Source organism: Lactuca virosa, chromosome 5, assembly GCF_052849685.1.
Source record: "Lactuca virosa cultivar CGN04683 chromosome 5, Lactuca_virosa_CGN04683_v6, whole genome shotgun sequence".
Lineage (NCBI taxonomy): Eukaryota > Viridiplantae > Streptophyta > Magnoliopsida > Asterales > Asteraceae > Lactuca > Lactuca virosa.
Window position 1 is genome coordinate 293743214 of NC_136430.1, and position 72089 is coordinate 293815302.

Sequence of the window (72089 nt, forward strand, 5' to 3'; positions counted from 1 at the left end):
AATACCACAACCGGTATCAAGGACCCAAGAGTTAGAATAAGGTGAGTTATTAGATAATATAGAGTAAATACCTGCATGGTTGGGTTTCACTTTCTCATCCTTCAAATCTTGCTGGTACTTTGGGCAGTTCCGCTTTCAGTGTGCCTTTTCATGGCAATAGAAGCATTCAGCCTCTTTTGGGTCAGCAGAAGGAGTGACGAAACCTTTCTTGGTTCCGCTTGAAGAGGAGTCATCAAGGGTCTTACCCTTGGTACCCTTCGAAGGGTTCTTCCTCTTCTTCCCTCTACATTTCCCGATTGCCAAGACAGTTGCAGAGTTTGGAGTAGGAGTAGGAGTGGTAACAACCGACTTCCCTATAAGACCTGATTTTGTGGTCTTTAGGAGTCCTTGAAGTTTGTTGAGGGTGACTTCTTCCTTGTTCATGTGGTATGTCATGCGGAATTGATCATAACACGATGGTAAGGAGTGCAAAATGATATCTATTGCTAACTCCTCAGGGAAGTTCACATTCAGCTTCATCAAACGGTCCACATACCTCTGCATTTTCTGCATGTGGCCCGTGATGGGTTCACCATCTTTCATTCGGGTTGTTATCATGGAGGAGATGATTTCATATCGCTCTCGACGAGCACTTTGATGGTAGCGGTCCATCAAATCCTGGTGCATCTCAAAAGGATAGTAGTCTTCATAGGACTTTTGGAGCTCGGCTGACATAGTGGCCATCATGATGCATGCCACTTTGGTAGCATCTCTTTCATGTGCCTCATATTCAGCAAACTCCTCAGGAGTAGCAGTCGGATCGGGTACCTTAAGCTCCTTGTCGAGAACATATTCTTTGTTCTTGTATCGAGTGACCATCCTGATGTTTCTGATCCAATCAGTAAAGTTGGATCCATCAAAGATGACTCTCCCACAAAGGTTCATGAGAGAGAAGGAGCCAGTAGGGCTTGAGCAAGGAGCAGCATTGTTGGAAGACATCTGAAAAGAAGAAAAACAAGTTTAGTTTAGATATAAAGATTGTCCTTAATAAAACACCCAAATGTAATATTAAGGCTAGGATCCAATCACAATATATTATAACTTAGAAGAGGGATGCCGTAGTCTAAGCTAAAACATATTTGAAAGGTAGGTGAATGACGATTCACCAATTTCCAGCATGAAAAACGAAATATAAATTATTAGGTTTTATTTGGTTTTAGAAACTCCTAGATTCTTTTGAGATTCATTGAACCTTTTTCAATGGCATGTTTCAATCTCGAGTATGCACTTCATGTTTTGTGACTGGGATACCGAGGATCACAAAACAAGGTGTGAAGTAACCATGCAAATTACTTGGTACTCTTAATGTTTTTCACTTAATCGATGTGCCGGTAAACCACACGCGCTCCACCGACCTATGAAAAACGTTAAGTCACCCTTTGCCTACCTTGTTAAGTCCAAGTTAGTGTGTCGGTTAACCACACACGCTCCACTAACGACTTAATCAAAGTGCAAAGTGTAATTTCATGGGTTATCACCTTATTCACATTTTCCTAAAGTAACTAAGATTGGGAATTTATAAAACATTTAGTTACTTTATAATAATCATTATACTTTTTAATGAGAATTTTAAGTCATTGTCCTACCCGTTCGGCTAACGACTCTCCACCAGTCAAGGGAGCGGTGGGTGAGAGTGGACACCCATTAAGCTGCCATTTTATAGGCAACAACCTTATACTCCCCTTATAGACCGACTTCGTGAATGAGGCCTACTAACGGTAAAACGACTTGATCTTATACACACACACACACACACACACACACACACACATATATATATATATATATATATATATATATTATTAAACTTATAATATTATAAAGTATAAGGGTTGAATTTTAACTTTTAAAATTCTAGGGGTTGGAACTAAAGTTTATTAGATGGCTTTACATGTTCCAAAACTTGAGGGCAAGTTTTGTAACTTTACAAAACCTTTCAATTCATAACTTATGAGTTATTAAAATGAAGACTCTTCATTTTTGTAACTTATGTGTTCTTTTAATGGCTTTAATACAAAGAGGCTTTTGGTTATCCATAACTTGAGGACAAGTTATGGACTCCATTAAAACACATAAAGATCATGAATTCAACAATAATCAAGTAATTCCTATGATCTATCAAGAACTCATAAGAACATGAATAATCATATCAAAATTTCAAGAACATATGAACACATATAATCATGTAATTTTGATATTAGCCATTGTAAATGGATTAGAACAATCATTACACCATCTAAAACAAGTTTAATAACACCAAAACAGTTTAGGGTAACGTTTCTAGTCCATTTCCAGCAGCAAAAGTCGAAAAACTGCATTCTGAGGCTCCTACTCGTCGAGTGCACGAACCTACTCGACGAGTAGGATGAGTTTGGTCATGGACTCGGCGAGTCCCCCCATGGACTCGGCGAGTTCATCATGCAGACATCAAGAAAATCGACTTTTTCACTATTTTGCATCAAGTATCAAACAAACAAGCCTAGGCTCTGATACCACTGATGGGTTTTGAGCATTCTAACACTCCTAAGTGTACATGCAACCCTAGAAAACATTGGATCTATGTTTGACTAAAATACATGCAAAATATGATTTCCAAGGTTCATAATCCTATCTAGCATACATGGGGAACTTTTAACATAAAATATGGCTAGAGTTACATACCTTGTAGTTGTTATGATTCCTTGAAAACCTTGAGAGCCTAGCACCCCAAGTGTGATGCCTCAAATGTTTCACACAACACCAAATGCTTTGGAATAACTTTAGAGAATGTATAACACTTGTAAAATCGGCTTGCCCTCACTTGTTCTTTGTGTAACCGATTTTGGTGAGTATCATGTTCCTTATATAGTGTGTCACATCTAGGGTTACTCCATGTAAACCCTAATGTGACATGACTCTTCATTTCCATGACCCATGGGTTTGTAACTCCCATGGAGCCTCCATGGAGCATCCAATGGGTTTAACCCAACTTGATAATCCATGGAGCCTTTTAGCCCACTATACAAGTTATGGATGATTTACATAATCAACCCATATATTTAATTAGTCATCTTTGATCACTTAATTAATTCCAAATTAATTCTTGATCAATACTAATTAAATAATACTATTAATATATTAGAACTTATAATATATTAATAAACCACAAGTGTTATTTCTCTCATTTAGTCTATCCAAATGCATGATGCCATGCAACCCAAATGGACCATGTCGGGTCGGTTCAAGTACATACCAGAAATAGTTATGGACTTAGACACCTTATCCAACAGTGTCAACAAACCACGGCTATCATAGTCGAAGGAGGTAGCCTGACCCACAATACGCTCGCTCTTCCGATGTTCCTCCTTCATAGCCTCCTCCTGGGCCTCTCGGATCTACTCCAAAAGCGGAGTCACTACTGTCATCCATAAGCAGATATCTCTGATCGGGGCTACCTTGCGGCTAAGAGCATAGGCCACAACGTTGGCCTTCCCCAGGTGGTAGAGGATCTCACAGTCGTAATCCTTCACCACATCTAGCCACCGACGCTGCCTCATGTTCAGATTCGGCTGATCCATGAGGTACCTCAGACTCTTGTGATCCGTGTAAATGGTACAACGGACCCCATAGAGGTAATGTCACAAAATCTTGAGGGCGAAGACAACCGCCCCCAACTCCAGATCGTGTGTCGTGTAGTTCGCCTCGTGAGGCTTCAGCTGCCTCGAGGCGTAGGCGATGACGTGCCCTCTCTGCATCAATATTGCGCCCAATCCCAAAATGGACGCATTGCATTATACTACGAAATACTCCACGCCCTCGGGCAGGGCTAAGATCGGCGCCTCGCACAACCTCTGGCTCAAAGTCTCAAACGCTGCCTGCTGCTCAGGCCCCCAGTGAAATACGACGACCTTCTTCGTCAGCCGAGTCAATGGTACTGCTATCTTGGAGAAGTCCTAAATGAACCTCTGGTAATAGCCTGCTAACCCTAGGGAACTCCGAATCTCAAATGGAGACTTCGGAACCTCCCACCTCATCATGGCCTCCACTTTGGTCGGGTCGACCAAAATCCCGTTCTGGTTGACAAGGTGCCCCAGAAACTGCACCTCGCGCAACCAAAACTCGCACTTGGAGAACTTGTCGTACAAGCTCTCCTTCCTCAGGGTATCCAACACCTCCCGCAAGTGCTCCTCATGCTGCTCCTGCATCTTGGAGTATACCAAGATATCGTCAATGAAAACTATTACAGACGATCCATCATCGGTCTGCACACGTGGTTCATGAGGTCCATGAACGCGGTAGGAGCATTGGTGAGCCCGAAGGGCATCACCACGAACTCGTAATGGCCATAGTGAGTCCAAAAAGCAGTCTTCTGCACATCCTCCTCTCTGACTCGCATCTGGTGGTAGCCTGAACGCAAATCTATCTTGGAAACCCAAGATGCTCCCTATAGCTGGTCGAAGAGGTCATTAATCCTCGGGAGTGGGTAACGGTTCTTCACCGTTACCTTGTTCAACTCCTGGTAATCTATACACATCCGATGCGAGCCGTCCTTCTTCTTCACAAACAGGATCGGGGCTCCCCAAGGCGAACTGCTTGGCCTGATAAATCCCTTGTCTAGCAGCTCCTGCAGCTGTGTAGACAACTCTTGCATCTTGGGAGGAGCCAATCGATATGGTGCCTTGGCTATCGGAGCCGCATCGGGGACTAGGTCGATCTGGAACTCCACCTGCCTCTCCGGAGGTATCCCAGGTTGCTCCTCAGGAAATACGTCCGGGTACTCTCGCACCACTGGCACATCGCTCACGGTCGCCTTACCCGCTTCCCGGGTATCCATTATGTAGGCGACGTATCCTGCTCAACCCTGCTGAAGGTAGCGCCTAGCCCTCGTTGCTGAGCACAAAGCTGGTCCTCGCTGCGGCCTCTTGCCCTGAATCACCAGCTCTCCCGCACTTGGGGTCCTGATACACACCAGCTGTTGCACACAGTCGATCAATGTCCCATTAGGGCTCAACCAGTCCATGCCTATGATAACCTTGTTCCCACGTAACGAAATGGGAACTAGATCTACGAGGTAACGCTCGTCATGCAACCTCAACACGCAGTCTCTGAAAACCTCTGATGCTCGGACAGATCGGTCGTCAACAATCTCAACCTCTAAAGGATAGACTAACATGCCTAAAGACTCAGAAAACCTCTTGCTAAGCGCAAGACAGACAAACGATCGGGTAGCCGCCGAGTCGAATAACACCTGAACTGGGATGTTGTTTACATGGAACGATCCTAAATATAACACATAAACACGACATATAAATATCATAACTAACATGAAATAAGAGTTAAGGAGAAGAAAACATACCCGTCACCACATCAGGTGCGGCACGCGCCTCCTTGGCGGTCAGCTGGAAGGCTCGACTCCTCACCACCAGAGCATCTGTCTTGCCCTGTCGGCCATCCGTAATCCGCAGGGTCGCTGGAGCTGGCACCGCCACTGGCGCTGCTGCTGTTGTCAATCTCGGGCATTTGGCCTTTTTATGGCCCTTCTGATTGCAATGAAAGCAAATCAGGCCTGATTTCTGAAAGGTGGGGGTAGGGGCAGTACAATCCCTGCCAAAGTGCCCAGTCTTGCCGCACTTATAGCAGCCCGATCCCCCAGTCCGACAAACTCCCTCATGTGACCTGCTGCCTTTCCCACTGCAGCTCCGGCCCTGCTGGCCCTTCTACCTAGAGTCGAATCCCTTGGGTTTCTTCCCTGAAACCCCAGTACCATGCTCAGTCTCCGTCTTCCTCTTCCGGATGTGCTCAATATCAATCTCCCTCTCCATCGCCCTCGCCATCATGTCATCCAATGTTGGACAGGCCGAGTAGCTGACATGTTTCTGAATGTCAGCTCTCAACATGTAATGGTAGCGGGTTTTCCGCATCTCCTCATCCCCTGCATACTGAGGCACCAATAAGGCCCTCTCCCTGAACTTGGCGGTAATCTCCGCCACCGACTCAGTCGTCTGCCTCATATCCATAAATTCCCTATCCAGCTGCTGAAGCTCCACAGTCGGTGCAAAATCAGCCCTAAACCTGGTCACAAAGTCAGACCAGGTCATAGCCTCAATGGCTGGGTCTCCCAAAGAATCACTAACCGCCTCGCACCAATCTCGAGCTCGGTCTCTCAAACAACCTGCAACATACCGGACCTTCGACCCCTAAGGGTGGAAGCTCGTCAACTATGTAGACTCGATGTCTTCAATCCTCCTCCTGGCAACAGTGGGGTCCTTCACCCCGTGGAAGTATGGCGCACCACATCCCCTGAAATCCTTGAAGGAGAGTAGGTGTTTCCCTGACTGAGTGGATGCCATGTCACTCCAAAATGCCCTGAGGCGATCCTCCATCAGCTCGATAATCCATTCCTTGATCGACCCGAAAATCACTGGGGTCGACTTAAGGATGCCTCTCGTGATCTCAGAAGTAGTGAACTCACGTAGTCTCTCATCGACTGGCTCGACACCCGATCCCGAACTTGATCCTGAACCTGATCCTGACCTTGAACCTCCCCCTCTGTGCCGTGTCACCACCATTCTAAAACAAAACATATAATTGTCAGTGTCATACATAATCTCGAGAGGCCTCACACATTCTACAAGTTCCCTGGTTCTATCTCAGCCCTCCTTGACTCGAGTAAGGATCCTCTGCTTTCAGTAGTACGGGCCCATACTACCTTCCACATCTATCCGTACTTTCCTCAAGGATTGCCTTGACTTCACCAAGTCCCTTCCACTACTACTGCTCGCTGCACTAATCTCATCCTAGGCTTACCCTAGGGTAACTCTCCGACCTATTCTCCGCCATCAGTTGCATAAGGAATCCCTGCTACCTTTACCTAACTAGCTTGCGAATACCGTTACATATCACTAAGACTAGATAATACTTCGAATGAGAGATCCTACCCTACAACAGTTGGACTCAAACAAGAGCTGCGCAATAGGGCTAGACCTAACCTTCTGAAATTATTTAGTCCTTGCAATATGTAACTTAACGTATTCGTTTACTAGTTAGTTAAAGATAACTAGAACTCCTAAAAGCACAAAGCAAGCAACATTCGAGCATTGAGTAACCATACCAAGCATATCCTATTCAGACCATCATATTACTGACTAATCCGTTCTAGCATGTAACTCAGTAAGTACATATGGCATCTTCCTAGATCCTTAGCCATAATCTAGCATGTAGTTCTCATACACATACAATAGGCATATAAGGCATCATTCCTAGATCCTTAGCCCTAATATAGTATGCAGTTCTCATAATCATATCATATCATAACATAACACGTATGGGTATCTTAGGGAAAACTTACTTGAGCTCGGCCGGTTGCACGCATCACACACCTTGTTCTTTCTCAAAACCTTTTATTTTAAAAACTTAGAAAATTATTTTCTTGTAAAAATCTTTCAAACCCTCTATTTGAGTCCATACACCCCCAAAGGTGTGTCCGAATCCCTCAAAACAAGGCTCTGATACCAACTTGTAACATCCCAAAAATCATGACCAAAAATTTTCATTTTTAAATACAACAATTATAAAACCATTTGTCTGGAAACAACCATAGCATCAAATCATATCAAAACCAGAGTATCAGTGGTCAAATCGTATCATGATAAAACAATGTCAGAGTACAAATCCCAAAAATCTCATATGCGGAAAATCGTGTGAGTGATACGCTGCTACCGTGCCAGCTCCTTTCCCTTCGAAGAGGAAGTACCTGAAACCAAAACTAAAAACCGTAAGCACAAAGCTTAGTGAGTTCCCCCATAATACCACATACCATAAACACATAATGGCTATCCCTCGGTATCTTTCAACCAGTATCTGACTAGCATAACTAGGAGTTGGGCTTCCCTTCGGTATCTTTCAACCGGTAATCGGGAACTGACCTCACGTTCGGTATCTTTCAACCGATAATCGGAATCTGACCTCCCCTTCGGTATCTTTCAACCGGTAACAGGGGACTGTTTCACCCCTACCACTACCACATAATAACATAACATGAACATACTGCTAGGCATGCATGGGTACTGTCTACCCCTTCGGTATCTTTCAACCGGTATTCAGCGACTATTTCACCCCTACTACTACTAACACATATACCATAGCATCCTAGCACATAAAGCATACCAAATAGTGGCATACCAGACGATTATCACAAAGACAATCATCTAACAACCAACTCTTACTAGTGGGTTGGCATTGTGGCCTTAGACCCACTTCTACTGGAAGGTAACTCACCTCAATGTCGTGCAGCAAATAAACTGTCTTCGGTGTTGGTATCAACTGTCACACCCCGCTAAAGCGGAAACACGAGGCGTGGCAGTATAAAGGGTTTCATAGCAAAAGTTAAAAGACAACACCAACCATAGTATTAAAAATCATTACAATTTTACAATGGGTTTGAACAACTTTTAAAAGAAATTACAATGTAAATTGAAATACAACACATGCGAATGCTCCTAAAAGTGAAGTGTCCCTAAGTGCCACTTACTCGATGATTCCTGAAAAAGCATGTAAAACGAGCGTCAACTATAAAAATAGTTGGTGAGTACTCACAAGTTTAAAAATAATATTGGTCTCATGAATCGAAATCAAAGTTTTGATAAAAGTTTCCAATAATAAAAGTATATTGTTAAAAAGGAGTAAATAAGTTTGTAAAAACAAAGTTCTTTGTCATCATGAGAGATAAAGTATGTTGCCCGAATAAGATGCAACATTCATATTCTCATGGAAGATAAAGTTCGTTACTCAAACGAGTAAACAAGTTTCATTGCTATAATAAGTAACGAGTTTGTATGTGTATGAGCAAACAATGAGTCTCAACCAAACCTATGACTGAAGCCCTATCAAGATCTATGCTTATCGTTCCATAGATGAATATGGTATCATGCACTCCAGCAATAGGGCGAGTGAGGAGTTGTCAATTCCTAATAGCGCTATCCATAATGACCATTGGCTCAAAGAGTTAATGGTTAGAGATAAGGGAAGGGCCTTAATACGATAAGTTCTCATGTTTCGTGTTGCATAGACATACATAGAGAGACATAGCAATAAAATAGCAATCATGTTTGATACAAATCAATTTAAATACAACATTCAAATAATAGTTTTTCGGGACTTGCTTTTCCACCCCAAAACATAAAAACTGAAAATAGGGGAGTGCGTGAATACTCACAATGCATTGAGATGATGCAAATGATGCCTTGATCTACGCTCCACTCGTACCACTATCGTTTTCCTACAACGATGTTACACACTAATGAGTCTCTAATTGAAATCTAATACTAGTATACTTACTACTACAATAGAATTATGCCAATAATGTGTCAAAATTTAATATTGATAAGTTACAAACATTTTTCTGTGGAAATTAAGTTTCAAAGAATCAATTGTTATATAACAATTTAAGTGGAAAATTTCCATTATTGAAATGTTAATATTTAACATTTTAGAGGTGTTCCAATGATTAAATATTCAAAACGAAATCAATTTAGTTCTAAACTTTCCCAAACTTTGTATTTCATTTTTAATTGAAGTCAAACACCTTAAGATAAATTTTCTTGAATTTTTGATTTGTCTAACTATTTTTCACCATTTAATTCCATGAATAATCATAAAATCATGGAAAAATAGTAAATTATCATGAAAAATTCTTGTAGTTTTTGTGTAACTATTTTACAGTGTACATAATCTAGGAAAAATATTAATATGTGTTTTCAAAAAGTTTAACACAATTTTTCTGATTTTTGTACATTTAAGTGTATTAAATCTTGGGAAAATAGAAGAAAAATAGCATACAGAAGATAAAAATCATCAAAATTTTTATGTATCATCCTAATATATTATAAGAGTTTCTGGTAAATTTTCATGAATTTTGGATGAGTAAAACTATTTTTCCTGTTTTTAGTCCATTATAAACACAAAAATTCAAGAAAAATAGATATACATTTTCAAAAATTCCCAAAATATTTTTCGGAGTCTTAAATATAAGGTACAAGCTGAGAAAAATAAGAAATAATATTTTCACATTCCCTAAAGTGGTTTTATGATTTATTAGAGCTAAATAAAAAGAAAATTAAAAAACCATATTAAACAGTAACAAAAATCGATGAAACTTCATGAGAGATGTTTATTAACTTAAAGGGTCATCCACAAATATTTCCAGAATTTATTTACAAGTTTAAGTATTTTATATGCTTTAACACTCTATTTTATTATTATTTTCATGTAAAAATAAAGAAAATATATATTGAGCTGAAAATTTCCAGAATGCAACTTCAAACAATTTAATAACAATGAAAAATTGTTTTCTTATTTTTGATGTCGAAAAACATGCCTAAAGGCTCAAACAATTATAGAGAAAACTTGATTCTTGTGATTTTGGTAAAAATTATTGATGTTACTTTGAAAATTTTTGTAACATGTTCCAAAGGCTTTTGAATCAAGATATTTTTATACCTCTTAATACATGATGTTAAGTGCTCAAGTTAATTTTTCCTTGATTTTTAGTGATGAATAAGATCTTTGAACATGCAATACAAAACTAGTATTCACAAAAAGGTGCTGATTGAGAAACAGTTTTGTAAAAATTGCTAAAAATCGAAATATTTGAATTTTCCAGTGAGGTCAGATGGGTTTGAAAGATAACTCAAAATATTATATTTCAGAAAAAGAATCCCGAATTTTGGTTAAGAAATGAGTGAGATATGACAGTTTAAAGTCAGGTAAAGAAATCTGGCAGATTGCATGCATGGTGATTGGTTAGAAAAATGAGTTTTCATCATTTCTTTGAGTAAATCTTTTGAAATATTTTAAAAGATATCATGATAAACTTATATTCTAGTCATGTTTCCAGAGATCAAAAGATTAAAACTTATCAAAATGTATACATTCATTTATGAACAAAATTTTGTTTCTCAAAAACTCTTAACTTGAGTTTGATGTTTTAATCCTTAAAATCGATTTTTGCACTAAGATCATGAACATGCAACCTTGTTTATCATACATGCATGGTGTTAAAACACATCCATGATGTTCTAAAAACCATTTTAACAAAAAGAAAACAAGTTTGAAGAAGATGAAGAAGTAGAAGTCGGTTTTTGAAGTAAAATGCACATGCATGGCTTAAATCATTGTTGTGGATCTTCAAGAGATGTATGTTCTTTACCTTAAATTTATTTGTGGCTTGAAAAACCCTTATGAATCTCCATAATTTCGTGGTTAAGAGGCTGTGGTGTTTGGAGAAAAAAAATTAGAGAGAAGGTAGAGAGAGTTTTCTAGAGAGAGAAAGAAGAGAGATGTGTGTGTGTTGGAGAATGAGAGTGTGAGAGAGAGATATGGGAAGAGAGGGGTCCGAAAATTTGAGTATAATAACCCTTTCACATTCATTTTGTTTTATAAAATTTAAGTTATTTTATAAAATATCTAAATTTTATATAAATGTGCACTAAAATCAAGTTTTTATTCATGAAACCTTGATTTTTGACTTATAAATTAAGGATGAATGTTAATGACTTAAATTTTTATTTTCCTTGATTATATTTCCCTGAATTTAATTGTTTTAAGATAATATTATAAGTTTCATAACTATTTTTATAGAATTCATGATGTTAAACTTTATAAAATTTAAGTTTTAGGGTTTTTAGGGTTTTTGAGAGTTTGTAAAAATTTGGATATCAAAATAAATAGAATATTTGAGACTTTAAATTATCTTATGGTATTATAACTCTTTTATAGTTATAAATAATGTTTGTAATTTATTTTTTATCGGTTTATTGGCATTCTATGTAGTGATTCCGAGATTCAAGCGAAAGTGAGGAATCAAGTATACTAGTCCTAGTCTTCAACTTTGACTTAAGTTTCTATGAGACTTTGACCTAATTTCTACTTCTAGGTCAAGTGCATGATGTGTGTATATGATTCATGAAAAGGTGTTCGAGTCAAAGAGTGTCCCGAATATGGATAGCCTCTACAGTTAAGTAGTTGTAGAATTCACATATCAATGTGAAATCTAAGTACATTATCCATTGTTTCTAGTTGCTTCCAAGTTTCTAGTAGGTTATAACTGAGCTTCTAGTCACTAAGTCCAGTATGTGTCGTGCGTATATGTGCAACTAAGTTTATTCAAATCTAGAACCGACTCGAATTTTGACGGTTGTCACATCAACCCTCCTCAAACTCCTACACATAACAGTCTCCCTCAGTTACTCTTTCATATTCATAACCCCTTTAAGGGTCAATCTTGGATAATGGCCAAGTCAAAGTCAAAGTCAATGCTCTGGTCAAAGTCAACATCCTGGGTGACTCAACTCGTCGAGTTGGTCCATCAACTCGTCGAGTTCCATAATTCAGAGAATATCGAGTTCACGATCTGACTCGTCGAGTTACCCTCTAACTCGCCGAGTTTCTCCTTATGACAGAATCGGGACTTTCCATTTGAACTCATCGAGTCCCTCCTTGGACTCGTCGACTTCTCCTTCATACAGATCGGGACATTTGCTCATTGACTCGCCGAGTTCATCCTTGGACTCGTCGAGTTCTTGACCTTAAGTCCAAAACACGTCTAACTGGCTGAGTCATCTTCTAGACTCAACAAGTTTGCTAAGTAACAGAGAAGGTTGGGGGAACCACGAACCGACTCGCCGAGTCCTAAGAACAACTCGTCGAGTCCCCCATGACCCAAATTTATACATTCGATTTCAGTCAGGCTTAATGCATCCAAAACATAGATCTGACCTCCTAGGGTCAATATAACACGTAAAGTTACAAACTTTACGTTCATGCATGGGCTATTTAGCTCAAAAAGCCCTAAAAAGTGGTTCATAGGATGCATGGGACTCCCATGCCCATAAAGTTGGCAGCTTTATGCCATGGAGTCCCTCAAGGACCCTGAATCTGAGATCAAAACCCCAAAACATGCTTGCATCCATGAATGGTTCCAAAAATGGCTCCTTAAAGCCCTAAACTACCCCAAAAAGAAATCTAATAGATGAATGGTCAAGGTATAAACTTTATACCTCAAATGAGCTAGAAATGGAACACAACCTCTGGATCTACTTGCTCCCTCTTGAACTCCCAAGCTTCTTTTTCCTTCTCAAGCTTCAAAACCACCAAAAACACACAAAAATGGCTCAAGAACAATCAAAATGGGCTAGGGTTTTGAATTAGGGTTTTCTGGACTAAGGGAGGCGATGAGGGAGGCCACAATGGGGGTGTGAATGTGTTTAAATAGGGTGCAAACCCTGAAAATCAGGGTTTCACTCTAGCAGGCCTACTCGTCGAGTCGAGGCTCCTCGACTCGTTGAGTAGATTTCAAGTCCCGCGTCCAACATATCCAATTCCTACTCGACGAGTTTGGGGCCTCCAACTCGTCGAGTCCCTTAGCAAATGTGAATAATTTCTTATTTAAATACGTACCAGGAAGCGGGCGTTACATCTGTAAACTCGACCTCTTACATGTGCTCGCTCAAATGTAAATCAGTTATGGTTTTCTAAATATGTAAAAGTTTAAGAAATTGATTCAAAAAAGATGGGAAATCGATTTTGTTTGCAGGTGAATGTATGATAGGAATCAATTTTGTTCTTCGGTATCAGAGGAAAGAAGGAGAGGTTACTTGAAGATGGAGGCAAGTGGCAAATGCTTGATGACGGAGACAAGTTGTGGTATAAAACATTGATTTTGTGTGAAACAAAACATCAAAAACCACAATGTTTCACCTTTTATATCCAAGTGAGAGAGACGATAGGGATGATGGGCAAGTAGTGGTCGGATTGACAGGGTCGTCGTTGTGACTTGTGAGTCACTGTCGTGATATTTAGGGAACAAAGGTGCAAGGGGTTAGGGTTCCATCACTTATGAAGCAGGTGTGCAGTGGAGATGGAGAATAAGAGATGCAGATCTATGGTGAAAACGGAAAAGGGAGGAGGGAAGCAATCAATAGTAAAATAGAAACCATATTCGTATGAGAGAGATAGAGAAGTAAGGGAGTTGGGTTTGGGGGTGGTAGGGGTGAGCAAAACCGACAAAATCGAAACCGAAGCATAAACCGACGATTTGGATTTAGATTTTTCAAAACCAAAAATTTCAGGTTGGGTTTGGTAACATCGAGAGAAACCGAACCGAACCGAATATTAAGAAATATATGTATTCTTTGAATTATCTATGTATATATACGATTTGCATGAGTTAAAAACACAAATAGAAGTTTAGTCTGATGGTTAAGACGCCATGTTATGATACTAGAGGTCTTTAGTTTGATTCTTATTTGCTACTTTTCATGACTTCTTTAATTTTCCAGCTATACTTCTGTATATTCTTTCTGTGATTTAGAAAAATGTACAAATCATTTATTCAGTGGTTAAGTGTTTGGACATATAAGCGTATATTCTACAACAAGTCTCTAGTTCGAATCCCATCCACTCTTCTTGTCTTTTATGTTGATTTTTATTCTAAATGTTAGTTCGCATCCCACATCGCCCAAATACATAAACATATAAACATTTCTTCTCTTATACTATAAGAAATGCCACTGACTCTCTATCAACATGTAAGGTTATAGTTGGGTTTAGGTTTAAACCAAAAACCGACCCATTGAAAACCGAAAAACCAAACCCATTGGTTTGGGTTTAAATGATTGAAAACCGAAATTAACAGGTTGGGTTCGGTTTTAGCCCAAAACCGACCCAACTCGGCCCATGCACACCCATAGGGGGTGGGACCTGATTGATTTTTTTGATTAAATTAGATTTAAATAATAAATAAATCTGAAAATAAAATTATAAGGGTAAAATTATATTTTTAATTTAGTAGGGACCACATGCACAACAAAATTACATTTTAGGGACCGTCCGAGTTAAGAAAAAGAATTAGGGACCAAACGTGTAGATTACTCCAAACCACAGGGACCATTCATGTAATTTACTCTAAGTTTTATGTTTTCATCATGTTCAATTCTTTAATATTAGTTTTATAAAAAAAATTAAGTAATTTATTTATAAAAATAAAGTTTCTTGAAATATCCAAATATTATTAAAAAACCACATAAAAAATTATACAAACTAATTTATAAAAAGAATTGCAATATGATGACTATTTGTTTTATTTATTGTCCCATCTATATCTAAAATATATACTTTTAAGTAAAAATCAAATGGAAATAAAGTGTTTTCGATTTTGATCTCAATTTACCCGTATATACTAATTGAAAACCCTACATTTTTCTTTTGTTTCCCATCCCATTTCCCCGGATTCAGATTTCAATGATGATTCGTTGATGAAGATGTTATTTTTATTTTTCTTGAAACATCAAGAGCTCTTTTAGATGAATTATAGTTTCTCATTTCAACATATATTCCATTGATGATTGCACGCCAACTGATTTCCAAATGCATCCACGCTAAAAGTGTGTTAAACTTCCATTCGTTTCAAGATGGGCACCAACTATTCGTTCAAATTCCGCAACCAAACCTCGACTATCTCCACCACTCCATGCTTGATCTTTTGCACCAAAACCGCGCATTTCAAGCTCTTGAAATCTTCAAGAAACAGATTCGGGAAATGGGTGTTTTGCACCTCATCCCACTCCCCATTCTCTGCAACACCGGAATCCCAATTCCATTCCCAACCCTGCTCGGAATCCGCCGCATCAACCCCTCGTCCGCCTCCAACCGCCCTGTGAATGCTTGTTCTCCGTAGCTTCCTTCTTGGCTATAACCTGAAAGCATGGCGTTCCATGAGACTAAATCTTTCATTGGCATTTCATCGAACACCTTTTCTGCGTTTGCGATGAAACCTTCACTTTGCATTCCGGTTTTCAGAACAAGAGAGTGTAACTGAATTCCGAAGAGAAATTCTTCACAATCTGCACAATGTGTCAGTGCAGAAGTGTAAGTTACTGCATCGAACGTAACCCCTATATGATTCATTCGACAAGCAAAACTCAGAGCATCGTTACTGTTGTTAATCCCTGAGAGTAAGGTGTTCCATGAAACGATGTCTGGGTTGATCAATTTCTCGAAAATAACGATAGCACGATCGATTTGTCCGGCTTTGGAGTACATGTGCATCAAAGAATTGGAGACGGAAAGAAATGAATTTGTATGCGGAGAATGGGGAGTGGGATGAGGTGGCAAGGATTAGGAAATCAATGAAAGAGAGGAATGTGAAGAAAGTTGTTGGGTTGAGTTGGGTAGATGTGTGTGATGTGGGTGGATATGCATCGACTCATGTGTTTTCATCCAATGATATGTCGCATCCACGAATGGTGGAGATTTATTGGATGGTGGGGGTTTTAGGGGTGGAAATTAGATTTTTAAAGGGATGATGTTATGGAGAAAGTTGAGTTTTTATATATAGGTTTTTTGGTTTTTAAAAAATGATTGAATTGAAAGTTTTATGTTATTGTAGAGGGAATTTGGTGTTTTTTTAGTTTGAGGAAGATTTATTAGGTATGAAATTGTTTAAAGATTTGAGATAGTTTAATAAGAGCATCTCCGAGCATTAATCTTTTCTATAACATTTTAGTTTTGCGACCACTTAGTTACACTAACATTATCAAACAAAAAGTTATTAGTTTAAATCATCTCTAATCATTGACCATTAAAAAGCTTTTTATGAAATTAAGGGTTCGTTTGTTTCACCTCTTAACAATTCAATTAAGAAGTAGCTTTCGAACCATTAAACATTCATGGCGTTTGGCTAGTTAAAATAACACATCTTGATCGATAATAGGCTCAAAATTATATCTAAATCGATAAGAGGTGTGACAATTGGTGAAATTAGAATATCTTAGATAGTGTTTTAGTTTCATTTCTTTTTCTCAACTATAGCATTCAACTTTCAGTGTGATGTCGATTTTGCACTTTTCTTTCATTCCGTCAATTATTGCATCCAACATTCATGTTAATGTTGATTATAACATTTTATTTTTATTTATCAGTCATATTTTTCAACTTTCATGTTATTATAGATTATAGCATTTTACTTTCATTTTTCTTATTATAGCATTTAGCTTTCATCTTAATGTTAACTATAACAATTTACTTTCATTTTTTCCAATTATAGCATTAACTTTCAATTTCATGTCGATTATAGCATTCTACTTTTGTTTTTTTTAATTATAGCATTCAAATTTCAGTTTCATGTCGATTATAGCATTTTACTTTCATTTGTTCAATTATAGCATTTTACTTTCATTTTAAAGTCAATTACAACATTTTACTTTCATTTTTTTGAATTATAGCATTCAACTTCCATATTATGTCGATTATAATAGTTTACTTTTGATTTTTTTTCAATTATAGCGTTCAACTTTCATTTTAATGTTGATTATTGCGGTTTATTTTCATTGTTTTTTTTCTTTTCTATCATAACATTTAACTTTCATGTTAATGTCGATTATAACATTTTAGTTTCATTTTTTCAGTTATAGAGTTTAGACAAAACTGTAAAAATGGTCCCTATGGTTTCTTATTTTATGTGGTTATGGTCCAAACGTTTGAAAAGTTGCAGATTTGGTCCTTTTCAACAAATTTTATTGTGGTTTTGGTCCATCATCCGTTAAGTTTAACTCGTTGTCTGTTAACTTTTTTAAATTGACAATTTTACCCCCAAGGACCATTTTCGCAGTTTTGTCTTTTACCATACTATAAGGACCATTTTTGCATACATTCTTTTTTATTTTATTAAAGTATTATATATTAATAAGTATTATTTTTAATATATAATATTATATATTAATAAATATTGTTTTATTGGATTATTAATTTATTTTAGTTGATTTATTATATATCAATACATATAATTTTTAATATATAATATTTATATCATAATAGATATTATATTATTGGTTTATTATTTTTTTTAGTTAATATTTTTAATTCTTTTTTTTTAAATTATTTTTTATTGGGATATTACTTTTAATTTATTATTTTCTTTATATACTAAATATTTTTTATTGGATTATTAATTTATTTTAGTTAATTCTTTTTAAAAAAAAACTTTGTCGAATTAATTCTTTTTTATTGAATTATTATATATCAATACATATAGTTTTTGATATATAGTATTTATATCATAATAAATATTATATTATTGGATTATTATTTTCTTTTAGTTAATTTTTGTAATTTCTTATTTTTAAACTATTTTTTATTGGATTATTACTTTTAATTTATTATTTTCTTCATATACTAAATATTTTTTTTTTTGGATTATTAATTTATAATAATAGTTCTTGTTAATTTTATTGGTTCCACCACAAAGTAGTGAGATACGTAAAATCGTCGTCTCTCATCATCGAAATCGTTAGGATCACTGCCAAACACTTATATTTCATGTAGCTTATAATGAGAAACCATAGGGAAAATACTGCCACCATCACTCGGTCACCACCACCAATTATAATTGTTATAGGGTTTTGTTGCGCATTATGCGGGATATTTTGAGAACAAAGATACGATGCGCAGGGACAAGGTTCGAAAACTCAAACCTTGAGTTAATGCGTAAGATCAATGTCTGCTTCTGATTAAGTGTTCCAGTCAAGTCTGGCAAGAATAATTAATGCACAGACGGATACACTATCTCGGAACATCTCTTCATCTCCGTAGCACGAAACCCACTCCGGACTTCAACTACCATTTTGTACCCTAACCATTTCGGACATAAGTCTGACTTCGGAACAACAGAAGTTAGAGATTGCTAGAGGTTCACTTTCAGGTTCCAACAGATATGAAGGATTCCAGTGGATTATGAAGAGGTTGTCGCAGGTAGCTACCAACAACGCTGGATGGAACAGGGTAGGGTATCTATTGAACCTCCGAAGAAGAGTTTTGGAGGTGATCCTGCCAAATTTTGACGATGATAAGCGACACTTTTACGTATTTCAGCGACTTTGTGGTGAAACTAATAAAATTAAAAAGAATTAATAGTATACATTAAAAATAAAATAATAATCCAATAAGATAATATTTGTTATATTAAAAAAATAATAAATTAAAAGTAATAATTCAAAAAATTAATATTTCAAAAAAACAAAAAAGAAATTACAAAAATTAATAATCCAATAATGTATTATTTATTATGATATAAATATTATATATTAAAAATAATATTTATTGGTATATAATAATCTAATAAAAAAGAATTGCTCCAACAAAAAAGAAATTATAAAAAGCATCAACTAAAAGAAATTTATAATCCAATAAAATAATGTTTTGTAATATATAATAATCCCATAATATAATATTTATTATGATATAACTATTATATATTAGAAACTATATGTACCAATATATAATATTTTAATAAAAAAAATTACTTCGACAAAAAAAATTAAAAAAATAGAATTAATTAAATAAATTAATAATTCAATAAAACAATATTTAGTATATGAAGAAAATAATAAATTAAAAGTAATAATCCAATAAAAAAATAATTAAAAAAAGGAATTACAAAAATTAACTAAAAAAATTAATAATTCAATTATATAATATTTATTATGATATAAATAGTATATATTAAAACCTATATGTATTGATATATAATAATTCAATAAAAAAGAATTGCTCCAATAAAAAAAATTAAAAATCAACTAAAATAAATTAATAATCCAATAAAACATTATTTATTAATATATAATATTATATATTAAAAATAATATCTATTAATATATAATACTTCAATAAGTAAAAAAGAATGTATGCAAAAATGGTCCTTATAGTATGGTAAAAGACAAAACTGCGAAAATGGTCCCTGGGGGTAAAATTGTCATTTTAAAGAAGTTAACAGCCAACCAGTTAAACTTAACGGATGATGGACCAAAACCACAACAAAACTTGTTGAAAAGGACCAAATCTGCAACTTTTCAAACGTTTGGACCGTAACCACATAAAATGAGAAACCACATGCACCATTTTTACAGTTTTGTCTAGAGTTTAGCTTTCATTTTCATGACGATTATAACATTTTAATGTCAACTATAGCATTTTCTTATTTTAATGTGAATTATATCATTATAATTTTATTTTATTATCGTTCACGTCATTTAACTTTCATTTTAACGTGAATTATAATATTTTACTTTAATTTTTTTACCCTACAGATCATTAGGCACATGAACTTTTAATTATGTATTATATTATTGGTTATTTCTGATTTGGTATTTTAATATTTTGGTAGTTCTGCTGGATTTAGAAATGGTCGATATTTTAGTTTTTTAAAGTTGTATATTTTATGGAAATTCATGTTTAAGTATTTAATATTCCAAGTGGTTTCTTTTTATTTATCTATAGATATTTGTATAATAATGAATTTCTCTCACCATCAAAGATCAAGTATTCATTTTTATAGATTTTTAAATTTGTATATTTTATGGAAATTCATGTTTAATTGTTTAATATTCCAAGTGTTTTTTCAATTATCTATAAATATTTGTACAACTAAGAATTTCTCTAACCATCAAAGATCAAGTATTCCTTTTTATAGATTTTTAAAGTTGTATATTTTATGGAAATTCATGTTTAAGTATTTAATGTAATACATGTCTTTCATGACCAGGTATCATTTCGGAATATATAAAATGATATGAGGCGAGTAGGTGAAATACAGCTTGGAGTCACTTTAAATTGGATATTTGTATTTAGCAAAATGGAGTTGAGAAAGTGATAGATCTTTAAAAGATGAACGCGTAGATATAAAGATCATCGAAAACGGAGTTCGTATGAGAATTTTATGGTCATTTGAAGTTTAGATCGAAGTACGTTGCTATTTTGAGAAAGTCAACGAAGTCAAAGTCAACGGTCAACTTTTGACCATCACGATGTGAAGGTAAGTTGCTCACGACGTGAGAATGAGTAAGTCATGATTACACGTGTCAACCAGAGACTGACACGTGGCGAGACGAAATCCATTCAGTCATCACGACGTGACAATAAATGTGTCACGACGTGAAATGAGGCAAGTCACAAGGACACTTGGCGGGAGAGTGTAACACGTGGTGAAACATGAGTTCTTTTGATTGTCACGACTTGACACATAGATGGTCACGACGTGACCATACCCAATATAAATATATGAGTCTCGAGTCATTTGAGGGAGTTTTGACACGCGAGACCGGAGATGTTGCTTGGGAGTCGTTTGCGGGAGATTACTACGGCGAAAATATATTGTTGTAAGGATGACACGGGATACAGTGAGGTGCTACCATATGGTGAGTTGATAGACAACAAATGATTGAAACCGAAACTGGAATTAGTCTGATAATTAACGAGGTAAGTAACACTACTCTAACATTCATTGATGTGTTATCTGTGATATACATTACATGATTTAAATGATTAAATATTAATGAGTAATTGATTGATATTAAAAAGATTGATTAGTCCGAGAGATTGATATCTGATTAAAAGATTGATCTTGATTGAGAGAAGAAATGACTCGATGGTACGAAGCTCAGCTTAGACTCTTAGTCACACCCTAAACTGCAGACAATGTCATGGCTAAGGTGGCAAACCATAGCCCAAGCCGCACCCACTCCCACCCTCTTCCCACATGCCTAAATAGCAGCACACTATAAAATTCATTAGGGTATAGATCGGAGTAATTTTAGTAGGATACTACTGTAGTAATTGAAAACCCTACATTTTTATATTTCAATTTTCAACAGCCAGTCCCGAAATTGATTGGACCATTGCGACCATCCGACCCTCAACGATCGTACCAAATTTAGTTGCTTCTTTTGCTTCCCATCTCATCAAGTCTAGTAAGCGGATGATGATTGGATATTAAAAGTTCTTTCTTGAAACATCAAGGAGGTCTTTTAGATGAGTTATATGTTTCTCATTTCAACAAATATTCCATTGTTATTTGATTGAACTACTTTGATGATTGCACGCCAACTGATTTCCAAATGCATCCCCGCTAAAAGTGTAGTAAACTTCCGTTCTTTTCAAGATGGGCACCAACTGTTCGTTCAAATTCCTCAACCAAACCTCGAATATCTCCACCACTCCATGCTTGATCTTTTGCACCAAAACCGCTCTTTTCAAGCTCTTGAAATCTTCAAGAAACAGATTCGGGAAGTGGGTGTTACTCATGTCGATGAAGTTTCCACTGCTCTTGCTACCAAGGCATGTCGTGGAGACCCAAAACTTGGGTGTCAAATCCATGGATTTGCATTCACGTCTGGGCTTGATTCGTTTTTATCCGTCTCCAATTCTTTGATGAACATGTACTCCAAAGCCGGACAAATCGACCATGCTATGACTATTTTCGAGAAATTGACCAACCCAGACATCGTTTCATGGAACACCTTACTCTCAGGGTTTAAGAACAATAACGAAGCACTGAGTTTTGCTTGTCGAATGAATCATATAGGGGTTACATTCGATGCAGTGACGTTCACTTCTGCATTAGCACACTGCGCAGATTGTGAAGAATTTCTCTTCGGAATTCAGTTACACTCTCTTGTTCTAAAAACCGGAATGCAAAGTGAAGGTTTCATCGCAAATGCACTTATAACCCTCTACTCAAAATGGGAACGAATAGTGGACGCAGAGAAGGTGTTCGATGAAATGCCAATGAAAGATTTAGTCTCATGGAACGCCATGCTTTCAGGTTATAGCCAAGAAGGAAGCTACGGAGAACAAGCAATCACGGTTTTCATCCACATGATCAGATCAATGATGAATCTTGATCATGTTTCATTCACAAGTGCAGTTTCAGCTTCCGGACATGCAAGAAACTTAAATCTTGGAAAACAAATACATTCTTTAACCATCAAAACCGGATACGAAACTCACGAATCAGTCTCCAATGTTCTGATCTCCACATACTCAAAATGCAACCAAATCCAAGATGCAAAATTAGTATTCGAAAGCATGAAAATTCGCAACGTTGTTTCTTGGACAACAATAATCTCCATAAGTGAAGAAAAAGCTCTATCTTTATTCAACAACATGAGAATGGATAACGTGTATCCAAACGAGGTCACATTCGTTAGCTTAATACACGCCATATGTTCATCCACCATGGTCAAACAAGGTCAAACCATCCACGCGTTATCCATAAAATCAAGCTTCATCTCCGAAACAATCATAGCCAATAGTTTCATCACAATGTACGCGACTTTCAACTCCATACAATCCTCCATCAACATCTTCAAAGAAATCAAACACAAAGTCACCATTTCATGGAACGCATTAATCTCCGGTTTCACTTTCAACAAGTTATTCCAACAAGCATTAACCACATTCCACTCAATGGATTCAAACCCTAATGAATACACATTCGGTAGTGTCTTAAGTGCAATCGCGTCTTCAGAGTCAATCCCATTGAAATCCGGTCAATGCTCCCATTGTCACTTAACAAAACTCGGATACAACAAAAACTCAATCGTATTAGGAGCTCTTTTAGACATGTATGCAAAACGCGGAAGCATACACGAATCTTGTAAAGTCTTTCGTGAAATCACCAACAAGAATCAAGTGGCATGGACCGCGATCATTTCCGCTCATTCCCGACACGGGAATTACGATTCCGTGATGGAATTGTATCAAGAGATGTTAAACCAATCGTTCGATCCCGATTCCATTACTTTTTTATCGGTGTTAACCTCGTGTGGGCGGAATGGAATGGTGGAGAAGGGAAACGAGGTTTTTAAGTCGATGGTTGAAGTGTATGGAATTGAGCCGAGCACGGAGCATTATTCGTGTATGGTGGATATGTATGGGCGGGCGGGGCGGTTGGAGGCGGCGGAGGAGTTGATGGGGCGGATTCCGGGGGGAATTGGGATTCCGGTGTTGCAGAGTTTGTTGGGGAGTTGTAAAGTGTATGGGGATATGGAGAGGGGGAAGAGGGTGGGGGAGGATTTGTTGAGGATGGAGCCTAAGGAAAGTGGTTCGTATGTTTTGATGTCGAATTTGTATGCGGAGAAAGGGGAGTGGGGTGAGGTGGCAAGGATTAGGAAAGGGATGAGAGATTTGAATGTGAAGAAACTTGTGGGGTTGAGTTGGGCTGATGTGGGGGAGCTCGGGTCGGATCATATGTTTTCATCGGATGATATGTCACATCCACAAACGGTTGAGATTTATTGGATGGCTGGGGTTTTGGGGGTGGGGATTAAATCTTTAAAGGTGAATGATGATGTTATTGAGGAAGTGAAGTTTTTATAGAGATATTGTTTTTTCTTTGTTTTGATATTGGAAGATGATTAAATTAAAATTCTTAGAGTACGTTTGGAATTTCAAGGCATTTGATTGCATTGATTTGATTGAAAGAAAATCGAACGGAACTAATTTATATATAGCAAGCGTAATTTTAATCTTTTAATAAAAAAAATGAAAATAAAATGTAATTTCAAGAAACCTAACAAGATTGGAATTTCATATTATTTTGTCGCATGAATCTTAGATATGAAAATCAAGACTGTGGATTTGAGATAGTTTTAAAACAAAAAATAAATAAATAAAAAGAAAATATAATGGAATTTATATATAGGAAGGGTAATTTTGGTCTTTTAATAAAAAATAAATAAATCAAGACTGCAATAAAGTCCCTACATATTAGAAACAATCATTTGAGAAAAAAAGTTGTAAAAAAAACTAAAATTAGGATGAATTCATAATAAAATTCTAAGATTTGGGCAAAAAGATAAAGTTTGGACCAAATTTATAACAAAATTTAAAATCTGGGTCAAAAGTGTAAATTTTGGACCAAATTTGTAATAAATTTTGAAATATGGGCCAAAAATGTAATTTTTAAAAGTTGGATAACCTGCTGACCGGGTCAAAGAATTAAATTGAATACGATTACCGGAATTTGGGACTTAATTGAATAAAAAAATAATATAGAGACTAAATCGATTATGAGGCCAATATGCAGGGACTTTATTGCAGTTTTCTCATTAAGAAACCTAACAAGATTATAATTTGATATTATTTTGTCGCATGAATCTTAGATATTAAAATACTAGTATTATTAATTAAGACTACGGACGGATTTGACTTTTGAGATGGTTTTAAAAAACCAAATTATCGTGGACGGCAGGATTAGAACCTGCGCGGGCAAAGCCCACATGATTTCTAGTCATGCCAGATAACCACTCCGGAACGTCCACACCATCTATTTAATATCTTACTGGATAATATAAAACCAAGCTTCGAAAGCTAGATAACTAACAAAACCTTGTTTTCTCTCTTCATATTCCCCAAGTGAATCGCATAAAATCTCTGTCCTTAAACCATACTACTTAATGGAAAATGTAACTCCCTTCTATCCATATTAATTCATACAAAATAAGATTTATTTTTATGAAGTTCCAATTATTGAAATTTTGAAATCTCCTATGTTTTCCAATGTTATAAAATGAATGCTGGAATTTTAGGATTTAAACTGAAAGTAAAATGCCATAAAATGAAAGTAATTTACAGAAGTAACTACTGTAAAATGAAAGTAAAATATATTTTGACAGCTTTTTGTAGTCTTTCGACCCATTTGTAATCTTTGATCCAACTATCTATGTGGAAGCCAAATTGTTGTAAAGGCTAAACATGGAAATGAAAGTAGAATGTTATGATAAAAACGACTAAGGGTATTTTTTTCACTTTAAAGTAGAATGTTATTGTTATAACTTGTGTAATACAACAGTATAAATATGAATATATATTACAAAATTCAAATGGAAACACTATCAATAAACATAAACAGTAAACTTACAGATGAAAATTACAGATTGAAAACAGGATAGAGGCTTGCAAAGCAATGTCCTAAAACAGAAATTCGTCCCAATTAGTGCAATAGTATCTAGACGTCTAAATAGAGGATACAACTATCTTCAATCAAGTTCTTGCACTAGAACTTGATTTCTGGCGAATCTATAGTATGCGTTCATGGAATTATTTTAGAGAGGAAAACATATGTATATTTTCAAGAGGCCCGACAAATCAGATTTAACTTGTTTAAATAGGATCGACATGAAACTGTCAAAATTCAATTTTGATAACTTCCCAATGCCATTTTTTGACCATTTAATATATAATTAAATTACTAGTAGTCCACTAGTAATTCAAAGCCCACAACTCCACACTAGCTCACCATAAGCTCTTAATCAATTGTAGTAGAACTAAGAGAGCAAGCCTTTAAAACATTCCAAAGTTTGAGGTTCCTTTTTATGTGGGATAAGAAACTTTGACAAAATTATATAACACTAACAGTTATTAACCTGTTTATAACATCATACATGTTCATTCTGATAAAATGATTACCCATAAATTTTTCCTTTGAAGCCTAGATGCTCAAAGGACAGAAGTTACATGTATTTTGCATTTAGACTAAAAGTAGAATACGAAAAATATAACGATATAAACAGTAACAAACTATGACCAAATATTACGTTATAATTACATCAATTCAGTTTCCTCCAAACATCTACAAAATATGGCCAATATTACATTAATATTACATATAACACTCATCAAAAGATGGTCAAAATTACTTTAAACCGGTAGTTACAAATAACTCACTAAAACCACAATTTGACCACTGTTGCCATCACAATGATTACAATAAGTATATTATTCACTAAGACTATGTTTGGTGTACCTTACTAACTGATAAACTAGCTTATTTTTCGAATTTTTTAAATGTCTTTTTATGACATTTTATATCTTCCAGTAGTTTCTCAACTAACTTCACCAACTGTATTGTTTATTAATTAGTGTATCAACTACTTTTACCAAACATTATTTTTTTATCAACAAGCTTATAAGTTAGCAGCTGAAGCAGATCATGAGTGTATTCCGCCTACATTTGTTAGGTTCTTTGATTCTGGCGCACCTTCACCTTTAATTAAGTGAGTGGAGACATCTCATTAGAAAGGTATTGAATTCTCATTAGAAAAAGGGCTTCAGTTAACACATAATTCACCTAACATAGCCTAAGCTCAAATTCCATAGAAAATGCCATGTCCTTTTCCATATCTTTAATCTATGCATCCCTCTTTGATGATAGCTTGTTATATTCTCTTTTGGTTGAATTGAACAAAATGACGTTGCAATTTGTTCCATATCACCTGCCTAGGTGGAGTCAAGGTATTGTAAGAAACGGGATATTTCAAGTAAAAAAACGAACTCATTGGTCTCAAAAAGGTCGTTTGTAGCCATGTTGGGAACAATTAGAAATATAATTTACTGACTAAAAAGAACAAAATAAAAATGTTAATCGGTAGTAAAATATTTTACTGACAATTTTTATAATAGAAATATAATAAAATAGCAAAATATCATCAACTAGTCTAAGGGCCATTATAAAACTACAAAAGCAATAACAAATATTGTTAGTAATACTTGCATTTGAACATCATATAGACCTTTTCAAATCCATTAATATCATCAATTAGTCTAAGGACAAAGAAAAGTTGCATATAAAACTTCACTGTTACACAAAACTAGAAATCATAGTGTTCATGGTTGCAAAAATGCATCAAGATTGAAAACAAAAAACAAAAAATTCAGTACATTAATTGATAAAATTTATAGGAAAAAGAAAGATCAAAGCCTCTAACAATGGAGTCAAAACTCAAATCCACAAAGGCCCATCACACCGAATTTCCATATTTCCTGTTTAAATCAAAAGCTTCTCAATCGCATCCTGCAAAATCAAAAGTCAAAACAAAAACCATTTTAGAACCCTAAAGTGTCGCTTATCTAATATTAAGTAATACGTGTCTTGCAAAAAGACGTTTCTAACCTTGAGTTGTTGTATTTGAGATCTCAATTGGCTGCCTTCATTACTTGTCACTGAACATGCAATCACAGCCCTTGTAACTCCACATGCTCGACCTAAGGCTTCCTTTGAATGAACAAAAACATATGGAACATTCTGCAAATTGCCAAATATGTTTATAAAATTAAGAAATTTTCATTGAAAAAAATATCAAAATCTTAATGAATAATTTGTAGATTTATAATTGTGCTAATTGTTGAATACCTTGTCTTCAGCAAGAAGGGGAAGATGGAGAATAATTTCAAGAGGCTCGGCATCTGCTGCCATCACTACAAACTCAGATATACCCCTGTTGAGGGTCTTTGTAGCTGTGAATCAAGGGATAAAAACGTAAATTAGCACACAACCAACATCCAAAAATACCCATTTGGAATATTAAGAAAATCAAGTCGTGTTTTGAGTGTTTAACCATTTGCAAAGAGCTTTTTTGAAGAAAACAAAAGATACAGGTGCTCTTAGGACTTGTAAATTTGGGATAATTTACAAATCCAAAATCACAATACTAAGTAATTCTCCTAAAGCTCAAAGAAAAACATTCAAACGATTGGATTATATCGCTATAATCACCAAACAATACCCAATCCTTCATATAATGATCGAAAGAACTAAGATTTACAAGGGTTAAAGAGTATACCTTCATTGGCACCCTTTTTAAGCTGCTTATAATTAGCGGCTTGTTGAACAAGATCCAATATCGTAATTGTAAGCTGACTGTCAGCTAGTGGGTATGCTTTTGGATTCACAGCTTCTCCGGTCTGCAAAAAGAAATCAAAATATTTCAAGAACCAGATACGAACTTCGATCATTTGATATATAGAAGACTGCTACAAAAACATAAAATTCAAAAGGGAAAAGGGATTCAAGCAAAAGAATACCATTTTTTCGGCGGATTGAAAGCCTGTTTCTTTGAGAGGGAGGAAGCAGGGAGGCTAGGGTTTTACCGATATGAAAGAGAACGATGGGAAGGGTTTAAAGAGGAAGCCACTAGGCCCTCGCCTGCAAAGGGCTTTCTAGTCTTTCTATACCAAGTTGTAGATTGCGTTCTAACGACGTCGTTTCTAGGGTAAATTAGACCATTAGTCTCTCGTGCATGTGCCCTAAAGCACGTTTGGTCCCTATTTTCAAAAATTAACTCGGACCGTCTTTCGTTTGGTTAAAAGTTGCACACTTCATCCCTTGTTAGTTTAAATTTGCACGCTTCATCCCTTACGAGACATAAAATGACTATTATGCCCTTTTATTTTCATTTTCCATTTAATTTAATGTTATAATTATTATTCTTAATTCAAAAATAAAAGGAAAAATAGGGCAACCGCTATCAAATCGAGCACACCACCTGCATCTCTCAAACACCATTATTCCATCGCCACCTTCCTAGTTCCACCCTTATTCCACCTTTCTTCCTCAATCAAACACCTTAAACCATCTTAAAACCCACCACCAACTTCCTACCTCCTCCTTTGTCGACATACACCACAATCGGAACACTCTTGCCGCGCCTTTGTTCACCGTCGTAAACCACAACCAACACCCATTTTAAAACTTACCGGAACCACCACCCAGAAACCAAATATGGATCTTCCTTCAACAATTCTCTTTTGATGCAAAATCATACACTAAAAAGCATCCACCTCTAAACACTTCACCGACACAACCGATCTATCTCTCAAAACCCCTTTGTAAACTGAAGAAAATTTCTCCTCCCCAACAAATTCACATCTCGCATCGGAAATGTATCGGGTGACATACTCGATTTCCTCTAACTTGAAACTTTGTAATGAGTTTGATTTGGCACAAAACCCTCTAGTACCACCGAATCTAGGGTTTCAAACTAAAATAGAGGTGCAACTAGGGTTTCGAACGGAGGTGGAGGCGGAAAATAGCAGATTCGTTCTTCTTTTTCTGTTCGATGAGGATGATGACGCAGATGAAGGGTGTTGGCAGGAGTGCAATTGAAGGGTGGTGTACAGACAATGAGCGATGGTTGCTCTGATGATTGCCTTGCTCCTATGGTGGCTGAGATAGAGTTCGTGAGATGCACAGAAAGAAATGGAAGATAAGTGTGGTCGTCGGTTGGGTTGCAGAAGTGTCAGAACTAGCAAATTAGGGATAGATCTTAATCCGTGTACAAGATGATTCCTTCATGTAAACTTACAAAAATCTCATCTAGCGAAATGCGAAACTCCAATGCCATTTTAGTTCATACTTTCACATATTGTGATTCAAACCCAAAACTCGATCCAATAAGCCAAACCCAATCATTTTTGGGCCTTAATCCATAAATTCTCAAGCTAAAACCCTTATTGGGCCATAAACAACCTTCTTGAACCTTATTGGGCCGAAAACCCCTCTTGGGCTCTAATGGGCCGAAAATTTATATTTTTGTTGCCTTTGAACCTAAAAACCAATTATTAAACCTTAATGGGTCAAGAACCCTTATTAGGCCACCTCTTGGGCCAAGGACCCCTATTGGGTCGGTTAGCCCACCTATATATAATAATAATAAAAAAAGAGAAAGAAAATAGTGTTTTATGCATGTGACACCTCACCATTACACTTCATGCATCTAAGCTTATTGCCCAACAAATAAACATGGCATTCACATCACCTTTTAGAAGTCAACTCCTACACTCTCCCCTCTCTTTCTCCTATCTCTCGGCCTATACATACACACACACACTTCACAAATCTCACTTTCCTCACTAAACTCTCAAGAAACATCCTCCTTATCCTCTCAGGCATTTTCCTCTTTATCCTCTCAAGCAACTTCGAATTCTTCATCATCAAAGGTTGATTTTTAAGCTTCTTGGTAAGTCCATATTCATCCCTAGATGTTCTATTTCAAGTCTATGCAAAGAACTTTCTTCTTACAACTCCATTTTCGTGAATATGGAGCTTAGATCCACCACCATTTCAAGATCTCTCAAAGAACTCAAGCTAGGATTCAAAACTACTTCATCTTCTTCATCTACATCTAGAAAACCCCAAGGTGAGCTTCATACCCCCTTGTTTTCGGTTTTATAATGTTTTTAGGGGAGGATACAATTGCTTTTGTGTTAGATCTATGTATATGTGCATGTTTATGTGTTTAACTTTTAGATCTTTACTTGAAAATGAAGTTTATCACTTGGATCTTCATAAAAACCTTTAGAAAAGTATGTTTTATCACATATAAAACATGTAAACTTGTAGATCTGGGATTTATCCACTTAAAATAACAAAAACAAGTGTTGTGAACAAACTTAGATAACTTAAACTCAAAAATCTGCCCTTGACAGAAAAGTTTTAGTCCAATCTCGAACTGTTTTGACCTCCTTAATGGTAATATTTTTCAAAACTGTTTTACATGCAAAATGTTCAGGTTTATACCTTTAAAATGACTACTCTCACGTTTTCATACAATTTTTCTACAATTTTTGACGAATTTTACAAAACTGCCTATCATATTTGAAATAATTTCGGACCAGTCTATGAAGGTGAGCAATTTCACACTTGTTAGAGACCATTAAAAATTATGAGAAACATTATGAACAAATAAGACAAAATTTCCAAACTTCCAGAGTTTACGGATCCAAATTTCGACTTACGATGATTTTTCTACAAATTTTTCAACAACTAGGTCAGAAAAGCCAAAAACCAGAAAAATGTGTATTTCACAAAAATAAGCCAAAAATGATATTTTTGACCAAAATGGGTTTAAAATGTTATTTTTACCACAACCTAGTCATAAACACAAGTTTTGAACAAAATGGGGACTAAAGTGTTATTTTTACTATAATTGGGCCTTAATTGAAAATTTGTGGCTTATTGGGCCAAGAACGTCATTTTTACAAAAAGTGGGCTTTTTATATCAATTTTGTAAATAATCGAGTTAAAATAAACAAAACAATAACGAACGGGTTAAAAACGATATTCAAATCCTTATTGGCCTGGAAATAATATACATGTTTAGTAGACCTTAGTTGTCCTTTTACATGTATATTGGGCCCGGGATATACCTTCATATCCTTATTGGGTTTGGAAATAATATACAAGTTTAGTGGGCCTTAGTTGTCCTTTTACTTGTATATTGGACCCGGGATATACATTCATATTCCTTTTGTGCCTGGAAATAATATACATGTTGAGTAGGCCTTAGCTGTCCACTTACATGTTTATTGGGCCTGGAATATACCTTATATGCTCTTCTTTCTTTTTCCGTGTAAATTTCGATTAAGGATCTAGTGAGACCTGTCGGTTGACACCATTGAGTGTATGGTCGTAGCCTGTAGTTATAGCCAGAGTCTCCTGGAGAGAGAGCAAGAGTTTGTGTATAGATCTATACGGGGGTGACACCCCACACCTGAGCTGTTCGCTACAGTTAGACTAGGCCAGTCTAGGGTGACAAACCGTACCTTGTTCCGTCGGCGTCCCAAAGATGTCAAGACAGGCGAAATTGTCATTATTTAGTATGGTTATAACGGCTCACTTAGAGGAATTAACGTTATAAGATTTACGGGAAACCCTTCTATTTTCTTTTTTGGATAAAACGGGAAACCATTCTATTTTCTTTTTGGATAAAACGGGAAACCTTCTTCTTGATAAAACGGTAATCTATACGCACTGGTACTCAACCACGGGGGTTGAGACTCCAGCATCATCTATCGCAGACAACATCGGGTTGTCTGGAAGTCATTCGCTTTCTATTTTTGTAGCCATTAACACACATGCATTAATATAAGATCGGACACAAATATTTCAAACCATCTGTTTAGAAAATATCGGATTTTTTTGAAAGCACTTTGGAAACAATTCTAAAATAGTACAAAAACCATTTTTATTCAAAACTGCTTATGAACTCACCAACTTTTTAGTTGATGCTTTTCAAAACGACTTGTATTCTCAGGGATCCAGTAACAGATAGTAATTTCGACTAGGAGATCAAGTGGTGCAACTTCAAGAAATTTTACTTTCTTACTTTTGTGTAACTGATGAACAAGTTTAATATGTAAACTATGTAAGTGTGTATTTCTAATGTATGATGTTTGGTTGTTATGCTTCATTTATATTCAATTGTTATGATACTGTACACGAAGTCATCCGCCCCCGGACGTTTCCGCTGTCCAGGTTCGGGGGTGTGACAAGAAGAGAGAATACGGTGGATGAGTAGATTTCGTCAGTGGCTGCTTCATGGTTGTCGGCGGCTTGATGGTTGCAGTCCGTCGATAGTTAGAGAGGAAAAGGGGGAAACGAGTACGGGGGAAAGAAAAGGGGGGGTGTGAAGATACGTTTTTTTTTCTTTTGTTCTTTTTACTGTAAAAATAATAAAGGAATAAAAGAAAATTAAAAAAGAAATTGTTAAGGGTAAAATAGTCTTTTTATGTCTGGAGGGACTAAGCGTGTAAGAAAAAATAAATCTAGGGACGGTCCGAGTTAATTTTTGAAAATAGGGACCAAACGTGCTTTTGGGCACATGCACGAGGGACTAATGGTGTAATTTACCCTTGTTTCTATACAAAAATTACATAAATGGCCATTGTAATTCACAAAAAATATAAGGGAAATCTCCAGAAAAGTCCTAAAATTTTACCATAATTTACGAAAAAGTCCCAAACTAAATTTTGTTTATGAAAATGCATGAATTACCGGTAAAAATGGCGATTTGACCACTTTTTTCCGGTTTACCGGTTTTATTACTTACCTGTTTCACTAAAGTCCAATTATTTTACCCTAATTTGCGAACAAGTCCCAAAATAAAATTTACTGATAATTTTGCCCTTTTCTCTATGTAACATACATTTTACAGGTTTCATTGTTGACCCGGACGCCTAGTCATTAAATGAGATGATGAGATAGATATGTTGAGTTATATAATGTTATGTGTAGCATAAAACTTGATATCCTGATGTATTGTGTATTTTTTTGGAACATAAAATACATCCAATACATCAATGAAACCGATAAAATATATGTTACATGAAGAAAAGGGCCAAATCATCATTAAATTTTATTTTGTGACTTATTTGCAAATTAGGGTAAAATAACGGGACTTTAGTGAAACAAGTAAGTAATAAAACCGGTAAACCGGAAAAAATGGGTCAAATCGTGATTTTTACCGGTAATTCATGCTTTTTCGTAAACAAAATTTAGTTTGGGACTTTTTCGTAAATTAAGGTAAAATTTTAGGACTTTTCTGGAGATTTCCCAAAATATAATGAATAATTTTTTTTGACATTTTATAATTCTTGTGGTTTTGAAAAATTATATTTGATGAGTTACCGTTAGAAAACAAAAGTTAAGTATTTATAAATAAATAATATATCGTTTCTGTTTTTCTAATTATTTATAAGGGATAATGACTTAAAAGGGTAATATATTTTTCGATTTATACATAATTGTTCACTGAGTTTTTTTTCGTCCATATTTACCCCTTTAACTTTTTTAACTATATACATTTAGTCCTTATGAACGACTATACCAGATAAGCCGGAAAAAATGAATTAAAAGGGTGATATATTTCTCATTTTGTACACATTTAGTCTTTAATATTTTTTTTTTGCACATTTAGTCGTTAATATTTTTTTTGTTGTAAAATAAGTCTTTGTTGTTTTTATACACATTCAGTACTTATGATCGGGTTTTTAGGTAATTAAGACTTTACTGTCAAAAAAATAATGTTTAGAACTTTCTTGTCAAATCGTGAATTAGGACTTTACTGTAAAAAATAATAAAGTTTAGGACTTTCTTGTCAAATCGTTGAAAATATTGAGACTTTAGTGTATTTTCGTAGCCCAAGAACTTTTAATTGTGATTTTCGTCGCAACATCATTGTTTTTCTTATCATAATCATCATTTTTACCTTGATACAATTGCGATTAGGGGAAACAGATGCAAAAGACAGAGCGGGAAAGGATGAGAAGACTTGTAAAGATTTCTTCTTGGTTCGCCGCTAAATCTTGAATTGAAGAGAAGGGACAGATTATATAAACACAAACAGCACACGCCTAGTCAAAAAGGCTGAGAAGAGGTAAGAAGGGCAGTTTTGTTTTTTCAGTTTTCTTAGTTCTCCATTATTATGACTGCAAAAAGGCAACACAACCCTGCTTCTTTGTTTTTTTCTTGATTATCACCATTATTTTCAATGTCGGTTTGTTGAGATTAAAAAATCTATTTAACAATAAATAAACGTTAAAGATTTCAATAGGATCTAGCTGACCAGAGCAGGTTTCAATAACTCTTATGCTTAAAGACTATCATACCATTAAATTTCTAACAAAAAAAGAGAGAGATATACCCTAAAGTCCTAATATTTTCAACGATTTGACAAGAAAATCCTCAACTTTATTTTTTGACAGTAAAATCCTAATTCACAATTTGATAAAGAAGTCTTAAACTTTATTTTTTTGACAATAAAGTCCTAATTACCGGTTAACCGGAAAAAAAAGGGTAAACATGTCAAAACCGCTGGTAGTTAGGACTTTACTGTTAAAAAAATAAAGTTTATGACTTTCTTGTCAAATTGATGAAAATATTGGGACTTTAGTGTATATATATCCGACAGTCGTATTTACATTTATAAAGAACACATGGATATAAAGATCCTAAGTAAAAATATATTACTTTTTAACGAGAGTAATCTAAACGAAATATATAGTAGACTCAAATACGAACGCATAGATATAAAGATCGTTAAAATATGTGATCGTTTGAAGAAGTTACAACGTTTATAACACAAGACTTAAGTCAAACCACAAGAACTAAGCAACCAATCAGCCGAGGCCGTGATGGCCATAACCATGAACAACAATCGAACACCTTATTAATGACTGTGTTGCGTAGGATGACGTGAGAAACCCTAAAAAAAACCGATCATAAGTATTGAATGTGTACAAAAACAACAAAGACTTATTTTGCAACAAAAAATATTAAGGACTAAATGTACAAAAAAAATATTAAGGACTAAATGTGTACAAAGTGAGAAATATATTACTCTTTTATGTAATTTTTTCAGATTACTTGGAGTAGCCGGTAATAAAGACTAAATGTGTACAGTTAAACAAGTTGAACGGGTAATGTGGACAAAAAAAAAACTCAGGGACCAAATGTGTACAAATTGAAAAATATATTACCCTTTTAAGTCATTATCTTTATTTATAATCATAAAAGGAAGATAAAAATTATTCCACTCTTCTCTCTAACATCTTAAGTTGGTGACGTCTTATTCATTTGTGCTTGTTCATAACACTTTACATATGTTGTACCCATTTATTTATTTTCTTAAACCAACTTGAACGTCTGACCTAACAACACACTCGTCAGAAAAATGTATAGGAAGTAAAAACTATTAATGATGGTTGTTTTATACACTTTTTGATTTTGTAGCACCCATCATCTAGGGTGAATTTTAAATTCATTTAATTTAACAAATAAAATAATTAAATATTATCATTAATAATAATATAGTAGTTATGATAAAGGTAAAATTATTGAATATGATGAATTAGATGTTTATTTAAATTCAAATGTTAGAAAACTTGTAGATTTAGGTCCTGTTTGATAGTTGTTGTCCGGGAAAATGTTGTATGAGAAAGTTTTTCGAGTAGGAAAGAAACCAAGTTGTTTGATTGTACATCTGACTTACTGTGCTGAATGATGAAATTGATTATATTACTCAGCTGTTCTATACTATGATAGATGAAGTTGCTGAATAATTATAAAAACATATAAATTGTAAGGTCACACCTTATTATCCGATGAGTCAAAACACATAACATGTTGATCCATCAGCGTCAGCGTCAATGAGTCGACAGCGTCAGCGCCAACTTAACAAGTTCAACAACATCAACTTACAGTTGTTCTGTTGTAATCTTTTGTATATTAGGCAGTTAATCTTTTGTATATTAGGCAGTTATATATATATATATATATATATATATATATATATATATATATATAATAGATCAGATCCCGTATCTTTATGATAAGATTAGTTCTTAGTATAGATTAGATACAATCCTGTTAATCAAGGGATATACATGTATAGATTAGTATATATATTTACTACATTAGGGCAAACCCTAATGTAGGGAGGTCGTATTTGAGTTTGTGGCTTTGTGTCAATTGTCTTTGTGGCAAACCTCGTCTTCTTGGTGAAGACAAAACTTATTTTCTTGGTGAAATGAACATTTGAAGAACTTCTGTGTTATTTCCTTTGTGTTAATTATTTTGTTTAGATTAGTTTTACCTTTCTTGTTCGTACTTAAAGTATATATCCGATCATAATACAAACATTCAATTGGTATCAGAGCAGGTTTGTGATATACTCAAGTTATCATGTCGAATTCAAGCAACTCCAAATCCTTCGGCCTCAACAAAATACCTCCCTTTGATGAACACAACTTCGTCATGTGGGAAACCAAGGCCATGGTGGTTATTGAAACCATTGACTATGAGATGAAAAATATCGTTGAAAAAGGTCCCTATGTTCCTATGTACCAACCCATGGCAAACAACGCTCCCGTTGGCCCTCTGAAGCAAAAGTCAGCAGCAAGTTATGATGACAATGACAAAAGACTGCTCAGTCTTGATGTAAAATCCAGGGCCGTTATTGGAAATTCTCTTCCATACCATGTGTATCATCTCGTGCAGAATTGGGAATCAGCCCAAGAGATGATAGACACTCTGACGGTGGCTTATGAAGGCACTGTGGAAGTCCAGGATACGACCATCAACAAACTTAATCGAAGATACGGGCACTTCTTTGCTCAACAAGGTGAGTCTCTTACTCAAACCTTCAATAGGTTTAATATTTTGGTTAATGATATGCACAGGCTAGGAATCGTTAAGCACTCATCACAGTTGGTTCTAAAGTTTCTCGATTCTCTTAGGAAGAGTTGGTAACATCACGTTGAGGTTCTTAAGAACGGTGAGAAGATCAATTCCATGGATCTGAATTCGTTGTTTGGTAATCTGTGAAATTTTGAAGAGACCAAAGCTCTTCGTAAGGAAATCATGAAGGACTCGAACAAGGAAAAGTTTGTTGCCCTGATGTCTCGAAAGGAAACAATAAAGTACATCAACGAATCAGAAAATTCAAACAAAGTGATGAAGATCTCACTGATGAGCTTGTTTCCAGCGCTGCACTTATTGTCAAGGGTTACGAAGAAAGCAGAGCGAATGGGGTGAGAAGAGCTCGATTCAAGGGAAGCAGCTCAGGGAAAAGACCTAATTCAGAGAAGAAAGGCTCAAGTAACTGCTTTAATTGAGGGAGTCCTGACCGTTTTTTCAGGGATTGCAAGGAGAAGAAAGAAACCTAGAGTCCTGAGAACTATGAAGTCATGTACAAGAAGCTGGTGGCTCATATGAAGAAAGAAAACATATCTTTGCCAAAGGCTTTCATTGCAAAATAGGAGGATCACAAAGAATGGGTGGATGAAGAAGAGACATCTGAAGATGAAGCGTTGAATGTTAAGGGTCTCATGGCACGTGTAGATGATTCATCTGATGGCATATGTGACGCTGATAGTTCTCACGCTGACGATGAATCAAGTCTAAATCTAGGTTAAACTTGGTACCTAGACAGTGGAAGCTCTAGACACCTAACCGGTTACAAGTCTCTCCTAACAAAATTTGTGAAGAAAGACGGTCCAATGGTGACGTTTGGTGACAATAGTGGAAGAGTTGTTTCAGGTGTTGGAACTTTTGAGTGCAGGACGTTTAAGTTGAAGGATGTAATCTATGTAGAAGGACTGAAAGACAACTTCATCTAAATTAGTCAACTTTGTGATGCTGATTACAAAGTTATCTTCAACCATCATGAAGGAAAAGTGTTTGATGCTGACAACAAAATCGCGTTTTCTGCTCTCAGAGAGAACGATATTTATATGGTTTGATTTGTTGAGTTTGATGCTGATACTTTAATTTTGTTTTATGCTTTGCTATTTTTAAAACTTTGAACATAAGTTGCTATGCTTTTAATTTATATTTTGGTTTGCCTGCATTAAAAAAAATTATTCCTTACCAAAGAAGTATACATTGTGAATACACTTTCCTTTTCTACTAACATTTCCTACATGATATTCTCTATCAATAGTGACCTTCTCTGACGGATCTACTTTGAAGGACTCAACGTGTCATTCCTTGCATGCATCACTCCCCTTGTGAAAGCCCGTTGACGCTGACTCTGCATCTTTTCTTCAGCATCAACAACTCTCACACCGTCACTGATGCTCACGCTGATAAGAATAGATGGGGGATGATTGTGCCACCAAGTGGTCTTCTTATCACATATTTCTTCTGTCTTGAACAACCTAATTCTGTTTCAATGAGATGAGATGAAGTTAGGTGTCATGGCTCGACTAATTTTCAGAGAAGCTGACACTATAGCTTCATCCCCTCAAAGATCCAAAGACACCTTCAAGGAGACAACCATCCCACCTTCTCTTCCTTCAGGGATCTCAATGAATGGAACCTTCGAGTGTTGTCTTGGTGACTCTTATAACTCAAAGGTTACAAAGATTAAATCCCCTTAACTCTTTGGTTACAAAGACTGATTAATGTTCTTCGTTTGTTCTTGGTGACATGAAGCTTGGAATCGATCTGCAGAACCTCAACGACTAAAGGCATTCTCTCTCTCTCTCTCTCTCTCTCTCTCTCTCTCTCTCTTGTTTTCTATGATTTGTGTTATTTGTATGTGATATGCTTAATCTTGTTTGTTCCTTTTTATAACTGAAAATTCAAGCGGTAGATATCTCGGAAAATGAAAGGGCATTAATGACCATTCAATTCCAAAGATTTGATGGATCAAGTCTTTATCACTTTTCTGAAAAAGCTGCACATTTTTTTGTTTAAACGATTTATTGTTTGACTAATTCTTTTGTTTGTATTCTTATATTATTCTCTTGTATCATTCTATATAAAAGGAATCTGACGGTGGCAATTTGAGCCTAGTATGCAACTTTTGACATATCATCGTCCCTAGAAGCATGTTGTTGTATGTGACTGAATCTCTCTAAGTCTCTCATCAGCGAGACCATCTGCTGAGAACATTGAATTACCCTCTTACACTGATTGTCTAGCATTGTCTAAAGTCTCAAAAGTGAGATAGTTTGGTCCAAATGAAAAAAATACTGATAAAAAGGCTAGGGTGTTTATTATTTTTAAGTTAATTATCTTTACCTGACCCTGTCCCTGGAAGCATGCTTGTCGTATGCATAAAGTCTCATGTTCTGCTGAAACATTGAGCATAACCCAATGGCTTACCCTGATTGCATAGTCATCAGCGTAAGAGAAACTTATCAGGTCCTCAAATGAGAAAGAATTTTTCATGTCCTTGACCTCCTAGTTTGAGGTAGACATGGTACCATTATGAATTAATGGTGAATCTTTTATTCAAGATTGCAACTTACTCTACGATACGGAAGTTTAAACCACTCCTTCTTGATAAGCTAAACGGTTAATGATTCACGCTGATTTCACCTCAGCGTGACTGAAACAATCCATTCTTGTCCTTTTTCTTTAAAGTTTTATGATTCAATGTAATGTACCATACGCTGATGAGAACTTGACAAATCTGTGCCGATGGGTATATCATTGTCTGTGATATATTTCACACACCTATCCAATCTTGCCATTTTTCTTCTAATAAAAGAGATTTATGATTCGGCGTATGAAACCACACGCTGATGAGATCTCGAAATACTATGTCAATGAATGGTAGTTTAAGCCCACGCTATCAGGAGACATCTCAAACCAACTAGATAATCATCAATCTTCTCACTGATTGATTACGTTGATGCTGATGACATGTCTAAAGTATCTATCTTATCCAAACAGTAACTTTTTAAATAACGTAAAAAAGTTCATCATTATCTTGGGATACGAGATTTTATGGCACATATCTCTTCTCTCATGATTACGTTAGAAAGAAGATAATGTTTGGGTATAAATTGGGAATTCACCGCCCTAGGTCAATTTCATAAGCGATTCAAAAGTAATTGGCATTCTCTCAAAAAGCTCTCAATTGTCATCTTCCTCACAAATTTCACCATGTCAAAGCCCTTATACGAGTTTGCTCCCAACGCTAACGTCATCAAAGGTCCTCATGCTTCTGATGCCACCATCATCATTCAATAAAAAAATGTGGCATTCTTAGATGAAATCTCAAAACAGTTCGTGAATTCTAGAATCGAAGATTTTGTCGAGTTTGTCAAAAGTGGTCCACTTCGGTATGCATTCTGCGACTTTCCGAAACCTTTCTACCCTAAACAAGTATGTGAGTTATACTACACATGCTCTGTTGATACCATTGCTCCAACCATCTCTGGAACCATTGGAGATGCTCAATATAAGGTTAGTACTGATGTGGAAACCATTCGAACTGCTCTTCGCCTTCCCTATATGATAGATACTCTAAAACTCCTTCTAAAGACAGATGCAAGACTGTTCGTGAAAAACTAGGGTATAACTTCAAACTCAAGGGCCTTACTCTTGATCCCTACAGGAACACTCTTCGTCAATGTTTCAATGCAGGATGGAAATATTTAACAGGAGTGACTGGAAAGTGTCTTGGTCACAAGACTTGAAGTTTGGATCGGCTAAATCTCTTTGAGCAAATAATCTTATATGCCATTGTTTACAACAAGAAATTGAATTTTGCTCAAATCTTTATTGATCAGCTGATTGATTGTTGTTCTGGAAACAAGAGACCAGTGCATGTTCCTTACCCACGTTGGCTTGGATTGATCTTGTCTCGTGAAGAAGACTATGTTGAAAGCCATGGGATCATCATTCCCATTCCCGCTCTTTCCTCGAAAATCATCAATGTTGCCCCATATATTGATGATCTGTCTATTACTATAAGAATGAGAAAGTGGATTGAAAATCCATATTTGGTTGAATCATCAGACTCCGAAGAGGATGATGACAATGATGATGTTGGTGATGAAGAAGGAAATGATAATGAGAATTCAGAAGCTGGTCATCAAAAAGGAGCTGAAAAGGGAGAAGACTGATAAAAGATGAAAATAATTTAGCTAGCTGACATGGGAGAAGACTTCACTCAGAATATGAGTTCTCCTCCAAGGAAAAACAAGCACATACGTTTTTCATATTTTTCCCCTGATGATGACACTGAAAATTGTGGATCAACCCCTCTCATTGGAGATACTACTGAGCCAATGGTCCAGGATGAACCTTCTCCAACGCCATCTCCTTTTCCTCAAGCCGATACAATCCATCAAGCTGAAACGGTTCCTCCTACATCATCACCCATTAATGTTGTTGTTCCTCGTCAGGGTGACCAAGGAGAAGCCAGCTCCAACTTTGAAGCTGTTGTGTTTTCCTAACCCTCCTTACTTGTGCAGTTGAATCAGTCAATGGATAAAAAGATTGAATAAAGTTGAAAGGAATGTGGCCACAATGAAGAGAATTATGGCCTTGGATGGTGAAGATGATGATATGGTTGTTGATGACACTCCACTAAACTCTCCAGGTGATAACCCTCCTCCACCTCCTCCTCCATCACATCCTCCTCCAAAACTCCTTCTCCTACTCCTAAATCTCCTCCCCAATCTGATGTTGCCAAAAGGGGGAGAATTATCAAGAAGGTCCTCAGCCAATGCAAATGGTTATTACATTTCAACCTGAGATGACTGAAAGGAGTAAAGTTGAAGTTGATCCTCTAAAGCCGATTGATGTTGCTGATACTCATGATGCTGATGTTGCTTCTGATCAACCTATTCCAGATGATGTTCCAGACGCTGGTGACCAATTAGAAACTGATGACTATGAAAGGTTACTGGATCTTGGTTTCATGCAACAAGCTGTTGTTTTTGTTGTTCCATTAAACGTTATCTATCCTAGTTCTTGTTTTGAGGGGGAGTTTGCTCAAGAGGTTCCTCAAGGAACAAATAGTGACATTGATTTTGATGATGGTGCCCAGCTTAATCCAAGAAAAAGAAAGGCTTCCTTTTCAGGGGGAACTGTTAACTCTGAAGCTGGAAGTTCCTCTGTAATTGGTGATACTTCAAGCCCTCCTAAAAAGAAAAGCAAACTCACTTTTGATTTGAGTAAGTTAGAAGAAACATGGAGCTTACCTATCGATAAATTAAACATATAATGGAGGAATACAATTCTGCTATTCAACAGAAGAAGGTAGTCAGAAAACAAGAATGCTTTTCTGCCAAACTTGTTCAAGAACTTATTTCTGCTGACAAAAATGTTGAAGTTCAAAGAACTGATGATCAGGTTAAGAAGAAGTTCAACAACACTGTAGAAAGACAACACATTGTTTCAAATCTTTATGAGCAGATTGATAAAAAGAAGTTTGGAGACGTTCTGACTCGAAGAACCAAGCCTGATCCCATTATCAAAGTAAGATGCACCAAGCCAAGGACCGAGTCACTAAAACTTCACCTGGTAAGAAAGAAAACCGAGTATGAATACACTGAAGTTGTGTTTTCTCGTGAGTTAGTCAAATTCAGCTACTACGAGTGGATGTAGATTCTTGAAATCATCAACAAGCATAAAAGTGTTCATGCCCAAATAGTGAAGTTGGCAATTCAGCAACTTCTCAATAAAGTGAAGAAACTAAACCTGGTACCATCTGTCGGTCCATCAACGAGTTCATCTAGATCAGCCTCATCAGGAAGAACATGCACTCACCGACAGTCCAAGAATACTAAGTTCCTTCTTCCTTATGGTACCAGATACATCAATAATGCATTACCAGTTGGTGTTGAACTTGTTCAGTACATATTCATTCCAGAGCCAGAGCACGGGATCTTCTATCTCGACAGTCAAAATCAGATGTGCTTTCAACGCACTGATGACCTTCCTTCTGTTCCCACTAAGCACTTGTTTTATCTTCGCTTGGAAGGGCTAGGTCACTATGAGCTGGAAAGAGGATATCGCGTGCTGATATCACTGGAGCTGAATAGAAGACTGGATGAGTTGAAACTTGATCAATTCAGATGGGTAAAGCCTGGAATTTTGAAAGAAGTTGACAAGTTCTACAATGGCTCTTCTTATGACTCTGAAGAAGAAGATTAGTTTTGACATCATCAGATAGGAGAGATTGTAAGGTCACACCTTATGATCTCATGAGTCAAACACACAATATGTTGATCCATCAGCGTCATCGTCTACGAGTCGACAGCACCAGCGTCAGCTTAACAAGTTCAACAGCATCATCTTACAGTTGTTCTATTGCAATCTTTTGTATATTAGGCAGTTATTATATATATATATATATATATATATATATATATATATATATATATATATATATATATATTAGATCCCGTATCTTTATGATAAGATCGGTTCTTAGTATAGATTAGATACAATCCCATCAGTCAAGGGATATACATGTATAGATTAGTATATATACTACATTATGGCAAACCCTAATGTAGGGAGGTCGTGTTCGAGTTCATGGCTTTGTGTCAAACCTCGTCTTCTTGGTGAAAATAAAACATATTTTCTTGGTGAAAGGAACATTTGGAGAACTTCTGTGTTATTTACTTTCTGTTAATTATTTTGTTTAGATTAGTTTTACATTTCTTGTTCATACTTGAAGTATGTCCGATCATAATACAAACCTTCAACATTACGAAAGAAAGAATAACACAAACAAGAGAAAGGAAAATAAGGAAGGAAAATAATGTTGCTTAGTGTTTCTCTCTATGCATCAACTTGGGGTGCTAGGATATCATGCAATGTCATTATATGAGACTAGATTATCATGGTTACTAGATGATAACCTTCAAACCGGGAGACCAAACAAAATAACAAAAAATAAAGATAAAAATGGTTATAATGGGTATAATAACAAGTTTATGTTTAAACACAAAAAAATATGAAAGTTAGTCTTTTTTGAAATTAATCCTTGGAATTAATAATAACACATTTTTGTATCGATTTGATGGAATTGTTGAATGATATCAATCTATCATGCAACATGCATGAGGTATAAACTTTCTGAATGATAAAGAAACATCTTTGGGATAATAATGGCTTATGTTAAAACATTTTTTTAGCATGGTACTATAATATGTTACACAAAAGATTCATGACAATTGTTATTGCTTAACACGTTTTCAACCTAACATTGCATATTCACAAGAAAATGCATACTTGGCGAAAATTACAAAGTTTTTATACAAATCATTCGGATTAGTGAGTTCCAAAACTCACAATTCATAGAGATTATTATATTGTCAAATTACATACAAACTCAAAGTATCCTAATACCCCATAATAAAAAAATAATAAAAACGAAAATCTCTCCTATAAAAACTTTAAAGACCCACAAACATTCCTACAAAATCTTAGCTCCATAATCAAATTGTCATCAAAACAACTCAACAACCTGCAAGAACAAACAAGATCTAAACTTTTTGCTTTTTCCAGGACTATTCTTTCTATAATGACAATAATAAGGGTATTTTCGTCTTTTTGGGTAAGAAAAGAGAGCAAATAGCCAAATAGCAAAATCTTGAATTGGATAAAAATAAAAGGAAGTAAACCAAACCTTGAATCAATGTATCAAAGGAGCATGAAACTGCTTCAAAGCGTCACAATTTGGTGTTCCCTGTTTATTCCCCCAATGAATCCGTCGTTTTTCAATCTGACAATTATGAGAAAGAACTGAAATATACTCATCCTCGATTCTTTCTTCAATTTCAATTCTTTCAGGACTTTCTATCGGATAATCCCTTTCAAAACTACTCGATTTCACAAAAAAATTAACACCTTTTTGCGTAGTCAAACGATAATCATAACCATATTGCCTAGCAAGAGAATAAACCGGCTCATTAGATGGCAAAAAGTTCAACAAAAGAAGCAAAACCACCGGCAACAACTGAATCAAAGTCCGAATCCCCCCTGAACCGTTTCCCGCCGGCATCCCTGCACCTACGCCGGGACCGAAAGTAAATCCGGTGAACTGGGTGGTGGCACCGTGGTTCATACCTCCAAAAAAGTTCCTAAAGATTTCGTCGGCGTCCACCTCGCCGTCGTAATAGAACCCGTTGGTGAACCCATGACGGTGGCCACCGGCCGTTGGGGTGCGCCTCTCGTAAATGGGCTCATCTGACCCGAGAATATCGTACTGTTTACGATTCTCGTCGACGCTCAAACACTGGAAAGCTTTCGATACTTTTTTGAATGCTTCTTCGGATCCCGGAGCTTTGTTCTTGTCAGGGTGGACCTTCAAAGATAATTTTCTGTACGCTTTTCGGATATCGTCAACGCTACACGATTTTTCCAATCCTAATATCTCGTAATAATCCTTTTTCGTTTTGATTTCGCTCACGATCGTGATTTGTTCATCTGTGTATGATCCCGGTGATGAAGATCCGGTTGCCGGAGCCCTACGCCGTACACCAGAACTATCACCCGTGCTATTCTCCGACGGTTTCGATGGAGGTGAACCAGAAGGCGATTCATCGGCCGGGTTGTCGGGTTCTAGATTCGATAATAGATCGTCAACGGGAAGCGAAGGATCTAATCTTCGAGCTTTTGAGATGAATTTTAGGGCACGAGCTCGATCACCCAACCCTAACGCATCTTTTCCGATTTTTAAACATCTCAAAGCATCGTCTTTATTTCCATCCATCTCAAGGGGTTCAAAACTTTCCCTAGAAACAGAGTATATAACCGAATTGAACAATAAATATGTGATTATCGGAATTTTACCAGGAATCGATAAGGAAACCCCAAATTTTAATAAATAACAGCAATCGGGAACCCTGTGAGATGAGATTATGCTTGATGTATGACAAATTGAATGGGGTTTTTAGCAATTAACTGATCGTGTAGAAGATTTGTGAGAGAAAGGAGAAGAGCTATACAAAGATGGAACAGAAATGGAGAGAAATTTTCATCATCCTGGGAACCCCTGTAGGAGAAAGGGGAGGTGAATATGGCCGATTCGTTGAATATAAGCATGAGGCTTTGCAAAATCTATTTACCAGGGAGATATAGTGGTAGTTAAGAAATATTATAGAATCGTGATTTTATTTTAGGCAAATTCTACAAAAGTAATTAAAGTTTTTTTTTTTTTTAAATTCGTTTTGACATTGGTTAGTTTTTCCTTTTTAATTTGGGAAAATGACATAAAAGCCCTTAAGTTTTCACAAAAATATCGGTTTTACCCTTGGACGTGTTTTATGTCCGGTAAAGCCCGAAGTTTTGTTTAATTTGTTTATTTTTACCCTTGTAGCCGGTTTCCAGGTAACCTACCGGTTACCTAATGTCATTAAAGCCCTTGAATTTTCAAAAATGTTTGGATTTACCCTTAAATTTTTCAAAAATGTTCAGATTTACCCTTAAGTTTTCCATTTACGAGTCTTGTTTGTTGATCATTTATTGTTATCTACTAACTATTAACCTAATATAGTTGAATAATAGAGGTTTTTTCAAATTTTATACTAAATCTTATCTGTAATCGAGTGTTTTTATTGAGGTTTTCTAATTACGAGGGTTTTATAATTGTTACGTTATGTTTTTAATTAATGAATATTTATTTTGCTTATCTATTTAGTATGATGTTTGATAATAAATACATATTTATACTTGGTAATATGTACAAATACATATAATTATATCTTTTATATAATATAAACCATATAAATACATATTTTTATATTTATATGTATATAATATATTTTTATATGAAATAAATATATATTTATACTTATACCTACTAAATACAAATAAATACATTTTTAATATATAAATACATTTCTATAGGAATACATGGGCTTTCAAATGTATATATAAATATTAAATACAAGTATATATATTTTTAAAAATATATTTATATTAGTAAAAATATTTTTATACATTTAAAAATGTGTGTATAAAATATTTTTATACATTTAAAAATGTATTAATAATAATAATAATAATAATAATAATAATAATAATAAAATAATAATAATAATATGTATAAAAATGTATTAAAAACGTATGAAATATTTTTATACATTTAAAAATGTATGTATAAAATATTTTTATACAATTAAAAATGTAATAATAATAATAATAATAATAATAATAATAATAATAATAACAATCAAGGTAAGGGTAAATTCGAACATTTTTGAAAAACTTAAGGGTAAATCCGAACATTTTTGAAAATTCAAGGGCTTTACTGGCATTAGGTAACCTAGGTAACCGGTAGGTTACCTGGAAACCGGCTACAAGGGTAAAAATGAACAAATTAAACAAAACTTCGGGCTTTACTGGACATAAAACACGTCCAAGGGTAAAACCGACATTTTTGTGAAAACTTAAGGGCTTTTATGTCATTTTCCCTTTTAATTTGAACACTATATTTGATATTTGGATTCAATTTGGACCGTTTAATCGAGTAGCGGTTAACTACAAGTAATCACCAACCTAACTTCGTCCACATTTATTTATCAAATGACTTCTAGTCCAACAGTATTCGGTGTTGTCATTCCTCCTTGAGGTTGAGGGTTCACGTCTTGCCGTGACCATAGGTGAATTTAAGGAGTGTAGTTTAGAATTTGGCTATATTTGTCGTTTCAAAAAAAAATCACCCTTGCCATGTCATCACCCTCATTTAACCCTTTTTCTAATTTAACCAAACGCATACCAATCAAATCTTTTTATTTCTCTATTGATTAACTAGGATTTTTTACAACTTTATAAAATCTACCTAGTTTCTAAAGGCAAACACACGTGGATTGAAGTAAGAATCTTGAAATCGTCGTATGCAAGTGTTGGGTTTTGAGCATTCTAACACTCCTATGGTGTACATGCAACCCTATAAACCTTGGATCTATGTTTTCTCTATTATACATGCAAATATTAACTATTCCAAGGTTTCATCCTAACTAGCATATTATGAAGCACCTATACTACAAAGTTCTAGTTAGATGACATACCTTTTGATGTAGCTTGATGTCTTCAAGCTTTAAGAGCTTAGCCCCAATAGTGTGGAAGCCTCAAATGGAATCACAAATCACCAAAACACCTTGGAAGAACTTGAGAGAATATGTATGCACACTAAAATCGGCCCACTCTTATTTTCACACACTTGTTCCAATTTTGTGAGCCAAGGACCCCTTTATATATATTATGGAGGATTAGGGTTACATCCATGTAAACCCTAATACCCATGACCTTTCATTTACATAAGATCCATGGGTTAAAAGCTCCATGGACCATCCATGAAAGCTTAGCCCAACCTAAATGAACTTGGCCCATTCCATATATATAAGAGTCCATATTTAATTAGTTATTTTTGATCACTTAATTAATTCTAAATTAATTCTTGATCAATACTAATTAAATAATATGATTCCATATTAATATATTAGAACTTATAATATATTAATATAAATCATAAATATACTATTCTCAAAAGACTATCCATATAAATTATGCCGGTGAAGTGCAACCCAAATGGACCATGCCGGGTCGGGTCAAGTACATACCAAATATAGTTATGGACTTAGACATTAATCCAACAGTCTCCCACTTGGATAAGTCTAAAACTATTATTGAGTATGACTTCAAAACCTAACTGGCAATCGTAGCTCTTAAAGTCACTGTCGAACTCTGACCTTGTCAATGACTTGTCCATTAGATAAGGGATCATATATTCCTCCATTCTAGATATCATATGGACCGAGACATGGATTATAATCATTCTCTATGTCCATTTGTTGTTTCCCGATTTTCGATTTATGATGACTGACTGATTGAACAGATCAAATCAGTCCTGGCTTGGCCAAGCACTCACATGTGTCATCGCTAAATCATCGAGGGGCCCACAGATATCGCTTTTATCCCGAAGGTAAAAGGAATGGATAAACTTCGACTCATATGGCTTGTTCTACTACTTGTTGAATTATACACAAAGGCATGTTTTATAACGTCGAGTTACCAATGCGTTTTCGTGCAATCAATGTATAACCAACTCATAGTAACAACTCATATCTCTAGGTTTTAAGAATATAAGATATTATCGTCTCATGATCACTCGTGATAAAATCCATGAAGTGATTCAAATGAGCGTGGGTTGAATCCAATACTCAGAACTTATGAGCACTCATGAGTGTTGTAGCACCACTTTGCCCACCAACTTGGACCTCTACAAACCAACCCATGACAGTCTTGATTCATATCTACTTCCAACATATGACCGACTGTGGATGGTTTGAATAACTTAATCATTCAGGAAGAGCGACTTACTTATTCTGGAAGTCAAAACATGCAAAGTGAAACACAAGAATAAATGAATCAAATATGGTATCAAACCCTATGAATATAAATAAACACTTTTATTTATCACCATACTGATTACTCATTATTCATTGTTTCGGTTTTATCAACTTTATACTTGAATTAAAAACACTAGTTGTCCCATGCTCCAAGCATGTACACTATGTTTTTCTTAAACAATAGCTTTGCCATACACCAAGTATGCACTCTATGTTTGTCTATGATCCTTACTTTGTGAAATAAACCAATTGAACATAATTTCAATGATTCTAATTTCACACTCCCAAATCCTTATCGAAAAATGTGAGAATTTCAAATTCCTATCATTTATCGAAATCTGTTTAGATTTTAAACTTATATGCACTGACCCTCCTGTAATGAATATGTACAAAGTCACAAAGACTTGTCAACAGTCATTATAAGGTATTCCAATGGAGATCAACTCCATGGAAACTAAGTCTCATATTCAAAGTACATTGCTTTGGACATGCTTCTTGCATTAAGTTTTCTAATCGTACACAGATAACTTCCACCTATGGAGACAACTCCATATTCTCATTTTAACTATCACTTCTGAATAAGAGATGCCTCTTTTCAGAATATGTCAATATGGTCCTTCCAAAATTAGCACTATACTTCCAACTGTCCCTGAGCAACCAATCTTTGGTAAACCTCAGATTGTCCTCGACAATTGCTTAATCATTTTAGTCATATCCAATTCTAGACCTTTTCCCTTCTTAATGCCTCTGGGCATTTGGAAAAATTTAGAAATGACAAATATTATAGCACATGCAATCGATCCTGTACCCAAAGCAAATGGTACACGATTCATGATGTCTCACATAAAGACATGATTCTAGACCAGTCTTTTGCTACAATATTTTTTATTTGCCATGTTTTCAAAATTTGACTATGAAGAGGGATGCCGTAATCATAATCGAATTTTGAGAACGCAATATATAGAATTTCCTTAAGTTGAACCGATCCAACATGAAATTCATATATATATTCTTGACTAAGGATGATTAAGGTCTCAATCTAAGCCTTTAGAACTGAAATGAAGTATATCCTCTCCCTTAATTATAACAAAACAACTTTTTCAATCCCTGCAACCTCACGAATTGAAACTTTTGTTTTCTATAATTAACATTGCTAACTTGCAGCACTAACAATAATTATCATGCTCCCACTAACATGATGATTATAAGCATAACACTTATGCTCTCACTAGCTTTGACATGTACTCAGAAATCAGCTGGACTTCTAGAAATCAATACTTTATTGACTTTCTTACCAAAGTTCAGATTTCTGATACGAGATGCTTTGATAAAACTTTATCAAAATCATACACCTTTCCTTAGATAGCAAGCATGTGTGTCTAAACAATTTCAGAACTATGAAAAGGGATGTCGTAATCATAGTCTCAATTGTTTAGACCTTTTGCCATCTGCTTCAAATCTACTTGGTGGAAGTGTTTCCTCACCATCATTTTCATGAATCGGAGAGAACCCTTATGACCCTTAGATTTTATGGTGTATGTGTTCTTATCCATGTGAATCGTCAAAACCATAGTCACAAGACAAGGATAATGACAAATCCAAACTCATATGGACTGAACTTATGCAATCTTAACTTCTTGCCACCTGGCAGTACAGGGCCTTCCATTGCTTCCAAGTTGTTATGCAACCAATTGAGAACTTACAGAACTCCTATGCAAAGCCAACTTTAACTGGAATGGGCACAGAATATGTCAACACGATAGGTTATAAACCTCGAGTCGTGTGCTAGTGAAGAACCTCAGGTTTTATTCTTGATTAGTTCTTGAAATTCTTTTTAGGATCTTTAAGACTCCCACTATCCTCTTGACATATAAGACTATCTTGCCAAATATTCAAGAGATAGTGCGGATTCTTTATCAAGACAAACACTTCACACAATTGGCCTTAGTTGGTCTTTGTTTTATCCAAAACATCACAACTTACCAATTTCAAATGTACAAGAGTAGGACACTTTTACTCTTACATTTGACAAGTGTTTTAAACCTTTCTTTAAGATATGTCACTCAAGTTACAATCTTGGAGTATGACTCTAAGAATTGTTTTGGAACGAAGTATGACTCATCTTCCTGATCTAACCATTTCAACAATTCATGACTCCTCTTCTTAGTCATAATAATGCACTAAGATGACCTTTAGAGGACTAATTGTGATATGATTTCTAAATCATTAAGATGGTCACAAACATGATACTAAAGTACTCTCCCATCTTTTTTAGATTTGAGAAACTTTTATCTTTCTGCCTAATTTGATTCTTCCCATTCGTTCTGCCATACATTGAGACTTTTTCCAATGTTTCAGAATTATACTTAAACTTGTAAGTATAACCATATTTACTAAACTTTAGTAAATCAAATAGTCTTAACGAGCTTTGTGGTGGACATGACCAGTGCACAAGAATGTGTACTCGATCCCTTTAGTCCTTCACTTGACTCACACATCCATGTGAACAAGTAATTAGTCTTGATTTTCCAATGCTTGAAAGTTCTCATTCATCATACTATTCAACTTGCATGATTCCAAGTTTCGGTCCAATTGAAACTTGGGTGATTAGGAACTTTCCTGATTTGGTAAATTTAGACACTACCACAAATGAAAGAATCAAATCCATTTTCCAATATTGCTGTCAGTGGAACAATTTTCCACAAATGCCATTGTAAGGATACTTCAAATAAAAATAAACAATTTTCTTTTATTTTAAAACTTTGCGGAAAAACGTATCCTTACAATCCACATGGAAAATTGTTGTTATCTATTCCTTAGCAATATATCATAACTTCTTAAGCAACTGCTCAAAATTCTGATGCGATCGAAATCCACCTTCGCGATCAGAATCAACATATACTTCCTTTAAGCTTTCTCTCTATTCTTTGATTCTTAAAACATCAACATGTGACCCAGTCACATCATGTAATGAGGATCTCAGAATAGAACTTAACAGAGTTAGATAATGGGCTCTACCTGATGTAGAGTCAAACTTATTGACTTTACCATCCTTAGGTAAATTTGGCAGCTTTGCAATCAACGCCCCTTCCTTTGGCAAAATAAACATATGGACCCTTTGGTAATGGGACTATCTTAGACTTAGCCTTTCTCTTTACCATTTGGTCAACCGGGTTGACTATGGTCAATCCCTTTCCATTGGGAAGAGAATGCTTTTTCTGGATTTCCAGTGTCACCATTGTCACTGTCCATAAAGTTTTTTGGGAAGTTGATCTTCTAATCAAATTTGCTTTACTATCGTTCCAAATCATTGTTGATTCAGCAGCACCAAGCAAATAGATATGATCATTAAGGTTCATGTCATAGTCTGTTTCATAGTAGTCCCAAAGGAACTCACTATGTGACTTAGAAAGTGATTGAACATCCAACTTTCTCAAGACTTTGACACCCAACTCTCCCGGCTTGTCAATATGTGACTTCATCTCTAAGATGTGATCACACATAGACCTTGCTTGCCATTAGGGCTTGAGTGACCTTGAACTTGTGGGTTAGGGAGAGTAATTGGAGGAGGTGGAGGAAGAGAAGTATGACTTCCATGAGCCAAACTCGGGAAGTCATATTCATTATGAAAGCTTGGTTTGGGAAGATCATTGTTGTCTAAACCAGACATCAACAATGGGAGAAATTCACGTAAAGTTGATTTAAGTCCTTAATATAACACCCAATATGATATATTAAGGATAGGACCCAACAAACTATTTTATAACTTGGAAGAGGGATGCCGTAATCCAAGCTATAAAATATTTGAAGGTAGGTGAATGACGATTCACCAATTTCCACCAAGATAAACGAAATGTATTATTAGGTTTTAATTGGTTTTGAAACTCCTAGATTATTTTGAGATTCATTGAACTTTTCAATGGCATGTTTCAATCTCGAGTGTGCCCTTTAGGTTTTGTGACTGGGATGCAGAGGATCACAAAACAAGGTGTGAAGTAACCATGCAAATATACTTGGTACCCTTAATATTTACCCCTCAATCGATGTGTCGGTTAACCACACACGCTCCAACGATACTATGATAAACATTAAGTTACCATTTAATGCCTACCTTGTTAAGTCCAGTTTAGTGTGCCGGTTAACCACACACGCTCCACTAACAGCTTAAACAAAGTGCAAAGTGTAATTTCATGGATTAGCACCTTATTCACATTTTCCTAAGTAACTAAGATTGGGAATTTATAAAAAGTTTAGTTACTTAGTATTTATCATTAATACTTTTAATGAAAGGAGAATTATAGTCTTTGTCCTACCTGTTCGGCTAACGACCCTCCACCAGTCAAGGAAGCGGTGGGTGAGAGTGGACACCCATTAAACTGTCATTTTATAGGCAGTAACCTTATACCCCCCTTATAGACCGGCTTCGTGAATGAGGTCTACTAATGGTAAGACGACTTGCTCTTATACATATAATATATTAAACTTTTAATATTATAATAGTATAAGGGTGTATTTTAGACATTTAAAATACTTGGTGGTTTAATCTATTAATTAAACTATACTCTTAATTTAATTAAATTTAAACCATGTCATTATGGAATTATTAATTCTCTTTTAATTAAACACTTTAATTATCTATTAATAAAGTCCATAAGAGTTAATTGAATTATTCAATAAAACATCATAATTCCAATTATTAAATTCAAAATTAAAACCATTTAATTAATTGTTTAAGTTATGAACCCAAAAGTTTTAGAATTCAATTCTTTTTTTTATCATAAAAAAAACTTTTTCCAAATTCCAAAACTTGAGGGCAAGTTTTGTAACTCTTGAAAACTTTTGGATTCCATAACTTATGGAGTTAAATACTTGTTTTATGATGAAACTTTTCATGTTCCATAACTTAAGAACAAGTTATGGAATTCTTTAAAACATTAAGACAAGTTTTGTAACTCCATAAAAAACTTTGAATCAATTTTTTTAAAAACCTTTTCATATCCATAACTTATGGAGGTTTCAAAAAACTATTTAGATCAAACTTTTAAAACTAATAAAATAATCATATCATTTTATCTTTTACTAAATTTGACCTAATTCAACTCATATAACAAATGATTCAAATTTTACAAATAATTCGTTTTTCACAAAACAAGTAATTATCTTAAAATTTGACAAACGTCATGTTTTTTTTCCTTTTTTTTTCAACTTGAAAATAAAACATTTGCATCAATATAACAGAAAACAACTCATGGCTCTGATACCACTGTTGGGTTTTGAGCATTCTAACACTCCTATGGTGTACATGCAACCCTATAAACCTTGGATCTATGTTTTCTCTATTATACATGCAAATATTAACTATTCCAAGGTTTCATCCTAACTAGCATATTATGAAGCACCTATACTACAAAGTTCTAGTTAGATGACATACCTTTTGATGTAGCTTGATGTCTTCGAGCTTTAAGAGCTTAGCCCCAATAGTGTGGAAGCCTCAAATGGAATCACAAATCACCAAAACACCTTGGAAGAACTTGAGAGAATATGTATGCACACTAAAATCGGCCCACTCTTATTTTCACACACTTGTTCCAATTTTGTGAGCCAAGGACCCCTTTATATATTATGGAGGATTAGGGTTACATCCATGTAAACCCTAATACCCATGACCTTTCATTTACATAAGATCCATGGGTTAAAAGCTCCATGGACCATCCATGAAAGCTTAGCCCAACCTAAATGAACTTGGCTCATTCCATATATATAAGAGTCCATATTTAATTAGTACTTTTTGATCACTTAATTAATTCTAAATTAATTCTTGATCAATACTAATTAAATAATATGATTCCATATTAATATATTAGAACTTATAATATATTAATATAAATCATAAATATACTATTCTCAAAAGACTATCCATATAAATTGTGCCGGTGAAGTGCAACCCAAATGGACCATGCCGGGTCGGGTCAAGTACATACCAAATATAGTTATGGACTTAGACATTAATCCAACAGGAAGAACCAACATCGTCTGATGATATACACATGAAACAAAGGTACTCATTTCAAGAGTATGTTTTTTTTGGAAAGGGAACTTCCCTAACGAGGGTTTTCGGGCTAGCTTTTGCGCACTGACTAATCCCCCGATGCAAACATGAGGCTTCGCCTCATGTCCTGAAGTCACTGCAAACGAACCTCCATGACCACAAGGGCTGAGTGGTGCCAGGATTTGAACATGAGTCAATAGGTTATCCACCATATCTTCCACATGTCATACCAAGTCACCACAACCCAAGTGGTTAAGAGTTTGGTTTTTACAATGTCTTTATTATTGAAACAAGAATCTTTTTTCCTTACTTTCGTTATTTTTTAATTCATTACAATGGCAGGCGTAAGTATTATGATTCAAATTATGTAGAGGGTAAGTGGGAGTTAGGAACATCCAGTAACTCAAAAGGCATTTGTTGTTGATGATGAATTAGATGACTGTGATATTGATAAACAAACAAGTTCTAAGCATTTAAAGGTTCCTTTTGATGCATTCCTCTTTGATTTCCATCATGTCTCTATTTACAAAGAAAGACAAAATGTTAATGAGGAAGCCATTAGAGAAGAAGGTGTGTCTAATAATGAAAGGGAAATGGAGTATGATGTTGATGAACCTATTACCCAATATGACATTCATAACTCATTTGTTCATTGGAAGACAATGAAACCATATCTTAGGTAAATATTTGCTAATCTGGAGGAATTAAGGCTTTGCCTCACGAACTATGCTATTGGAAATAAATATCCAATTAAGATGACCAAATCCTCTACTGAAAGGCTTCAAGCCAAATGTGGTTTTGACAAAAAAAAAAGGGTAAAAGGTGTACCTTTAAGTTAAAGGCTTCATGAATGAACAATGAACACTCATTTCAGGTTAAGGGCTTGACTGAAACTCATACTTGCATTAAGGATTACATACATGTTACATTGATTAATCCAAATTGAATTGTTAGAAAATATTTGAAACAATTGTATGCTAGAGCAAAACATTAAAACAAGATAGATGAAAGAACATGTGAAGAAGAAGTTTCAATGTGTAGTTTCTTAAGGACAATGTTATAGGCTAATAAGAACGCACTTGAAATGTCAAATGACAAATTGCCTGAACATTATGTTCGTTGTATGGGATTATACAGAATAAATCATTATATCAAACCCTGGTAGTGTTGGAAATGGTGTCAAAGGTCATTAACTGTTTTGGTAATATTTGATATAATAATAGGGTCATTTTGGGTTGGTCTCATGACCCAAATGGAATAAGGAAATGGATATTAATAATGTGTTAATTTATTAAGGAATTAATAAATTAATTAGAAATTATTTTAGCAAAATAATTAAAATGATTTAATTAATTAAAGTGATTAAATATTAATTAATCATAGGGATTAATTGGAATATTACAGAACCTCCAGGAGAGAAGGTAGGGATGATTTCTAGATCCCTTGGACAGGTATATAGCAGGTTTATTTCAGATAATGATAAAACCTAAAGCTTGTATTCTTCTAATACTCATTGCTCAACTATAAATAGACTGGTAGAGTAAACACTATAACTATTTATTCCTATTGTCGAAATCTTCGAACCCCTGTCTCTCTTACTCTCTAAATCTGAAAATTACAACCACTCTCCTGGGGTTTGTGATTTTCAAACAAACCCAAAATCGTGGGTTCTTCTTTTTGCTATTTGGTGTGTGGGTTGGATTCTAATGCAGGGGTTTATCGTTTGGATCCTTCATCTTGCAACTAAGTAATGGGTTTCTAGGTTACAAAACAATTAATTTGCACCGCGAAAGCATCATAAAATCTAATTATGGGCAAATGTAATCTAGAGATCTATGTCTTTTCTCATAATAGTAACATACTTTTGAGACAGTCATAAAAACTAGGTATAATCGAAATCAATGGATTGGAATACATACATTTGTGTTATAATCGTATACAACACTCTTGAATCCTCATATATGCTTTAGAAATCTAGCACCAAAAGTATGGTTGCTCTAATGGCTCACGCCCAAAACCCTAGAACCCTAGAAATCAAGAGGAGAGGGGAGGGAAGAAGAGAAATTCAAATTTCTCCTTATTGGAATGTTTAACCATAAAATTGGAGGCTAAGAGGCTTTATTTATAGCTAGGGGTCTCCAAGAAAAACCTTGATTTGAATAATAAAATATTCATATTTTATTTATTCAAGGTAGTTATCCTTATTAGCTATAAGAGGCTTCTAGAAACCCTAGAATCCACCCTAAAACCGTCCATACCATGAATGGTTCTAGAATTGCATTTCCTAGCTCAATTATGAACAATTACATTTCATCTTTTGAATCTTTAATTAATTCCAATTAATCCTAAATCAATTCCAAATTATTTCTGATTAATAATTAATTAATTCAAACTATTTCTAATTAATTTATTAACCGTATAATATATTAACAAATCATTTTATTCCTATCCTAAAGTCATTTCTAGTTATTGGGGGCAGCCCAAAAAGGACTTTGCTTTTATTCATAAGATTATACCAATTTAAATAAGACCTTAGACACATTAATCCAACACTAAATTGGCACATACGAGATCACAAGGAAGTCAACCAGAGGTTAGTAATTTCTTTCTATATTGTTTTTCAAATTAGGATGTCATAATAGTAAAACATAGATCTTAGGTTGCATGTACACTTAGGTATATCAAGTTTTGATTTTTCCGTTACCTATGTGTTGTGTACTTGATGCTAATAATCCCCAATATGTTGTACATCCAAATTAGGGGTTAATGTCAATCTAGATGGTTGTATCTTTGTTCATAGGTTTTATGTGTGTTTCAAAGCAATCAAGGATGGGTGGAGTATGGGATGCAAAAGAGTAACTCACCTATACGGTTGTTTTCTGAAAGGCCAATGCAAAGGTGAGTTACTTACTACAATATGAAGGGATGATAACAATCAAGTCTAACCAATTGCATGGGTCGTGGTTGATTTTGAAAACATATCAAATTAGCAATGGTTTTTAGAGTTGCTTGTGGATAACCTTGATTTACAAGTTAACGGTGGAGTGACCATAATATACAATCAACATAAGGTAATTTTTTGAATTAACTATGTTTACTTTATACATAATTTACCATATAATAACTTGTTTAATTTTGTAGGTTTTAGTAGAGGTTGTTAATGACGTGTTGCTAGCAGCGGAACACATGTAATGTACAAGGAATGTGTATGCCAATTTCAAAAAGTCCTACAGTGGTGTTGACTATAAGAGACTATTTTGGGGAGCATCAATGTCAACCACATAGTCATCCTTTGTTACGGCAATAGATAAACTCACAGCATTGAATAAACATGCCTATTAACACCTTTTGCAAAGGAACCCAAAACCTTGGTGTAGGGCATTTTTTCCTGATAAAAGAGTGAAGCTGTAGAAAATGGGATCTCAAAACGCTTCATTCAATCATCTTGAAAAAAATGACTAAACCACTTTTACTATGTTGGGGGATATATGAATGTATGTTATGGAGAGGTTTTTCGGGATGGCTAACAAGCATTGTAACGACCCAGACTTTCTATCATATAATATAATGGGATTATCAGAGTTATTACTAAAAATTTGCAGAATTCTATTACCTCATAAAAATAAAAACATTTTATATCCTAAAAATAGTCACGACTTTACAATAAAAATCTTTATACAAATTAGAACAACAAGGAAATAAACCTATTCTAGGTCTTTGTTCTCCTGTCTTCACTTTAGGTACCACAGTTGATGCTATATGAACCTGCAAAACATAAACATATTTGCAGTATCAGACACAATATGTCTGGTGAGTTATATTCTTATATGTCTTCACATTTATTGTCACACCCCCGGACCAGAACGGCGGAAACGCCCGGAGGCGGGTGACGTCATTGTGCAGTATCATAACAATTGAATATAAAGGAAACATAGCAAATCCAAACATCATACATTGAGATAACAAACTTACATCGTTTTAAATCGTTTGTGTTCTTGAATTACACAAAAGAGACAACATTGAGTACATTTCAAATTACATCAAAATAAACTTGAATCCGCATCCCACTACCTGCTTACTGATTTCCTAAGAATACAAGTCGTTTGAAAAGCGTCAACATAAAAATATGTTGGTGAATTCATAAGCATTTAGTATAAAAATTCGTGATGGTTAGAAAACCAGAAAATCCCATATTTTCTTATCAAATGGTTGTAAGTCTTGTTTCCAGTCGAGTATAGTTGCATATGTGTTCTAGTTTATCGTTTTTCGTATATGAAATCGTTTTCCCCAGAAAATCCTATATTTTCTGATATAAATAAATGGTAGTACTAAAACCCTAGGACTTGTGTTGTAAAGCTTCGTTTGATGTATCCAGACAATAGTTGTTTATAATCGGAAGGTGTAACTTGTGTAAAGTACTAAATATTAACTGTTATATTCTAAGTGAGTCGTTATAACTATACTAATATGACGGAGTGCCTGTTCTGACGTTCTTCAGGCGTCAGTTTCGTTTAAGACATTTGTCACCCTAGACTGGCCGATCTAGCTGTAGCGAACAACGAATGTGCGGGGTGTCAATCCCGTATAGATCTATACACAAATTTCCGCTCCCCCTCCAGGAGACTCTGGTTATAACTCTTACAGGACTTAAAGGTACAGTATTATATATATATATATATATATATATATATATATATATATATATATATATATATATATATATACGGTGAAGATGCGTCTGACTAGAATACTAACAGGTGTTTGTATCAAAAATCGTTGTAATCTGTTATTTATTACATAAATAACAACGGTGTACTTGTTGACTAAATATTTCATTTTCGTTTTCGTTTGTAGAAAATATTCCTTTTTTGTCAGGTTTGTCAAAATGACTCAATATTCTTGATGTTGGTAAAATGGTCCTTCATTTTATAATTTGTCAAATAAGACTCATAGTTGTCAAAAGGTGGCTCAAAGCTATGTGAATTATTAAAAGTGGTCCATTTCCTCCAAAATACTTGTTTAAGCAATTTATGACGTAAATACTTATGGTTTTTGTCATAAAAACTTGTAACTTATATTCTGTAACATACTAGTTCTTGCTTCTTTGTATAATTTGTGAAATATCATTCAAACACTTGAGACTTGCCCAAGGTTTCGAGTTCTTGGAGCCTTCATAACGTTAACACATATAATTTAGCATACAAGCAAATAAATCAAGGTTTAAAACAAGGTTTTGACTTGTATTCTCCCCCAAAAACAATGAAAACTCGAAAAAAGTAGGGGTATGAAGCTCACCTTGGTTTAGCTTGTTGGATGATTTGAAGAGGTGCTAAGGAGTTTCCAAGTTCTAACACTTGAAGGGTTTGATAACTCTTTGAACTTTAGAATTTCCTAAGAATATGTATCCATAATTTTTATGTGTAAATATAATGAAATCTACAGAATAATGTGGAGAATCACAAATCAAGAAAATAAGATACTTACAAGAATCTAGGAATTGCTTTGAAGGAATGAGACTTGAAGCTTGAAGGAGTTTGAGAGCACACTTAGGAGTTCACAAAATATGGATATGAGAAGTGGAATATGGGAAAGGTGGTTCACGTTTCTAAATAGAGAGGATAAGGAGTGACTTGACACTTGCTTAGAGTACTGGTGGGCAAAGTCTTGTTTCCTATGGTTATTTTGTGTTTTACTGGGATTTGCATGGGAAATGGGGGTTCACATCAAATCATAAAGTCAAACCCCTTATCACTTTATGATATAATATATTACTTTTATAAATATTAAATATTAGTTTGTATAAATATGTTTTAAATACTCAAGTTTGGCCCAAAATAAAGGTTTAAAGGGTCTAAGTTATGAAAAATACGAGTTTGGTGGGATTCCCGTCGTCAAAATACCTTAAAATAAAGAAAAAGTCTGAAATGGTCTAAAATCCGGAGTGTAGTCCGGAATCTGCGAGGGTTCGAAGTGCTTAGGGAGTTCTGGAGTCGTTTGGAAATACATGGAGTCGATGGAGTGAATTCCGAAGTCATTTACTCAATTCTGGAATGGGTCAGCAACTTCTGGAGCGTACCAGAGGATTCCGAAGTGTGAGGTTGTCCGGGGCGGAGTCTTCTGAGGCGTGAGAGAATGATTCCGCAGCGAAACTTTCTGGAGTGAAGGTGTTCCGAAGTGAGTAAGGTCCAGAGTATGCGAAATCTTCCGGTTCAACTTAGGAGGTCCGAAATCAACATGTTCCGGACTCAGAAGGCTCCGGACCAAGAGGGTCCTTTTGGGTTTTCTCCTTCAGTTTTGAGCTGTTTTCAACAAAGGAAAGGATTGGGATGGTACGGATGTTTATAAAAAGTTGAGAGAGACATGAGAGAGATTTGGGAGAGATTGAGAGACATATATGCTTTGCATTATAACAATACACGGTTCATTAGGAATCATAATGTAACCTTTAACGCGTTATTACAAACCTTACAATGGTTGATGCTTTCATGAGAACAGAATTTCCTAGCTAAAAATGCTAGTTGTGACATCATCCCCCCGTTAGAGGGAATTTCGTCCTGAAATTCTTCTGAAAGGTAGGATCATGTACGCGAGAATAGGTGAGGGTACTTCTACTTCATTTGGTCTTCGCGGTCCCAAATGAATTCCGGTCCACGCTTAGCGTTCCATCGAACCTTCACAATCGGAATGCAACTCTGTTTCGTGCGCTTCACTACCCTATCCATTATCTCAACTGGTTCTTCGACGAACATGAGATTCTCGTTTATCTCAATCTCTTCTAGAGAAATAGCAAGGGTTTCATCCGATAAGCACTTCTTCAAGTTTGATACGTGGAACACGGGGTGTACGTTACTGAGCTCCAAAGGTAGCTGCAGCTTATAGGCCACTGGACCAATTTGGGCAAGAATCTCAAATGATCCAATGTATCGCGGGTTTAAATTTCCTCGTTTACCAAAACGGATAATCCCTTTCCAGGGAGAGACCTTTAATAACACTCGATCTCCGACTTGGAACTCCAAAGGTTTTCGTCGTTTGTCGGCGTAACTCTTTTGTCGGTCACGCGATGCTTGGAGTCGGGATTTGATTTGGATTATCTTCTCTGTAGTTTCTCGAATGATTTACGGTCCCATAAGTGTGATGTTCGGTGATTGCCCTTTGACCAGCTGTGTGTCACCCACTTCGGCCCAACAGAGGGGCGATCTGCACTTCCGGCCATACATGGCCTCGAAGGGAGCGACTCATATGCTCGTGTGGTAGCTGTTGTTATATGAATATTCAACTAGGGGCAGGTGGGTATCCCAGGCTTTGCCAAAATCTATTACACATGCTCGGATCATGTCTTCTAAAGTCTAAATGGTTCGTTCGCTTTGGCCATCGGTCTGAGGGTGGTAAGCAGTGCTCATATCCAGTTGGGTTCCTAATGCTTTCCGGAGCGACTGCCAAAAACGAGAGGTGAATCTAATATATCAATCTGAGATAATAGATATGGGGACTCCATGAAGTCTCACCACCTCTTTCAGGTATATTCGCGTTAGTTTTTTCCATTTTGTACGTCTCCTTTATTGGCAGGAAATGGGCGGATTTTGTTAATCGATCAACGATCACCCAGATAGCATCCAAACCGTCTGCCGTCTTGGGTAATTTGGTTATAAAATCCATTATGATCCTTTCCCATTTCCACTCGGGTATTTCGGGTTGTTGAAGTAGACCCGAGGGCTTCTGATATTCCACTTTAACTTTAGCACAAGTGAGACACTTACCTACATAAGTGGCAATCTTCGCTTTCATATTTGGCCACCAATAGTGTTGTTTGATATCCAGGTACATCTTATCGGAACCCGGATGGACAGAGTACCTTGTTTTGTGAGCCTCATGCATTATCACGTCCCGAAATCCACCAAACCTCGGTGTCCAGATTCGGTCCATAAGATAATAGGCTCCGTCTTCTTTGACTGTCAGATTCTTTTCCATTCCGCGCAATGCCTCATTGGCGATGTTTTCTAGCTTTAAGGCTTCCCGCTGAGCCTCCTTGATTTGTGAGGATAGATGGGAATGGACGGTCATTGTTAACGTCTTTACTCGGCGACCCGAGTATTCCTTTCGACTTAAGGCATTGGCTACCACATTCGCTTTGCCTGGATGGTACTTGATTTTGCACTCGTAATCATTTAGCAGTTCGATCCATCTTCGTTGTATAATGTTCAATTCCTTTTGATTCAGAATGTGCTGGAGGCTCTTATGGCCTGTGAAAATGGTGCACCTTGTACCATATAGGTAGTGCCTCCAAATCTTTAAGGCGAAGACCACAGCTCCCAGATCGAGATCGTGGGTGGTGTAGTTTACTTCATGGGTCTTTAGTTGCCTAGATGTGTAAGCTATCACCTTTCCGCGCTGCATAAGCACACAACCTAACCCTTGATTAGAAGCATCGTAGTACACTATGAAGTCCTCCGTTCCCTCTGGTAAGGACAGCACTGGAGCACTACAGAGGGCTTGTTTCAGGGTTTGGAAGGCAGCTTCTTGTTTGTCATTCCAATAGAAGGGTACACCCTTCTGGGTGAGAGGGTGAGAGGCTTGGCGATTCTGGAAAAATTTTGGATGAACCTTCGGTAATAACCTACAAGGCCTAAAATTTGTCAGATTTTGGTTGGGGTTCTTGGGGTTGTCCGTCCCTCAATAGCTTTGATCTTGGTAGGGTCCACATGTATTCCCTCTTCACAGACTACATGACCCAAAAATTCCACTCTACGAATCCAGAAATCGCATTTGGAGAACTTTTCGTAAAGCTTATCTACTCTCAGTGTTCCCAAAATCTGTCGTAAGTGCCGGCTGTGCTCCTCCTCACTCTTAGAGTAAACAAGTATATCATCGATGAAAACAATCACGAAGTTGTCGAGAAACGGCCGACAGTCTCTGTTCATCAGGTCCATAAAGGCTGCTGGTGCATTTGTGAGACCAAAAGGCATGACTACAAATTCGAAATGCCCATAACGGGTTCGAAAAGCAGTCTTTGGGATATCCTCCTCTCGGGCTCTTAGTTGGTGGTATCTGGACCTCAGATCTATCTTGGAAAAGTAACTGGCTCCTTGGAGCTGGTCGAATAGATCATCGATTCGAGGGAGTGGGTATCGATTCTTGACAGTGAGCTTGTTTAACTCTCGATAATCTATACACATTCTGAAAGATCCGTCTTTCTTTTTGACAAACAGGACCGGAGCTCCCCAAGGTGGGAAGCTCGGCCTGATGAATCCTTTGTCGAGAAGTTCGCTTAGTTGACTAGATAACTCTTGCATCTCGGCAGGAGCTAACATGTAGGGTGATTTGGCGATTGGAGTGGCTCCAGGTACGAGATCGATTCGGAACTCGACTTGGCGCTCGGTAGGTACTCCTGGCAAGTCCTCAAAAAATACGTCGGGAAAGTCACGTACTTCAGGAATATCGTTAATATTTTTCTCCTCCTTTGTTTTATCCACGACATGAGCAAGAAAGGTGTGATTCTTCTTATGCAAGCACTTTTACGCTTGGATGCAAGAAATGAGTCGGAGGTTTGAGTCGGGTTTATCGCCATACACTATTAAGGTTTCATCGTTGGGTAGGTGAAGGCGAACAACCTTCTCGTGACACATAATTTCAGCATGGTGGGGGCTTAACCAATCCATGCCAACAATCGCATCAAAGCTCCTAATATTAACCGACATCAAACCGACTGGGAAGGAGTGATTATTTAATGTTAGTATGCACCCTATGTAGATATCGTTGGTTGATTCTGTTTTACCATTTGCCATTTCAATCGTAAAAGTTCCGTTCAATTTGTGGGGATTTTGATTGAGTAGGTGTTTGAATCTGTGACTTACGAAGCTTCGCTCAGCACCACTATCAAATAAAATGCACGCATAAGAGTTGTTGAGGGGAAACGTACCAGTCACCACTGTTGGATCTTGCACCGCCTCTCCTTGCCCCATGGTTAGGACCCTTCCTATGTTCTGATTGTTGTTCTTAGGGAAGTTGCGTTTAAAATGGCCGGTTTCCCCACATCCGTAACATGCACGGCTGGCTCCGGCGTTGTTATCTTGGGTTGCTTGTTTTGTTGTGGGGGCATCTTGCAATATCGGAAAGTGTGTCCTTTTCGATTGCAGTTAGTGTGGGGAAACCGACCATTTTACGGATGTTAATATATATATATATATATATATATATATATATATATATATATATATATATATATATATATATATATATATATATATATATATATATATATATATCCATTTGTCATTGATGTTAATTTCTTCAGTACATTAAAATTTGCCTTCATAAGGCATACAATACATGAAGTGAAATAAAATCTAATAGAGTAACGACTCCATGAGTAGTGTAATCACTTAATCATGTAATCGATAATAAATAGAGCAGCGCGTAAAGGAAAATCGAGGCGGTGACGAGTAAACGGGTACTAATCGCGACGAGTAGGGTCTGTTGGTGCTGACGACGAGGTAGATGCACCCTGAAGTCTAGCCAGGTGGTGCTCGGCGTCCCTAAGCCGGGCTTCCAATGCTGCCTGGCGCTCTTGGTAGTCCCTGACTACCTCATGTGTCATCCTCTCCGCGCGCTCAACCGTAGCCCTCATGGCCACCATTTGGCCAACGGTTGCCTGTATCTGCTCGCCAATGTCGTGCGTCTTCCTTACCATCACAGGCAGGGTTCGGTCTGCAGGTCCACCGTGACTCAAGTCATAGTAGTCCCGGTTCATCCCAAATGGAGGTCGTAGTCCTTGTTGACGACTCCACCTCCAAATGTCGTGGACCCATGGGGGTGTAGGACCATTGGGGCCCATCCTGTATGGGGGCACCCTTGCCATATAAGGCGGATTGATAACTTCAAACTCAGCGTCCGAGTCATCAGCGTCGTTGTCATCCTCCTCCTCGTCCGAGTCGGCCACCGGTTCCGCTGGTCCTCCCATAGGCAACTCCTCCTCGGGCTCCTCTTCTGGTTCTTCTTCGGGTTCTTCCTCTGGCTCCTCCTAGGGTTCTTCCTCGGGCTCTAACCATCCGCCATTCCCTGGTTGGGGAAATAGGGATCTCCAGGATGATGAAATCCAGCCATAGTGTCTGCACGAGGGGTGAGAAACGTGTAAGGAGAGTATGTGTAAATAGGTTCCAAAATACTCCTATAGTATTTTAATTGTTTAGGTTTGGTTCTTTGAAATTTTTTAGATATCGAGTTGGGAAGTTTTAGACTTGTTGCGACACCACTACCACTCCCAAATACATGTTGGTCATATCTCAAATAAATATAGTTGATCAGGCTATATTTATCCCAGATATGATTACATAACTGTCCAGGTTTGACTGTAGTGTTCAACCTTTGAAAATTGTTATGATACGGTCCTAGCAAGTATGTATACCTTTAGTTAGAGTGTTTTAGTCCCATTGTATTTATAGTTGTATATCTTGTATGGCTAGATATACTAGTTCACTATAAACAATGCTCTGATACCAATCTGTCACACCTCCGGACCAGAACGGCGGAAACGCCCGGAGGCGGGTGACGTCATTGTGCAGTATCATAACAATTGAATATAAAGGAAACATAGCAAATCCAAACATCATACATTGAGATAACAAACTTACATTGTTTTACATCGTTTATGTTCTTGAATTACACAAAAGAGACAACATTGAGTACATTTCAAACTACATCAAAATAAACTTGAATCTGCATCCCACTACCTGCTTACTGATTTCCTGAGAATACAAGTCGTTTGAAAAGCGTCAACATAAAAATATGTTGGTGAGTTCATAAGCATTTAGTATAAAAATCTGTGATAGTTAGAAAACCAGAAAATCCCATATTTTCTTATCAAATGGTTGTAAATCTTGTTTCCAGTCGAGTATAGTTGCATATGTGTTCTAGTTTATTGTTTTTCGTATATGAAATCGTTTTCCCCAGAAAATCCTATATTTTCTTATATAAATAAAATGGTAGTACTAAAACCCTAGGACTTGTGTGGTAAAGCTTCGTTTGATGTATCCAAACAATAGTTCTTTATAATCGAAAGGTGTAACTTGTGTAAAGTACTAAATATTAACTGTTATATTCTAAGTGAGTCGTTATAACCATACTAATATGACGGAGTCTCGGTTCTGACGTTCTTCAGGCGTCGGTTTCGTTTAAGACATTTGTCACCCTAGACTGGCCGATCTAGCTGTAGCGAACAACGAAGGTGCGATGTGTCAATCCCGTATAGATCTATACACAAATTTCCGCTCCCCCTCCAGGAGACTCTGGTTATAACTCTTACAGGACTTAAAGGTACACTATTATATATATATATATATATATATATATATATATATATATATATATATATATATATATATATATATATATATATATATATATAGGTACGGTGAAGATGCGTCTGACTAGAATACTAACAGGTGTTTGTATCAAAAATCGTTGTAATCTGTTATTTATTACATAAATAACAACGGTGTACTTGTTGACTAAATATTTCGTTTTCGTTTTCGTTTGTAGAAAATATTCCTTTTTTGTCAGGTTTGTCAAAATGACTCAATATTCTTGATGTTGGCAAAATGGTCCTTCATTTTATAATTTGTCAAATAAGACTCATAATTGTCAAAAGGTGGCTCAAAGCTATGTGAATTATTGAAAGTGGTATATTTCCTCCAAAATACTTGTTTATGCAATTTATGACGTAAATACTTATGTTTTTTGTCATAAAAACTTGTAACTTATATTTTATAACATACTAGTTCTTGCTTCTTTGTATAATTTGTGAAATATGATTCAAACACTTGAGACTTGCCCAAGGTTTCGAGTTCTTGGAGCCTTCATAACTTTAACACATGTAATTTAGCATACAAGCATAACAAGCAAATAAATCAAGGTTTAAAACAAGGTTTTGACTAGTATTCTCCCCCCAAAACAATGAAAACTCGAAAAAAGTAAGGGTATGAAGCTCACCTTGGTTTAGCTTGTTGGATGATTTGAAGAGGTGCTAAGGAGTTTCCAAGTTCTAACACTTGAAGGGTTTGATAACTCTTTGAACTTTAGAATTTCCTAAGAATATGTATCCATAATTTTTATGTGTAAATATAATGAAATCTACAGAATAATGTGGAGAATCACAAATCAAGAAAATGAGATACTCACAAGAATCTAGGAATTGCTTTGAAGGAATGAGACTTGAAGCTTGAAGGAGTTTGAGAGCACACTTAGGAGTTCACAGAATATGGATATGAGAAGTGGAATATGGGAAAGGTGGTTCACGTTTCTAAATAGAGAGGATAAGGAGTGACTTGACACTTGCTTGGAGTACTGGTGGGCAAAGTCTTGTTTCCTATGGTTATTTTGTGTTTTACTGGGATTTTCATGGGAAATGGGGGTTCACATCAAATCATAAAGTCAAACTCCCTTATCACTTTATGATATAATATATTACTTTTATAAATATTAAATATTAGTTTGTATAAATATGTTTTAAATACTCAAGTTTGGCCCAAAATAAAGGTTTAAGGGGTCTAAGTTATGAAAAATACGAGTTTGGTGGGATTCCCGTCGTCAAAATACCTTAAAATAAAGAAAAAGTCCAAAATGGTCTAAAATCCGGAGTGTAGTCCGGAATCTGCGAGGGTCCGAAGTGCTTAGGGAGTTCCGGAGTCGTTTGGAAATATCCAGAGTCGATGGAGCGAATTCTGAAATCATTTAGGGCCTGTTTGATTTGAGTATGACTGGGTCCAGTCAGACAAAATATATGACCCGGTCCAGTCAGTTTGTTTGATGCCGGCATTTAACCCCTCCGACTCGGTCTACATTCATCCATTTACAACTTACTCGGTCATGAAAAAAAACATCACTGACTGGGAACGAAACCTTATTATACCTTATTTGCCCATCTACTTCTACTTGCGCATGTTGCTTCCCACGCCTTTCTCCTACGATACCACCTCCATTGCCGCCCCTGCATCGTATTCTTCCTCCATCGCCGGTAAATTATTTCCTTTTTTTTCTTTTTTTCGTTTCCTGCTTGAAGATGTGTTTCAAGGTTGTACCGATTGGGTTGTGGAACAAAAATTGGCAATATGTGTATGTTGATTTGGAACGATGATGACGGCCTAGATGGGAACATCGATTTCTTTTCGATTGCAATCCATTGTTTGTTGATTTATTATTCTATCATATTTAACCGGATTGATTTTACTAAACTAAAATCGATTTGAACTGTACCTATTGCTATATTTTTCTCATACAAAAGATATTTTTTTCATACTTGGTGAGTTGCAGGTATTTGCAAAACATGATTTCTTGAGATTTTTTTCTCATACCTGGTGAGTTGCAGGTATTTGCCTATCTACTTCTACTACCTGATCTGTTTCATATCCTTAGTGGGTTTCATTGATATTGTTGGTTTGTATGTGATTGTTTGTTGGCTGCACTGATAACTCATGTAATAATCTGAAACATATCGTTGATTTTACAAAGTGACATTTCTACAGGACAACGGTTGACACAAACCAAAAAGATGAAAACCGAAAATCAAATCTTTAGTGAGAATTCAGAATATGATGAAAAGGTAAAGAAAGACGCAAACAGAAAAGCAAAATGTTGTGAAAGAAGATGAGAAGAAAGATAAAAAAGCAAAAAAAAAAGGTGAGGAATTAGGTTAGAATTCAAAGAGTAAAGAAAATAGAGCTACATCCAGGGACAAGAACACAAAGAAGAGTGTGTCAACGGAGATAAACCAGATTCATCAAGCATTTTTTTGTTTGGAACTTTGTTTCTATCATTGTTGTAATGAATGTTTTTTTGTATTTTTTGTATTTTTTATTTTTTAATCGTAATGAAGAATACAAAAATTATATTTAATATTTGGCTGAAGGTTTCTTGCAATTCCATTCCTATTGGGTTAAAACAGCCCCCTTTATGATATGTTGTTGTGTTTGGTTTTTATTTGGGTGTTAATATCAAAAGGGTAAAGTGGTCATTTTAAATAGTCAGCACAGTCAGTCAGATACGTAATCAAACAATATGATTTCAGTTAGAGACAGATACAGTCAGAGCTTTAGACTCAGTCAGGTTCTGAATCAGTCAGATCCAACTCAGTCAGCAACTATCAAACAGCCCCTTACTCAATTCCGGAATGGGTCAGCAACTTCTGGAGCGGACCAGAGGCTTCCGAAGTGTGAGGTTGTCCGGGGTGGGGTCTTCCGAAGCGTGCTAGAATGATTCCGGAGCGAAACTTTCCGGAGTGAAGGTGTTCCGAAGTGAGCAAGGTCCAGAGTATACGAAATCTTCCGGTTCAACTTAGGAGGTCCGAAATCAACATGTTCCGGACTCAGAAGGCTCCGGACCAAGAGGGTCCTTTTGGGTTTTCTCCTTCGGTTTTGAGCTATTTTCAACAAAGGAAAGGATTGGGATGGTACGGATGTTTATAAAAAGTTGAGAGAGACATGAGAGAGATTTGGGAGAGATTGAGAGACATATATGCTTTGCATTATAACAATACATGGTTCATTAAGAATCATAATGTAACCTTTAACGCATTATTACAAACCTTACAATGGTTGATGCTTTCATGAGAACAAAATTTCCTAGCTAAAAATGCTAGTTGTGACATTTATCTATTATTTACATCTTTAATTCTCTAATCTTTCCTCTTCTTTTCTATCTCATACTCTGCATTATAAACTATTCTCTTCATGGCATGGACTGCCAATCTTTCTCATCTCATCTCATCTAACTCTTCTTTTCCAATAGCACACACTTCTATTCTTACTAATCATCTATATATTTTATATTTCTTAGCCTTTTCTTAGGCTCATCTCATATTTCCCACGTTCTATGTCCATATCTCTACCTCTAGTTATTCTCTAATTATCTCTTAATCTTTCTATCTTCATCTCATCCTTCGTATCTCAATCCCTCACGGCTCCCTTAGCGCTTTCCA

At 35.8% G+C, this 72089-nt stretch overlaps 2 protein-coding genes and 1 pseudogene across 3 annotated transcripts; 1 reads left to right on the top strand and 2 right to left on the bottom strand.

The window, feature by feature from the left end:
* The first annotated feature begins 21467 nt into the window (after nucleotides 1–21467).
* LOC145117817 (Pentatricopeptide repeat (PPR) superfamily protein) lies at nucleotides 21468–24300 on the top strand. The gene has a single exon (XM_079054147.1). It carries the CDS (start codon nucleotides 21937–21939, stop codon nucleotides 24223–24225), a length of 2289 nt encoding a protein of 762 aa, XP_078910273.1. The 5' UTR covers nucleotides 21468–21936; the 3' UTR covers nucleotides 24226–24300.
* Nucleotides 24301–27445: 3145 nt separating this feature from the next.
* Nucleotides 27446–28846, bottom strand: LOC145115465 (uncharacterized). The gene is made up of 5 exons (XM_079051758.1): nucleotides 28711–28846; nucleotides 28470–28590; nucleotides 28040–28143; nucleotides 27800–27931; nucleotides 27446–27700 (listed from the first exon to the last, which is right to left on the bottom strand). The coding sequence occupies exons 1-5, from the start codon at nucleotides 28711–28713 to the stop codon at nucleotides 27674–27676; spliced, it is 387 nt and encodes a 128-aa protein (XP_078907884.1). The 5' UTR covers nucleotides 28714–28846; the 3' UTR covers nucleotides 27446–27673.
* Nucleotides 28847–44882: 16036 nt separating this feature from the next.
* LOC145116309 (chaperone protein dnaJ 49 pseudogene) lies at nucleotides 44883–46797 on the bottom strand (annotated as a pseudogene). The gene is made up of 2 exons (XR_013711991.1): nucleotides 45348–46797; nucleotides 44883–45185 (listed from the first exon to the last, which is right to left on the bottom strand). The product of XR_013711991.1 is annotated as a chaperone protein dnaJ 49 pseudogene (transcript).
* Nucleotides 46798–72089: the final 25292 nt, after the last annotated feature.

What these genes read in the sequence shown, in the direction of transcription:
- LOC145117817 (XM_079054147.1), top strand. Translation starts at nt 21,937, where the DNA reads ATGATTGCACGCCAACTGATTTCCAAATGCATCCCCGCTAAAAGTGTA.
- LOC145115465 (XM_079051758.1), bottom strand. An exon ending in CCCTTCTTGCTGAAGACAAG is followed by an intron (nt 27,932 to 28,039) that starts GTATTCAACAAT and finishes GGCAATTTGCAG; the next exon opens with AATGTTCCATATGTTTTTGT. An exon ending in CTCAAATACAACAACTCAAG is followed by an intron (nt 27,701 to 27,799) that starts GTTAGAAACGTC and finishes TTGATTTTGCAG; the next exon opens with GATGCGATTGAGAAGCTTTT.